This window comes from Mus musculus, chromosome 17, assembly GCF_000001635.26.
Source record: "Mus musculus strain C57BL/6J chromosome 17, GRCm38.p6 C57BL/6J".
Classification (NCBI taxonomy): Eukaryota; Metazoa; Chordata; class Mammalia; order Rodentia; family Muridae; genus Mus; species Mus musculus.
Window position 1 is genome coordinate 85755284 of NC_000083.6, and position 71706 is coordinate 85826989.

Genomic DNA, 71706 nt, shown 5'->3' on the forward strand with positions numbered 1-71706 from the left:
TATGATACTCCATTTTCCTTGTGTGTACATATGTGTGTATGTTTATATTTGTGTGTGCACATACCCACATGCATACATATTTAAATAACTGTGTGCAGATGCCTACTATCACAGTATAAATTTATGTATCCATTCTCCTATTGATGAAATGTTGTTTTCTTTTTCTGATTTTTAGCTATTGTAAGTAAAGCTACTACAGCCTTTTAATAATGTCTTTTTGTGTATATACGTGTGGTTTTCTTTTGTCTTTGCAACTATCTCTGGCTTTTATGGGTCATACAATATGCATTTAATTGCTTTAACTAACTACATATGTCCTCCAGTGATATTAAAGATGCTAATTCCATTTTGCAGCCCCACCGTCCATGATGGAGAGGTCCTGTTATCATTATCCATTTGGTGGTGTCTGTCTCTTTAATCTTGGTCTCTCTGATGGGTGAGTTGTGGCAGCTCTTGGCTTCTAGCTGCATTGGAGTGATAGGTAGCAGTGCTGGGCACATTTTCATGTGCGTTCTGACTGATAGTCTTTCAAAAGTGTCAATACAAGGTTTTTGCACTGTACTGGCTAGTTTTGTGTCAACTTGACACAGCTGGAGTTATCACAGAGAAAGGAGCTTCAGTTGAGGAAATGCCTCCATGAGATCCAGCTGTAAGGCATTTTCTCAATTAGTGATCAAGGGGGGAGGTCCCCTTGTGGGTGGGACCATCTCTGGGCTGGTAGTCTTGGGTTCTATAAGAGAGCAGGCTGAACAAGCCAGGGGAAGCAAGCCAATAAAGAACATCCCTCCATGGTCTCTGCATCAGCTCCTGCTTCCTGACCTGCTTGAGTTCCAGTCCTGACTTCCTTGGTGATGAACAGCAGTATGGAAGTGTAAGCCGAATAAACCCTTTCCTCTCCAACTGCTTCTTGGTCATGATGTTTTGTCCAGGAATAGAAACCCTGACTAAGACAGGCACCTTTTTGCAGTTGAATTGTCTGACTTCTCTTTGGTCCATAGAGTTCTTCATGCATTTCAGAGCTGAGCTCTTTATCTCGCTGTGCCCAGATACTGGTACAAAAACTTTTCAGTTATCAACACGATTTATACTGGAGGACAGAAATCTTCTGTTTTAGTATAAAATTTTCAATGTTGTTTTCAAGACTATTATTATTATTTGGGGGGGGGGAGTTGAATTTAGAGCCTTGTGCATGTTCGACAAATGGTCTACCATTAAGCTACATCTACAGCTATTTAAAATGTTTTAATTTCAGTTGGGTTCACACTGAATTGCCTAGGCTGGCTTTCAACTCCTGATCTTTGTGCCTGGGTACCCCCAGGCACGTGGGATTACAAGCTCATGCCACAGGCACAGATAAGACTTACTTGTTTGTTTTAGCTCCTCTGAGTCCTTTGAATTTTCTTATTCAATTTAGATTCTACTAGTCAGTTCCAGCAATCAAACTTTCTGGGATTTTTTTACTGGGACTTCACTGAACTTACTAATTTATAATTAATATTATTAACCAATTAATTAATCAGCTTATTAAATCATTAATTCAGGAAGTATTGAGTCACCTTGCCCCTGATCTTATGTGTTTCATATATTCAACTTTTTTTGACAATCTTGTCTGTTGTGTTTTCAGTATACAAGTCTTAGGTGTATTCTTTGTTAAATTTAATGCCAGGTATTTATTTGATTCTGTCTTAAAGCTGTATTATCTTTGAATGTCTCCTTTTCCAGTTCCTTGTGGGTACTTTATAGAACAGCACATTTATGGTCATTTAGCAATAACTGGGATCTTAGTTCTAACAGTTTGCTTCAGCTCTTTCAAAACTCAGCACACATGTTGGCACCTGTAAGTAAAGACCACTTTACTGATTGAAGTTGCATGTAAAATGAGCCATAAAAAGTAGCCAGACAAGAATGCTTCTTTGGAAAAAATATTGGATAATTTAATTGGAGAAATGATTTGAATATGATTTCTCCCCAAATTATAGAAAATGTTTACCCGCACAGAAATGTACACACACACACACACACACACCAGACACATCAGCAGGTGTATAATGAATCACTTTCACTGCAAAGGCCAAAATATCCTTGTCTGAAAAAGAATTTTTGTCATGTTTTTACAAATTATTCATGAGCTTGGATGATATAAATTTTATTTATATCAAACTTTGCCTCTTGACGTCTTGGGATGTTTTTGAAAAGCAACTTTATTTTTGTGCTTATTTGCATAAGCACTCATGAGGTAAGCATAAGGTCTGGCTTCTATTCCTCCACTGGGCTTTACTGATACAATGCTCACGTTACTGATACAATGTTCTCCCTCGGTTGAATGCATTGTTAACTGCAGAGGTGGGGGGGGGGTCAGTTGAAAGGGTTCAGCCCCAGTCTTCAGTTGTATTGGACAACTAGCTAACCTTGAAGTCATTAGTCATTTTCTCCAGATAGTGGGATAACTTGGGTTCCCATTTACCTTGTAGTACCATAGTTTTGCTTGTAACAGACTATTTTCAAATATAGCAGCATCTTCTCTCCACCCACCACTATCTCAGCCTCACTCATCAGAGGGTGTTACTGCCAACAGCTGGACAGTGGAGGGGGAGGGGGAGGAGGAGGAGGAGGAGGAGGAGGAGGAAGTGGTGGTAGTGGTTGGGGTAGGATTTGGATTAGAAAAACCTGAGTCTGGTGGTGTCACTATGTGTGCATATCTGTGTAGCTGTGGTCACAGGAGATAGGTTGTAACCATTGCGCAGTTTCAGTGAATCCCCCTCCATTGTCTGCCAACTCTGGCCCCTACTCACTGTCCTTTCTTCCGTCTTGAGACAGGTGCTTTCCCTCTGTTCACACCAGACATTCCTGCACTGCCAGCCATCCATTCTCTTTTTCAAAAGACTAGTGTGTTCCTTATCTGGTGTCTCTGCCTCCACATATAATTTCCCTGTGGCCAGCACATTAATTTACAAAAACTAGGACCATGGAGCAAAATTTGCTCAATACACAGAACAGGAGAGAGAATGAAAAGACAGGTATCAAAGATGGGTTGCAACTAAACAGACACACTGGTTGTCGAAGTCTGAAGTGTGCCCTGCCTCCTCATTATATCACATTGGATTGCTTTCCAGCAATTACAGCTCTGGATTTATAATGTTTTGTAAGAAAGCATTAGGAATCTCAGCTGCAGTTAACCACAGGATTTAGTTTCCTCTTGGAAGGGACCTTATTTACTGTCACAGTATGAAAATCGTTCCATTCTGCAGTGTTCAATAAACAGAAAAAGACCCTAACATCTATATTAAATAGTTGCTAAGAAAGTAAACATTTCTCCCTCTGTTTTCTCCAAGCTGATTGAGCACCAGTGCGTTCAGAAATGCTTCCCAAGTCTGAGAAGTCTCCCTCCGTTCTCACAACCACTCAGCGTGGGCTCTTTTCCTGCCACTTGATTACAATTTGGCAGTAGTTTTCGAATAATTTACAAATTTTAAATTTCTGTGCCCCAAACACATGTGTTTGCAGCTAAACAGACTTGAAAGAATATGCAAATTGCACTTTCATGTCAAAAAGTGAGTGACTGCAGCTTCATGCTGGAAAAGTAAACTGTCACCCTCATGTTTGTGTTTAGACTGAGCCATGTGTCACTGCCCCGCATCAGACGACGTACAACATTTTCCTCGGGGATATTAGACGTAAATGTTTATGACTGCAGACAGACTGGGAGGGATTGGCACTTATTAAAAAATGACCCTGGAGTATTTTCTCTGGCTTCCACATAAATATTCCAGAGGAGTAGTCAATCAAACCAGATGGTGAGGCAGAGGAGTGTGAGCAGTGCACAGGACACTTGGGTCTCCTGCGTCCTGCCCCGTGATGGTGGCTTCCAGGAAGGTGATCAGGAGGCTGAACCCAGAGCCCTGTGAAGAACTAGCTCCTTCTCAGAGTGGGTGTGAAGCTGATGATAAGAAATATCTTCCTATAGTCAAGAGTCTCCGTCTTTCTCACTTCCTCCCCCAGATCCTTGGATTATTTACGCTTACATGCGTGTATGAAAATGGCCTTATGTAAACCAGGAGATGTTATTAAAAGATTAGCAAGCATATGAGAATTGCATCCCTTCCTTCACCATAGGGACCAAGCTCTGGTGCTTTATCCAATGGGATTGCTTCGAGTCTCACACTCAGCATCTTCTGTAGGTGGAGTTAGGGGGAAGGCCATCAGGTCTTCATAAAGGATGGGAATTGGTTCTTGAAGTGGAGAATAGGATTCTAGCATCTTAACTATTGAAGACATTGTTCTTGCCTTCAGTGCTTAAACCAAACTAAATCTAAAACCTTAGTGACCCATTAAGTTATACCGATAGTAGCCATACCAGTTGGATGACCATCCTTCATTTTTACCCTCAGTGCCTAGAAATCCAGGCACCTTACCCCACTACCAAGGGTATTTCACAGCCTCTCATCCCCCACAGCTGCTCTCACCGAGGCCACAAACATCCTCCGTGGTGTATGCCACCTGCTTCCACCTTTCTCACCTCTGAACAGTCTGGATGCTCTCGCCCACGCTCCCATGGCCAAGTCCCCTGTTTCTGCTGGCTTCCATGACACCACATTCATGTGGCTTCTCCTGTGGGGCTACTTGGTGTTCTCTTTGCTATTATTAGGTAGTCTTTATGTGTTGACTGCCAAACCTTACATGATAAGCTCAAAAGAGGCAGAAATGGTGTGTGTGTGTGTGTGTGTGTGTGTGTGTGTGTGTGTGTGTGTGTGAGGTGTGTGTCTTTGTGTATGTATGTGTGTCTGTCTGTGTTTCTGTCACTGTGTGTGAATGTGTGTTTGGATGCATGTCTGTTTATGTGTGTCCATGTGTATATACATGTGTATATGTGTCTCTCTGTGTATGTGTGTCTGAGTATATATTTCTCTGTGTGTGTCTGTGTGTGTGTCTATGTGTGTATATATGTATCTGTCTGTATGTGTATGTGTGTGTGCATGCACATGCTTGTTCATGTACTCATGACTGTGTCCATGTGTGTCATGGCATGTTTCAGGCTCAGAGGACAACCTTTCCTGACATCTTTACTTTCCACCCTGTTCAAGACAGGGTGTTTTGTTCACTGCTGCACATGTTCACAAACTCCTGGGGATACCTGCATTTCACTGCAGGAGCATTGACATTATAGACAAGTATCACTATGAATGGCTTTGCCTGTGTTCTAGAGATGCAAATGCAGGCACAAGCTCTACCCACTGCACCATCTCTCTCTATTGGAAAAAAAAACCTAACACTTCTTATTAAAAACACTCACCTAGGGGTATTAGGGATCGTCCATGGCCTGACAAAACTCTCCACACCCCTCCTTGTCCAAACGTTGATTGAGCATAGTGACGCCAATGCTGGCTTCTAATGTCTGGATAGGAAATGAACTTGAAAGTCATCACATTTGTCACAGTCAGTTGCAACAGTAAAGCTGCAATGCTTTCCCTATAAGATCAGGAACAAGTCCAGGATGTCCATTGCCCTCACCACGCATACTTGGCTCTAGTCATGGTAATCAGGCAAGGAAAAGAAAGAAGTCATCCAAATTTAAATGGAAAGAATACAGTTTTCTCTGTTTTCACATGACCTCACTTTGCATGTAGTAAATTCTAAAGAATCCATAAAAAATTATTAGAACTAATTATAAATGAGTTTAGCATGGTTGCAGGATACAGAACTAAGTTTTTTTTTTAAATAATCAACAAAACTTCTATAACACTGGCAAGAATAATAATTAAAATAATGGTACCATTTGTGATCGTAAGTTTTAAAAAAGATTTATTTATTCTATGTATGTAAGAACACTGTCACTGTCTTCAGACACACCAGAACAGGGCAGCAGATTCCATTACAGATGGTTGTGAGCCATCATGTATTGCTGGGAATTGAACTCAGGACCTCTGGTAGAGCAGTCTGTGCTCTTAACCACTGAGCCATCTCTCTTACTTTTATGATCATATTTTAAAATAAATTATTTAAAATAATTGAAAAGTAAACAAAGGAAGCTTACAGGTAGACACACTTGCTGCCAAGTTTGCTGGTCTGAGGTTGATCCTGGGGACTGAGAAAAAGATCTGGTTCCCACTGGTTGTCCTCTGATCTCCTTATATGTGCCACAGAGTGCACATGCCTATAAATATATATGTATGTGTGTACATATGTGTATATGTATATATATGGGCATGTGGAGGCCATTGTGCACACACACACACACACACACACACACACACACACACACACAAACTGTGATGGTTTGACTAGGTTTTGCCCCCATAGATACATGTATTGAATGCTTGGTCATAGAGAGTAGCACTATTAGGAGGTGTGGCCTTGTTGAAGGAAGTGTGTCACTATATAGTTGGGCTTTGGTGTCTCTTCCTATGCTCAAGTCCCATCCAGTGGGGAAGAGAGTCTCCTCCAGACTGCCTTCAGATCAAGATGTAGAGCTGTGTCTGCCTGGATGCTGCCATGCTTCCTGCCTTGACAATAATGGACTGAACCTCTGAAACTGTAAGCCAGACCCAATCAAATGTTGTCCGTTATAAGAGTTGCTTCGGTCATGGTGTCTGTTCACAGCAATGGAAACCGTAACTAATATATACATGTACCTACATGATATAAAATGTAACTAAAAATAAATAAGTGTAAAGGTAAGATGTATACAGTAAAAACTCCAAAAGAAATCATTGGGGAAAAAAAACTTTAGTAAAATCTAAATAAGTGGAGAAGTTATCTCGTATTCATGGACTGGAAGATGCTGACGTGTCAATACCTGCCAAGTTCATCAACAATACCATCCCTACTAAAGTCTCAGATGGCTTCTCTGTAGATACCACTGTTTTGGTTCCTTTCCTTGCTCTCATGATAAAATAGTTTAACAAAAGCACCTTTAGGGAGAGCAGGTTGATTTTAGCTCACAGTTCAAGACTATAGCCCATCAAGGCAGGAAGCCAAGACAGGGAGGCCTTGAGGAAGTGGGCCACATCAAATCCACAGTTAGGAAGCCTGTGCTCAGCCCACTTTGTCCTTTGAGTGGAGTCCAAGATCCCAGCCCAGGGAATGATCTCATTTATGGTGGGCAGGTCTTCTTACATCACTCAGTCTACTCAAGAGACTCTCCCACAGGCATGTCTTGGGATCTGTCTCCCAGGTGATTCTACATCTTACTAAGGTGACAGTTGAGATTATCAAACACACTAAGGGTAGCTCAATATTCTCATGGAACTCTGAGGGAGACAGGAAAGCTTGGGAAAGGACAAACTCAAAAGACGTGCTCTTCCAAATTTTAAAACACGCTACAGAGCTTTGGTAATCAAGACAGTGTGGCATTGACATAAAATTGTACCTGTAGATCACTGGAACAAAGCCAAGAGTCTGGAAATGAGCCGTTTAGTACAATAAATACTATCTCATAACCAATGCCACCAAGACCACTGATATACAACATACAGAGTGACTTCACTTCATTCTATGGAAGCTGAGAACCTCACTACTCCCTCTGCTGTAGATCTCTCCTCTGAGTTCCTCTGCTTTTCTTGCTTGAAGGTTTCAAAAGTACTGCTTACCCAGCATAATCCACGAAGGGCCTCCCTCTGCAAGACCTACAGCAAGGAGAATCAGAAAAAATGGCATGTGTTTTCAACAGACAAAAACTCAGAGGAGGACTGTCGGATAGAAGGACCAACGAGCGCTTCCAAGGTGCTGTATAACAGTTCAGCCATAGGAATTGCTGATGGAGAATCAAGTGTAGCTGAACTTAGAGCTTGAACCTCGGCAAGCTGTTCTTTCAAGAGCCTCTGTGGAGATTACTCTGTTGTGGCAGCCGACCTTCCTGGAAGTATTTAAGAACCTACACCGGCAAATGGGAAGGCCATTTGTGCCTTTTGAGTGTTTGGTGAGTGACACTGAGTACCTGACACTGAGGAGGTCTAGATTCTCCTCTATAAAGATTTTATGGTGGTGTTGATGGAAGGAGAGCATCTCACACGTGGCAGGGCTGTCTGTCTCACGCAGCTCTCCCGTGCTGCCAGCTGTTAGCCTCTGTGACACTCTGCTATGCTGTGCTCCAAATGACCTTCTTCTCCTGACAGAGACACTTCAGTGCCGTTCTGAAGAAGAGGCACCACAGCCTATCTTACAACTGCATGTGTGTTCATAAGAGATTCGTAAGCCACAGTCTTCCAACTGTTGTTTTCGCTTCCACTTGTCTGGAAGCTAGATTGGTTGGGTGACTCCAGCTGTCCTTTAAGAACATGCTGGGCTCTTACACAACCATGCTGTGACCTCATGCATACGCTCTCTATTGGGTGGTGATAAGAATTTGCACTTGGCCACCCTCAAGAATTATCTGTTCTTTCTCTGGCCCTACTCATCACCAGGATGTGACTCAATGGCAGTGAGAGCCCTTCTCTATATCTGCTGAAGAGCACAGTCCACTGAGCCCTTGGGAAGCTCTGAGAGGTGTGTCGCCAGAACACACAGTTTATCCTTCTTCCCAGGCTTTGGCTAAAGATGGCTTCAACCAGAATTAGAGAAGGAGATGGAAAGGGAGGAATTGTGGGAAGAATCAGTTTCTCATCTTTTCCTCTAATAAGGCGTCTGGTTGACCACATTACATCCTGTACATCCCGACCTTGCCTTCACCTTCTCCTTCTCTTCTGATAGTTTCCATTGTCTCCCACTGACTTCCTGAACACGGTCTAAGCCCATGCCTCTGCTCTTGGTGGCCAATGAAATAAGCTTAGCTGGTGTCTTAAATAGAGTTTTATTGCTGTGATGAGAGACCATGACCAAGGCAGCTCTTACAAAGGACAACATTTAATCGGTGCTAGCTTAAAGTCTTGGAGGTTCAGTTCTTTATTATCATGGTGGGAAGCATGGCAGTGTGCAGGCAGACATGATGCTGGAGGAGCCAAGAGTTCTACATCTTGATCTACAGGCAGCAGAAGGAGACTGTGTGCCTCACTGAGTGTAGCTTGAGCATATATGACCTCAAAGCCAGCCTCCACAGTGACATATTTCCTCCAATAGGGCCACACCTACTCCAACAAGGCCACACCTCCTAGTACTGCCACTCACTATGGCCAAACATTCAAACACTATTTCTATGGAGGCCATTCCTATAAAACCACATTTCATTCCCCGGCACCCATAGGCTTGTAGCTATAACATAATGCAGAAATGCATTCAGTCCAACCTCAAAGATCCCCATTGTCTATAACAGTTTCCACTCTGTCTAAAAGCCCAAAGTCCAGTGTCTCTTTTGAGATTCATGGCGATTTGTTAACTGTAATCCCTTATAAATAAATAAATAAATAAATAAATAAATAAATAAATAAATAAATAAATAAAAAAGACCACATGCTTCCAGCATACAATGGCATAGGATATACATGACCACTACAAAATGTAGGGAAGGAAGCACAGTAAGAAGATACTGGACCAACCCAAGACTGCAAACCAACCGAGCAAACTCTAAACCCCTCATCTCCATGTCTGATGTCAAAATGCTCTTCAGATTGCCTACTCTACTCCTTTCCTTGGTAGGCATACCATGGCTCTGGCATCCCTGACCTCTTGGGGGTCTCCAAGGAAATCCAGACTTCACCTTGCAGTTTCACACAATAGCATTTCTGGGCCTCCATGCAGGGACACCCCTGCCTGGCCTCAGTGACTTTCCTTAGCTGCTCAGGGCAATTCGACTTCCCTCTATCCTTGACTCTAAAGCCAGAACCATGTGGCTGAAATTGCCATGTTCTGCTGCTTTCTGGGGCTGGAACCTGCTCCCCTTGTTCAATTACATCTTCCCCAGCTTTCTGTATTCAGTGGTTTCCTTCACGGTTTTTCTTATTGAGGAAACACGGCTTTAGAAAAATCCAAATAAAATGATCACACCTGTGATCTTGGGAGGGCTGGGGAGGTGGAGGAGAAGGAGAAAGAAGTTCAAGGTCTTCTTTGGCCTTGAAAAAAATATATATATACACACACACACACGCACACACATACATACACACACATATATGTATACACACATATATAATATGTATATACACATATATATGTATATACACACATACATATATGTATACACACATACATATACACACATACATATACACACATACATATGTGTATACACACATATATGTGTATACACACACACATATATATGTACACACACATATATGTATACACACATATGTATGCACACATACATATGTATACACACATATATATGTATATACACATATATATGTATATACACACATACATATATGTATACACACATAATATACACACATACATATGTGTATACACACAGACAGACAGACAGACAGACACACATGTGTGTGTGTGTGTGTGTGTGTGTGTGTGTAGTCCCTCCTCCTCTCGTAGAGGATTATAGTTGGCCATGATACCCGAGTGAGCGTCTGGGAATACCATACCACAGCAGCATGGATCACTGAGTTTTGGGGCAGTGAGTGAAGAAGCAGAGCAGGGATATTGTGAGGATGAGGCACCGAGGGAGGGAGGGGGAACATTTAATGAAAAGATGCTCAAATGGCAGAGTGACCCAATCCAGATGTAACATCACCAGGACAAGAATGTGACCGTGGCCAGCTTGGATTGCAAGTGCTCCACAGCAGACAGCTTTGGTTTGGTTTGGTTTGGTTTTCTAAATAACTGACTATCATGGCCTCAAATCTCCACTAAGACCCTGACCTTGGGCTAATCAGTCTCCTAGTTTTGTTTTGTTTTTTATTTATTTTTTTTTTTCTTCATCTATAAAAGATGCAATTCTAATTGGGAGGGTTGCGATGGGTCCTGGAATCGGCAAGTTCCTATTTGCTTAGTGAGTTGTCAAGTGTAGCACCTGTACTTGACTCTCTCTTGTGTACGTCTAGGGCTGGGCCCTCTGGCAGCCAGGAACCTTGCCCTGCTCTGGAGTGCCTGGAGTGGAAGGTTCTTCTCTTCAAAAGCTGTGCCCAGTCATATTGGGTACCAGACACAGAGGGGAGGGCTCCAGGAATATAAACCTCTCTACCCTGTCCCTACAGAGCTTCTTCCTGGCCAAGGTACAAAGGAAGGGAAAGCCATCATGACCTGGTGTCTTCAGGACGTGAGTGTACAGCTATGCGGTCCCAGGACCTCAGGCTCAGAGAGTAAGTGTCTCAGGTGTGGCCACTGGGAGGGGTTGGGGAGGTCTTAAGGGGGGATTATGTTTTCCATTACACAAACATCTCCAATTTCAGCTTCCAATTTGGGGAAGCAAAATAATTTTGGCCCCCCACGCAGTATCTGTCTCTGGAATGGATTATCTGCTTTGTTAAGTTCAGAGACATTCTGATAAGGGTAATTGAATTAGGCTTCTCAGGACTGCACCGGGCAGGCTAGCAGCCTCAGTAGGGGGTCAGCTGGCTAGGCCTGAGGCTGTGCAGGCTCTCTGCACTGCACAGCAGCCCTCCTGCGGGTCACCACGCCTTGGGGTTGACCTTTGAAGACTGCTGAATTGTAGGGAAGCCCTTGTACTCTACAGAGGTCCCTAGCGCTTCCCTGGAGTCAGTTCCCAGCCCTTTGGAGGACCCTGGGGGCTCTCTAGTGAGAAGTGTAGCAGCTTTTCCTTGAGCCAGAGGAATTTCTAGAGGTTGAGGGAATGTCTGCCTGGGGACAAAGGAGCAGGAGGTCAAAGTGTGAACTATGTTGACCTAGATTTTTCCCAATTCCAGAGAGAGGCTTTCCCCAGGGAATCGCTGCACCCACCGTGTGATGCTGCCAGCACCCAGCAGTCTGGACAGGCAAAACAGAGCAGTCTGGACAGGCAGGAAGAGTATTTTACAGCGGCCAATCAAGTTTTCTTTTAAAAAATACCATTGGGTCTGAAATGAATGATTTTACCCCAATCTTGACTGCAGCCTCTGTACCCCATCTTCTCCTCTTCTCTTGTGACCAGGATTAAAGCACAGTCTGTTTGCCACACAGCTCTTCAGCGCTTACTGTTTTTTTTTCTCCTCAGACCAGGGGTTAGGAAGGCGAGGAAGAGCAGAGCTACTCACTCAGCAAAGCCCCTTCCTTCCCCCAGGGTTAACGACTCTCAATTCCCTGAAGCCATCTGGTCTTACCCAACACTTCCATTTGTGTCTATATCCCTCAGCTCAACTCCTGTCATCTAATGAGGACACTGAGCTCCGTTGTTACAATAAACAATGCCGATCCTATTCTTTAAATATGTGTGTGTGTGTGTGTGTGTGTGTGTGTGTGTGTGTGTGTGTGCGCGCGCTTGCACGCACACACTTATGAGTTTGAAAGGTAGGCATTTACTACAGCATGTGTGGGAGTCAGATAGCAACCTTGGGTGTCGACCTTCACTTTCCACCTTATCTGAAACAGGCCCACAAGCGTCTGGAGATTTCTTGTCTTTGCCTCTCTTCTCACCATAAGAGCGCTGCAAGTTAAGATGCTCACAATCACAAATGGCTTTGTGTGGGTTCTCGGGATCTGAACTTTGGTTCTCACAGTTGCGCGGCAAGCTCTTTACCTCTTGAACCATCTCCCCAACCAAAACTGGCGCCATTTTAGAGACCATTTGAACAGATGGAGGTTAGAACCTGCCTCATAAATTTATCTCCTATGTGATCTTTGTAAGTTAGTAACCTGGGAAAAATGGCAGTTACCCAAAGATGCCCAGACTTTCTTGGTTCATCATGTCCTTGGCATCTCAGCAGGTTTGGTTTGGTTTTGACATTGTCTCTAGCTCTAAAGAATCACTCAAAGGTTCAAAAAATGCATTTGAGGTATTTATAGTAGCAGCCAAAAACTTGTATTAAAAACAAAAAGTTAGGTTTGGGGAGATGGCTCAGTGGGTTAAGTGCTTCCCCAGGTAATCGTGAGGACCATGGCTTGAATCCCTCTAGCCCAGATAAATGCCAGGCAGGTGTAGTGGGCTGACTTCAATCCCATTACTTGGAAGACAGAGTCAAGGGATCCCAGAGGAAGCTAAACAAGCTGAAGTTGTGAGCTCTGGATTTAAGTGAGAGACCTCTTCAATATATATATGGGTATGGGGTATCAAGAGCGACATTCAGTACCAGCTCCTGGCCAACACATGTGCCCCCCCCCACAAGAGTACCTACACGTATATACATGTACATATATTTTTTAGAAAAAGAAGAAGAAAGCAAGAAGTCAGGAACACGTGACTTAATGAGAACTCGTGTGCTGACACAGCAAATACATACAAATTGAAAGAAGAAATAAACGTTTAGTTTTTATTCTTCAATAGCGGAGATGCAGTCACCATGTAGCTCGTGGAACTGAGAATCTGATTGGACACTGTTCGCCTCATCTCCTGCTCTCTGGTGACTCTCATATGTTTCTTATTTACTTATTAAGGTCTCCCGTGAAGACCTAGGTCCGCAAAGACATGACATCATCAGGAGGAATGCAGTGCGAACTAATATTAAAACTGTGAACTACCTTGAGCTAGCAGCATCTAACAGATGTGAAGTCTTTGTATGTTTGCCTCGAACATTTAAAACAACCCACAGTCCCCTTATGAGTTTGCTTTGGCACTCCAGAGTGGGAGCTGCAGGCATCATGTCTCACAAGCACCTAACATAATGTTGATGCTTAGAGCCTCACAGCTATTATTACTCCTCTTTGAACTTTACAGTCGTCATTGGTTGCCTTAGGCCTGAATTTCTCTACTGACAAACTTGGCTGTCATCTGACCAGTGACTAGCTTATCCAAGGAGCCACCGTGGCTGGTAAATGTTGGGTAGCTGTTTGTTGAATAGATGGGATGCCTTTTGGAGCACCCACCTTCTGGTTCATCCACATCCACATGCATGTGTATCTTGACCTTGTCCTTCCATAGATTCATCTACGTATCCTATGAAACCACAGAAAGATGGCCCTGGAAGTAGGAGTTGCCTCCCACTCTCCGCCCACTCTCGTACATGGTACCGACTCTCCTTGTGTTACATGTTCGTTTGTTGAACCATCATATTTTGATGCCCAGCCCTAAGATCATCTTCCACATGGATACTTTGTTTACAATCATTCCAAATTCTTCCAGGACAGAAACAGACCTGATTTACCCCTAAACCCCTTCATGTCCCTATCAAAGGATCCCCAGAGCTAGGTAGGCACATAGGAAATACTTACAAAGTGAAATAGTTGTTGGATGTCCCAGCCCTGGGTCCAATGGATGCTAGCAGTTTAATCAACATGTTCACTGCAAAACTAGCAAAATTAGCAGCTCAAAACCAGCCAGGACAGTGTGGCTCAGTGAAGGAAAGAGGCACTGGGGCAACTTGGTCAGCTGGTGGCCTTCATCCACAGCGGCTTCGGCTGGTGCTAAATGAGAAGCCAATGGAAGCAGGTGGTCAGCCATGCCAGGAAAGTACCTGGGAGGAAGAAAGAGCTCAGCGTGTAAGGATCTAGTGCAGCAAAGGATGAACTGGAAAGAGGAGGGCGTGATGTTGAGGAATGATGTTAGTGCTATAATTTTGATGTTGGACATTCTCCAAAGACATATGGGTGTAAAGTTAAGATCCCAAACTGGTGCCACTGGGAAAGAGTGGAATCTTTAGGAAGGGTGGACTAGTGGGTCTTCTTACGTCATTGACCATGAGCCCTTGAAGAGGATTGGTTGATGTGAGCGTTTGATGAGGACTGGCAGGCTCTTCTTCTTGCTTGTTCACCAGCTTGTGATGTAAGAGGCTTTGCCATGTGCTCTCATTACCATGGTCTGTGTCACCCCAGGACCCCATGGTTTATGGACTGGAACCTCAAGACCTGAGGGTCAAACTAAATCTTTTTTTTTTTCCTCAGCTTTTTTCTTGTAGTGTCAGAAAGGTGACTGACACAGGCGAGTCAGAAATTTCCTAGATCTTGAAGGTTAGACAGAAAAATTCAAAAATGTGTTCACATTCTCAGTTAAGTGAAAGTTATGCCATAAGAGTTGGTTGTGTAAAGGTGATTGTCTCATGTTGAATCACTTTCTTTGAGAGACGGGGACAGAGGGTAGAGGGGAAATTCAAAGGATCTGCATTGTCCCAGGAGAGGTCCACATGAAGACATTTTGCTTTGATATAATTCGCCATAGGTCCAGTGGGTTCTATCTACCACGCAATTAAATGATTCAAGGGCAAGCTGTCTACCAGCATCAAGCTTTGTGTGGAAAATACTGCTCGTGTGGCTGTGGAAAATGTCCTCTCACTGGGTATAATTGCATAGAGTGTGTGCAAATAAAAGCTGAAAGAGAACACTTTGCAAAGGCCTTTTTTCTCTCTCTCTCCCTGTCCTTATTTTGACAGAATATAAAAGAAATTCACAGACGATTTTCTCATCTCCCAGTTGAGCTCATGTTGCACTTCTGGGCTGGAGGAGGGGTTGGTTAGATCTCTTTAGTACTCAAAAATGGCTTCATCAAAATATACTGTTCATTATTGTTATTATTATTATTTCTTATCATCATCAGTGTGTGCGCTCATGCTCGCGTGCGTGTAGACATACACATGTCACTGACATGGCGGTCAGAGAACAAATTTTGAGAGTCTTCTCTTTTCTACCTTGTTGAGCCAGTGTCTCTATTGTCTCTGCTGCCTTGTTACTCCAGGTCAGCTGGCCCATGAGCTTCCGAGTAATTCTCCTGCCTCTGCTGGGAACATAGACTCAGATGCACACTGCTACATCTGGGGATGTCAGGCTTGGTAGGCAAGAGCTATTCTGAGCCACCTCACTGGCCCCAATCTGGAAACCTGCACTTCTGTGCCCTTTAGTTCTGAGATAGCCTCAGGAGGCAGTGATTATTAAGGAGGTTACAGAAGCTGCTGCTCTATGTAGCTCTAGCCACCAACACATGTTTGGTTTTATTCAAGCAAAGAGAAAAGGGAGATGTTGGACTCCAAAACACGAGCCTCAGCTCTTCAGATTAACTTCAGTGTAGGATAACTCCTCTGTGTGTCCCGCCTTTTCCTGGGAGTCCCATCAGAGATAAAGGCTTGTGAGAAGAACCCAGAGCAAAACAAGTGCATCCCAGAGAGCCCTCTCCAAGAGAGAGTAGAGGCTATTCTGGTCCTTCAAGTTTTACAGCTACCCCACCATTGAGTTGTCCTTTGACCTTTTCCGGAATACTTAAGTGTACCATGCTTAGGTAAAGAGTCAGTATTAGTCAGCCCAGTGGTGACACGTGTATGAATGACCTGGCCCACACCAGTCTGAGCTTCAAAGCACAAAGAGGCAATGGATGAACAGTTGCCTTGGTTTACCCTCATGCTAGAGGGAGAATATGACTGGAGTTGGAAGTGGATGTGGATATAGAAAAGCAGACGGATCCGCAGAGGCCCTGGGGACTGGCCTTCTTTTCCATGCCTGTTGGCCTGTTTGATCCATTCTCCTCTCTGCTCAGTCATAGCTTCTTTACTTCCTCTTGCATAAGGCTCATCACAGCTGTTAAGTTTTTGGGCAACTCTCTGTAAAGCTTCCCATCTGTCCGCGATGCTAAGTGGCTGTTTCTCTGATTCTTAGGAGAAATATAACTGACCTGACTTGGTCATTTTGGAGAAGTCAGATGTGATGCCCAGTCCATGTGTGTTGACCTCAGTTGTGGTAGATCCCCATTCTGAGGGCAGCAGCTGGCGGTGTTTGCAGGCAGGGCTCAGAAGGGTCATGAATTGCACTGGGGACAAAGGAAGCAACTTTGCCACTGATAGTACAAAAGCTATTCTGAATAGCCTGGGCAGAAAGGCTGTGTTTGGAACAACACATAGTTTTTAAATATAAAAAACTTTTATGGGAAGAAACATATTGATCATGTATACAGAATGATCATGATGTAATTTAAGACGTGCAGTTGTGGAACTTAATTGCTGTAGCAGAATTTCCCCTGTCCAATCACTTTAAATATTAATATAACAAGAAGTCTGTGATTGGACAGGGAAAAGGGAGGTGGAGCAAAGAGTTGCAGAGACAGAGACAGAGACAGAGACAGAGACAGAGACAGAGACAGAGACAGAGACAGAGACAGAGACAGAGACAGAGGAGACAGGTAGAGGGGAAGGAAGCAAGATGGAGGACAAACAGGACAATTCAGATTCCATGTGGCTTTAAATAGCCACGAGTAGATATAATAGCATATATGGATGGAATAATTGGGGTAACTTGTCTAATCTAGGTGGGCAGCTTGTACCATTATCATTTGGCCCTGAATTTATTGTGTGGGTATCTTGTGTATTGAGAATTTATTGACATATAAATCTGACTAATTAATTATAAGTGTCTAGAATTTTGCTTCACTGGGTTACCAACCACAGGGGGTTTATGGCTGAGAAGGTACAGGCAGCACTGAGACAAGTGAACTGGAGCTGGGAAGACCACGCTCAGTCGCCTCGGTGTGTGTGTGTGTGTGTGTGTGTGTGTGTGTGTGTGTGTGTGTGTGTGTGGAGGGGCAGCTAGCTTAGAGACAGAGGCAGTGAGACTGGCCACCAGGGCAGAGTAGCTGGGTGTAGCTCGGGAACAGACATTCTTTATAATGTTCCCTAAATAAATGGCACTCAAATGATGTTAAAGATTGTAGACATCCACTTTAACTTGTGATGTCACCTTTGGGTGAAAACCCAAAGTGCACATATTCAAATGGGTATTTGAATTTTAAAACTCTCTTTAAAATATATTTTGATCTTTCCAAAGGAGATGGGAGGCTTTGCAATAGCTATGTTTGGATACTGAGCATCCCTCCAAGCCTCATGTATTAAAGGTGTGGTCCTCAAGGTAGTGCTGGGGATGGTTGGGAAGCAGAGCCTTACAAAGGACTTTAGGTCATTGGGAGCATGTTCTTTAAAGCATGCCAGGATTCAGATCTCTCCTTCTCTCCTTTGCTTCTGATGTTTGATTTTGCCAAGTTACACGTGGTCCCAACACGATGTCCCAAGTCACCACAGGCTCTAAGGAAAAAATTCATATGCAGATTGCTTAAGTTATTTCATTATAGCGATGGAAGCTGACCAGTGTAAATTCTGATCCCCGTTTCTGACACAGCAGAGGGACACAGAGAAGAGTGACTCTGTTACTTAGGATCCGACTTGGCTATTGTAGCAAGCAGTTCAAGCAATTGGTTACACAAAGATGTCTCTTTCTTTTCCAAGTAAAAATTCAAGACATTCAGAGACTTTGCTATGTTCAGTCCCAGCTTTGAACTCTTTCGTGCCCATAACTCTTTCCATCCCTGGTCCAGGGCACATCTGTTTCAAACCCCTGGAATGCTAGGCCTGTGGCAGCTGGAGCTTACAGGAGACCCCTGAAACCTGTCCCATGATCATCTGCTTATATCCCATTGGTTCCTATTTAGCTGCATGCCACACACAGCTACAAGAGGTTCTAGGATGGGTGGTCTTCACTGAAGACAGCCATCTACAGGCTAGAAACTTTCTCACTATGTGTAACAATCATAGTTCTCTAGAGAAATGGAATCTGAGAATTAATGTATGGAATGGGCCCAGTATACCAGTAAGGAGAACTAAGCCACAGTCCACAGAGTGGGCTGGCAATTTGGCAAACTCACTCTTTTCAGGAGGGGTCTATCTTTCTCTCTGGTTCAAGCCTTCTAACTGGATGAAGTCCACAGACACTATGAAAGGCCTGGTTTTGCTCAGAGTTCATCAATTTAAATATCAATTGACTGGGAAAAAAAATCTCACAGAAACACCCAGAGTAATGTTTGGTCAAATTGTCCCGGGCGACTCATGGCTCAGACAAAATGAACCACAATTTCATGGAGGATGCAGGGCCAGATGATGGGGGAGAACAGTAGTCTCTGTCACACTGGGTATGTGAGTCTGTGAGGGTTGTGAGTGTCGCTGTGGGCTGTCATTAGTAGTGGTCCCCTCGGGCCAGCATTTTCCCTCTTTGTACTGACAACAGATTTAGTGGAAAGGAGGACTCGCTAGTCTCTCTCTGGCCTCTGGTTGCTACATATGCCAATCTGTCTTTCTTCCTTTCTTTGGAAGGAATTGGCAGAAGAGCTGTTGCTGCTCAAGAGAAGGCATGGGTTAGGTGTACACTAAAGAGTAAGGGGATTGTGTCCCATGAGACTTTACCCACACTGAGTTTGAGCAAGATACTTCCCCTCACTGGGTTTGGGCTTTCTCCATAAAGTGACAGAACCCTTCCTCGCTCCCTGTCAGGACTACTTTAACATTGAGAATTATTATCTAAGGGAAATAAAAATATGATTATAACATTAAATAATTTGCATACACAAAACGGAATAAATAACCCTGCTTCTATGTGCACCTTTCCCTCTGCACTTGCACAGAGGATGCTAAGGGTCTCATTCTTACTGTGGACCAGGGCTGTACCTGGCCCTCCTAGGGTATATGGGAGGGCTTCCTAACCTGGTCTTGCTCAGACCCTTCCTGCTTGCCTATTCTTCTCTGAATGGCTCACTCCTCATCACCCATAACCACCTCTGATTTGCAAACATAAGCCTCGGGGCCAACAGTAGTTTATCCAATTTCATCTTCATCATGAATCCTCTACATGAAGCCGTGAGCAAGAAATCAGCTCACACGCTGTGTTTCAGGCCCGCCATTACCCCCGAGTGATGAAATGTACACAGAGACCCTCAAAATTGGTGTTAAAAGCACATAAACCTCTTGAGTTGTTGAGATTCTAGCCCAAGCAGGGTGTGTGTGTAATATCACTAAAAGCAGGTATGATGGATAAAAATGAATGATGACCCCTTCCAAACGTAAACCAAGCTGCTCATCCCTCAGGCTTGTTTATAAATAGAGGGGGGTCCATTTGCTCAGGATCCCAGGGACAGGCCGGCACTCCATTTAGATAACAACACAGCTCTCACCCAGCCGTCACTCTTCAGCTCGCAAGGGGGCAATTAATCAAACGGTGTTTTGGTTTCTCCCGATACACATCTAGTCCTTCCGGTACAGAATGAGCTGAAGATGGCTCCCAGAGTTTACAGAACAATTTGGGCCAGTACATTAGAAGGAGGCAGGCCAAAGAGCGTCCATAGCCTATGGAGATGTGTGCTCAATGGAATGTTCAGCAGGAGCGGCTGCACGGATGGGGATTCTGGAAGCTCTCTGGAGCATAGGCCTGGCCTTTGGGGCATCGTTGGGTCCTGCTGCTCAGTCAAAGAGGTTGAGTGACTGTCATCAAGACATCGAAGCCAGAGGAGCAAGGAGCAGTAAGCTGGCCTCAAGGCCACATTCAGATACAGACTAAGGGCAGGGGGTCCACTGACCTCATCTCCACTTAGGAGGAAAGGGGCTCATGGATTTCTGTGTGCTCCCACAAGGCATTGTCACCCCCACACTTTTGGCATGATGGCCAAAGTCAACCTCACAGACCACCAGGTCCTTCATTCTAGTTGTGAACCAATTGCCCAAGAAGTCCAAGGTGCCCACATCTTTCCTAACTCCTCCGACAGAATGTTTCTGGAAGCTCCTGAACATAGCCATCTCCTAGTCTCCCTGCTTCTCAAGCCCTCTGGATCTTGTAGTCCATTATAAGCAAGATTTCCTCCGCCTCCTGTCTCCCCTAAATGCCCTCTTCATGTGCCCAACCTGTGTTGGCTTTCCATCAAGAACCCAGCATCCTGTACAGCCCTCTGGAGAGAGACGCTTCCTGTCCTCCATCCTTCTTGCCTCCGTATCTGAGGCAGTGCAGCGTGGGGACCAATGTTCTTCTCTCTCCTTTAAGTCCTTGCTTCAAAGCCTATGGCACCATCCCAGTACTGCTGTGACAGACTCTGATTGTGTCTGATCCCTGCCTCACCACACCACGCCCACCACTCTGCTGTTCGATTTCTTGGTGACATCACAACCTGCAGCGATGACTCTTGCAACATCAGACTCCACAGCTCTTTGACAGATTCTCCTCCAGTGACCTCATCCTCTGACCTATCCTAGACGTTCAGATCATACAGCCCTCCTGTGACACATGGCTGTCTTCCTCTCAATATTAATTCCTTCTCCTCATTATGGAATAACCCTGCTGTGCTGGAACTCACAGTACCTAGGCTTCTGCATCCAGTTATTCACCATAGAAAAGTCCTTAGCCAAAGGAAGAGAGAGATCCAAAGTCTGACTTGTGGCTCTACCTATGGAAGGGAAGCTACAGTTTTTTCTTTGTGCAATTGAGAAGTATCAGCTCGTCTGGGGTATCACATGGACTAGACTAGCTCTGGCTCTGGCTCTGGCTTCAGCCACTGGGACCAACAACCCATTGCTCTTGCTGCCCTTCTAACTCATATCACCCTCTCACGCCCTTCACTCTTCTTGCCACCTTAGATTCGTGAGTTCTGTGTTTATAAATGTCTGTGCACATGGATTTTTTTCCTTCCCAGTCTCCTTCTCTCCTCGTTATACCAGTTGCCAAAAGTCTAATCCTTTTCAATATTTAATCTTCCACTACTTCATACCTCTACTCATACTAGCCAGTAGTGATTGAAACAAAGAAAAATAATTCACATTCGTGTTCACAACCGACAATCTCAGTTGGATACATCCCTCTCTGATAGCTCCTGTCTAGCCACTGTGCCCCTCTCTAACACTGCTCAGGTGTGTAGTTCCAGGGCAAGCTGGCTTTCTCTAAGCAATCTACAGAGCAGTCCCTCCTGCCCCACTGTCTTCATCCTGTATCTGTGTTTGCACTTCCCAGTTTGTCTGTTCTCTGGTTGCTATGGAGGACCCAGCCTTGTTGCCATGCTGGACCAGCTTCTCCACTGTTGCTATGGACGATACAGCCTGTTGCCATGCTGGACCAGTTCCTCCACTGTTGCTATGGAAGATACAGCCCGTTGCCATACTGCACCAGCTCCTCCACTGTTGCTATGGAGGACCCAGCCCTGTTGCCATGATGGACCAGCTCCTCCACTGTTGCTATGGAGGACCTAGCCTTCTTCTGCCCATACAAGCACTTTGCTCCGATCTCTCTGTTGTTTTGAGTATGAAATCCCCTGGCTCACGTTCTGAGTACTTGGTCTCCAGCTGGTGGTAATGTTTTGGAAGGTTATGGAAGTTTTAGAAGTTTCTACTTACAGGAAGTAACTCATGGCAACAATTCTTCCAGATTGCACCCTCACAGACACCTTTCCTATTTTCCTTTCTCTGTCCTCCAGCTCTGAACATAGACATGGCTCTGGCTAGTCCTTGGACTTCTCTGTGCATACTCCTTCAGAGATCTGGTCTACTGTGTTTCAGTTCCCCAGTATGTGCTGACAACCCTCACATTTCTGTCTCTAGCTTCTGAACTCTAGACTGCCATATTCAGTCGGAGACACAAAATCTCCATGTCTAAATTAGCAGGTCTAAATGTGAGACCCTGGTTCCCAGCATCTGCAATTCTCTCTCAGCAGATAACACCCCATTCTTCCAATCAAAGCTTATAAATCGTTCTTATTCATTCTCTCTCTCTCAGCATTGAGCCTACATAGAAATGACTATGTAGAGGGCAAAGGCTCGTGGGCTGCTGGGAACTGTACACACCCTAGTGAAGAGGTTAAAAGGGTGGTAATAGTCAACCAAGATGGGTGATTCAAACAGCACAGATCTAGACCTTCCTTCCCATGACCTTACTAGTAACACTTGTACAAGTTGTTTTTTGTTTTTGTTTTTTGTTTGTTTGCTTTTTGCTTACCACAGGGGAGCTACTTTCTGATCTGAGAAAATGATCACAATGTGTGACTCACTAAATAATAATAGTAATAGATATCACTAAGTGAATATTTAAAAATTATAATAATTGAGGGCTAGTGAGACAGCCTTCAGGTAGAGAGGTACCTGCCACCAAGACTGAAGACCTGGGTTCTAGTCCTGAGACCCACATGGTGCAAGGAGAGAACTGAGTGTCACAAGTTGTTCTTGACTTGCCATGTGTGTGCTATAAAAGAACCATTGCTAAATTTAGCTGATAAAATTCACTCGGGGTAGGTTTGGGGTGGTGTTTTCCTTTGCCAGCGCTATTCCAACAGATCCACATAATCTCTGGGATTTTAATCTAAGAAATAAAAGCTTCCCTTATCCTTAAATCAAAGCTTGAAGCTGTAGAGATGGCTCAGCTGTTAAAAGCAGGTGATGGTCTTATAGGTTTGTCTTATAGGTCTTATAGGTGGAACTATAAATAGAGCTCCAGAGAGCCTGATGCCCTTGGCCTCCCTGGGTTCTCTGCCCTATGCAAATGGTAGGAACAGGAGTTTGCATGTATGCACAAAATTACAAATGGTCTTTTTAAAGGGGTTATATTTCTTGCTTCTCTCCCCTCATTCAGGCAGCTGGGATTACAGATAGCTTGGGACCTCACCTTTATTCCCAGTATAGAGGCCCTTACAGCAGTCAAGTGTTATATTCTGGAGACTGACCAGGGAATACTGTTTCCACAAGGTTGACTGCTGAATGAGAGAGACAGTTTCAGTCATGTGACCCATGGGCAAGGCAGAGACTGCTGAGTGAGATTGGTTCAGTCTCCTGACCAGTGGCGAGTCTAGAAAGCTGAAAGGTAAATGACGAGTTTCTTTCCAGTCGTACCCTGTTCAGGTATGTTAACTCACCCTACCTCCAGGATGCTTACTGCAAGTAGGAAGGAACTAGACCCAGGCACATGGACTCATAGGACCTAAGCAAGTGTTTAAAACTTTAAAAGGGGAGGGGAGACACTGGGTTAGGGAGGCTGGAGTCAGGCTGCGCTCTAGGCTGGCACAGTGATCTGAGAGCTCCTACCTTGTCCCCACTGCTGAGGCAGATGGCTGGCCTTTTTAACATTTACTTCCAGAATTGCAACTTTTTGGGAAAGAGAGCGCCAGCCAGACCCTTCAAAAGCCTGGTTCACATGCTTTGAGGATTAGCGTCGGTCTTATTTAACAATCTAATTAATGTTTTGATAATTTAACAATTTTGTATGCTTTCAGGGGGACCAAAAGCCTTTCAATCACAGAGATTTTTTTTTTCTGATCTTATTAATGAGAAACACCCGTCCTGTCTGTCGGGCCACGTGCGTGCGTGGGAAAAGCTCTCCTGATGCTGGAGGTGAATGATCCCCGGCAGGAGGGCTGGAAGGGAGCGAGAGGGCCCAGGGTGAAGGTGGAGAAGAGCAGGACGTGGCTATGGACTTTGTCTCAAGTCTGGCTTCTCATTGTGAGGCCTTTACATTAGGAAACTCTGGGATAGATGCTCTGCATGGCTGGTGCCGTGCTCACTGGTTAAGTTGCCTCTGAATAAACCCCTTTCTTCTCTGAGACACAATAGCTCCCATTTCAAATTGATTTATAAAAAATCTCTTTTCCTACTTGCCCCAGTGATGGATAAGCCAATCTCCACCCATCAGTGTAGGAGGGATTCCTGGATTGCCAAGAAGGGGAGGGGAAGATAGAAGTGGAGGGGGAAGATAGAAGTGGGCCGTCTTAGGAAACCCCATAGAGCACACTGTCAAGGGCTGCGACGAGACGTGCCTTCTGCAAAAGTATAGCCAGCCACTTTCCTCCTTAAACAAGAGATAAGAGTGCAGGCTCCTGGGCAGGATGCATACACCAAGGTGGTCCATAATGGGCACAATACTAGCATTGCCTCTATTCTTCATAGAGTTATTGTGAGGGGTAAATGACGTAATGAATAGATAGCCCTTTCTCTGCATAATAGGAAATACATGCATTTGGGCTATCGCCATTCAGTCGTCCCCAGCAATGGGACTCAAATTGCATTTCCCAGGAGTGCTATCTGAATGGAGGCGTAAAACACAAGGCACCCTGCTAGTCCTCAATCCACGGGTTTTCACGTATCGCACCAGAGCACATCCTGGTGAGGGACCAAGCCGACTTCTTCTTCAGAGTCAGACGTGATCTGTGGCCACCCGTCTTATACTCAGCTTGCACTCTGACCGCCATGGGCAAGACTCTGCTGTCTCCCAGGGCAAACACACGGGGTGTTTTATTAAAACCCCAGGATACACCAAAGAGGCAAGAGCCAAGAAATACGGAGTCAGCACCTTTGAATACTTGAGATTTAGTAGAATCTCTGGACTCTCACTTAAAGAGACAGAAGGGTAAAAGACCCCGAGTACCTGTTTCCTTAGATTCACCATTAGGAGGAGTCCGCAGATGATCATCACAGGCCCAGAGCACAGGGAACTTCTAAACTTGCAAGTGTCTCTAGTGAGCCCACCAATGTAAGGCACGAATTTTATGTTCAGCTCCTGGAACAAAATGGAGGTGAGTGATTGGGGTGGCGGGTGGGGTAAGTCTTCCCAGGAATGCAGATCACAAGCTCTGGGCCAGGCCGCCGTGTCTAAATGCATATCAGCCAAGCCATATCCTCTTTCCATGCCTCGGTCTCTACATTTGTAAACTGAAGATAACACTATCTACCTGTGTGCTGTGAGGTCCACAGGGCTAATCTATATAAGCCCTTCAAGAGGTCGCTGGCGTACAGTAACTGCTCTGCAAATGATAGGAGAACCCAGTTGGTTCTAGGAGGAATCATTTATTCAAGCAGAAGGTTTCAGTGCACCGGATTCTCACCAACGTCTAAGTAAATGCGTCAAATCCAGACCATGTGGTACAGCATGCATATTGCTGTTGTGAAGAAAGGAAGACCAGGCAGGGCTCTACGCCCAGCAGGAATCCCAGAGTACACTCATTTGTGTCTTCAGTCTCTTCTCTCCAGAACATATCAGCCCACCCTCTGCTCTAGGCACTACTGAACACCTAAGAAAGAGCTTACACCGTAGGTAGGGGTATAGAACACTTGCCTATGTATGTATGATTTTTTTTGTTATTGTTGTTTTTTGGGCTTTTTTGAGACAGGGTTTCTGCACGGCTGTTTTTGATTTTTGTTTTTTTGTTTTTTTAAAGATGTATTTATTTATTATATGTAAGTACACTGTAGCTGTCTTCAGACACTCCAGAAGAGGGTACAAGATCTTGTTATGGATGGTTGTGAGCCACCATGTGGTTGCTGGGATTTGAACTCAGGACCTTCAGAAGAGCAGTCAGTGCTCTTAACTGCTGAGCCATCTAAAGTCCCCTATTTTAAGTCTCAGCAGCCCTTGCGCATATCCCTCACTGGGCTTGGAAGCCCGGGTGATGGAAGAACTCAGGCTCTTTCCTCCTAAATCATGTGAGGGAGGGAGGGAAGATGGGAGGAGACACAAGGGATGGTTGCAGGACCAGTTTGCTGTGCACACTGCAATGACCCTGAGGACCCAGGAAGGGGAATATGAGACACATGTCTCCCCATAGCAATGGAGCAGGACTGAGGCCCAGTGTACCTCTGCACCAGGGTGCTTGGGAAGAAGCAGAACTCTTTGATGGTGTTTGTGTGGCCCCTGGGAGCTCTCCATTCAGAGTGGCCGGTTCTAATCCCAACCCTAAGGAGCAGTTTCTTTGCCCCATAGGGCTCCGGTTTGGTAAGGCCCATGTCATCTCAGAGACGAAACTCAGGAATCCCCGATCTTCAGTTTCTTGCTGGGCTAAAGGACAGAAAGACAAGAGCTGAAGATACTGTGTCCTCTGCTCCAGTGGTTTGTGTCCTGGTGTCTCTGGTTTCTGTGCTGGGTTTGCAGGACCCAGGGAGATGGGCGGAGTCTCCTGAGGTGGGTGGGGTCTCTTCTGCATAGGTTGTTGGCCCAGGCACTGAGGAATGGAGTCTGCATCTCTGAAAGCAACTCAACCTTCTGTGCCAAGGCAGGTAAGGGGCCTGCTGGAATTCGGGTGTTGACTTTTGCCAAATACTTTAAGAGGAATGAACAGTTACCAGCTTTGTAAAGTTTCTCACGGAGGCACGGAGGTTTTCCTAAGGATTTATCCTGTCCCCAGAATATAACACCTATGAAAACTCTGCTTTTGAGAGTTATGTACCAGAAAAGCCAGATAAAACAGAGCCAATACTCCCATCTGCGGGAGCCTAATAGCACAATGCAACTTCTTTCTCATAAATACTTCTGGGTCTAGTGAGATGGCTCAGCGGGGAAGAGCACTGACTGCTCTTCCAAAGGTCCTGAGTTCAAATCCCAGCAACCACATGGTGGCTCACAACCATCTGTACAACTACAGTGTACTCATATACATAAAATAAATAAATAGATCTTTAAAAATAAATTAATAAATACTTCTGAAGTCTCTATATTGGTGACAATGCATGCCTTTAGCAGTGACTTCGTTTTTTAAGTTGTTCTCTCATACATTGTATCCCAATCAGGTTCCCCTCCCCCACTCCTCCCATTACCTCTCCGTACCTCCCCTCTTCCCCAGATCCATTCCTTCTCTTTTTCTCTCCAGAAAAGAGCAGGCCTCCCAGGGATATCAACTGAACATGCATAAAGAAGATGCAGTAAGACTAGGTAATACACCCTCCTATCAAGACTGGACGGGGCAATTGAGTAGGAGGAAAAAGGTCCCAAGAGCAGGCTAGAGAGTCAGAACCCGCCCCCGCCTTACACTGTTAGGAATGCTACAAAAGACCTTAAGCTAAACCACCATAGCATGTATGCAGCTATGACCCAGCTCAGACCCATGTCTGTGACTGCTGCTTCGGTCTCTGTGAGATGATCACGTGCATCTGCTGAAGAAGAGGGCTAGTTTTTCAGTTGCTGACTTCATCAGGCCACCAGCCATTCTGTCCCTTTTAAAGGCAGCAATAATGACTTCACTGCAGTCACTGCATATATGAACTCTCTGTCATTTCTTCTCTAGTTTTATAGACAGCAGACCGCCAACCAACTGACACAACCAACTGCACACAGGTTCATGTCTTTATGGACCAGATGCTTAACAGAAACCAGGTGCGCAGCACCCTCCATCTAAGAACTTGTGCTTCTTGGAGCCAATCGAAGAAAACAGTAAAGTGGACTTGTTATGGAACCAAGAATTCTCCAGCACTTTTTGGGGGAGACTTTAATAGACATTTCCAGGTTTGGGACTTTTTTTTTTTTTTTTTTTTTTTTTTTTTTTTTTTTTGTAACTAGGCACTTGCTCTCTCCAGATGGTGATGATGATGGTGGTGGTGGTGGTGATGATGAAAAGGATATAATCACCTGAGATTTCCTGAGCACCAAGATTACCTGGATTACGTCATGCACCTCCCATAACATTTTGATGTCAGCCTCTGGATCATCTGTTCAGAGATCTGTTCAACCTCTGGATGAGAAAACAGAAAATTAAGACAACCACTTGTGTGCCTTGATCATATAGGGTCAAGTTCCCCCATTGAGATCTAGAATGTCATAAGTATTTTTGTTAACTGTTGTTAACAGTTATTAAGAATCTTTTTAATGATCAGTTTTTACTACAGAAGAACAAAGTTACCGTTCATGCCGTTTCCTCAAAGACAGGCCCTGCAGCCATATTGCCCGCTTCTCTGTAGACCTTTGCTGCTGTCTGTGTGTTCCTTCCTATGTTTATCCTGGCGTTTCTTTACCACCTTGCCATTTGGCTCTCCACAGATCTGCCACCTCCAGATTTAGGCACACTATGTTCACCCGACTTTTAACAGTGGCTCATCAAAATCTTTGGCCTTGGTTTGACCCTCCGAAATCACCCAAATTGGGAGTAACTCTGCAGCATGAGGCCCCTGCATGTAATAGTCACTCAGGGACACGTCCGAGGACGCTTTCAAGGCAACAGCAGTACTATTGGGAGGTTTTGTGGGATGTCATCTAACTCTTGAATGGTAACCCAAGTCCTCCCTTGTGACTGAAGCTTGAACCCCAGAACTGCACGGGAGACAGAACATGTGGCTTTAGTCTCCATCCGAAGGGTCCAGCTATCAACAAAAGTTCCCTTAGAGGCACACCCAGGCTTTTTAAGGTAGGAGCCAGGAAATTGAATCACATGATGACATTCAATAATTTTTAAAAAATGAAGCACACGCAAAAGGATAGAGTCCTGGGGCTACACATGGGCAGGTGGTAGGCACTCCCTGCTCTGCAGGCTGCAAGGACTCGTAGCAGGGCTGGATGCAACTATTCTCTGAGGCGAGTCTCCTCAGAGATGTGTTCTCTGATGCTCGGGTACCCAGTACAGCATCCTCCGCTGGTCTCTGTACGGTACACCAGGCTAGACTTGGTGTTTAGTTTTGTTTCATTTTGTTATTGCTGGTTTGTTGGTTTTTCAAGACAGAATCTCACTGTGTAGCCCTGGCTCTCCTAGAACTCACTATGTAGACCAGGCTGTCCTTGAACTCACAGAGATCCATCTGCCTCTGTTTCCCAAGTGCTGGGATTGACGATCTGCATCACCCCCCCTACCAGGCTGAAATTCTGAAAAGGCAAGAAATTTTTCCAACATGCCAGAGAAAATAAGGTGCGGGCATTTTCCAGTTCTCTTTTTCCTCCTGATTCCCTCCCCCCCCCCCCCCGCCCCCAATTATTTATGGATCTGAGCTCTTCTCAACATGTACTGATTTTTAACAAACTATGGCTTGGCACATTTGAGGATGCTGGTGGCTTGCCCTTAGCACTCAGGTGTCTTTATGATAACCCCCACCACCATCAATATTTATTGAGCACTCACAGAGCACTAGGTGCTCTAGAATACACAGAAAACATTGGCCTGCTCTTGAGCTGACACACCATAAGGAGACAAAAAGGTTCCTCTTTTAACAATGGCAGTTTTGAGTGTTTTCTATAGAGTACTGAGGAAGTATGGGGTAGAGTGTGAGCACTGGGTATAACTTAGCTCCTCCATTATTTGAGGAAAGGAAAATGAAAACTTTTTTAAGGGATAAAGCCCAGGATAAGATTTCCAGGAGAGAAACACGGTCTGGAGTGAGGAAAGCTGAAGAAAAGAGAGTTCTGGGAATCTGTGTGGTCAAGTGCAGGAAGTGGGGTGCAAGCTCCAAATGCCGCTCAGACAATCACGCGGCTTTCCCCCGAGCACAGGGTCACCGAGTGGGAATGGTTGGTGACAAGACAGAACATAAAAGGAGAGGCGATCTTGGGTACCCAACAACTAAAAATTAAGGATCAGAGGCAGTCTGCGAGAGCATCGAGAACTTCTTAGAACCTCAGAGGATATGGAAGCATGGTTAATGCTACCCAATAGCATGGGGGTGGGGGGTGGGGGGGTATTTGGTTTCCTGAACTAGAAAGTACAGAATCCTTGCAGCCAAACACAGTGGCTGCTCAACAAGTGTTCCACTTGTTCCTCTGCTAGCGGAAGAGGAAGTGGATCTGATCCCGGATATTTAAGACTGACTTCCGCGTGACCTTTACCCTCTGCCCACCCCCCCCCCCCCACCCCCGCCTCGTCCCCAAGGAAGGAGCTGAGAGTGGGAGCTGTTTCACAATTCTCCTAAGGAAGCTAGTGGCGAATCCAGGGCCGGAAGTACAGTTGTCTACCCTCAAATGAACGCCTACCTTGATGTGACCACTGTCCCCCTGACCCCTTCATGCTACAATTATCTACTGGGCTGTGACAAAACCCTAGGATGTGGGCAAGGGCAGGAATGTCTGGGGGCTTCTGTCTCTGTGGTCTCGGGCCCAGATGGGCCCCATCCTGTGCTGTGTGGCAGCCTCGGGGCTCTGTGTTTTTCTATTGAGAGTCTTTCATTCCTTTCTCCCTGCCCCCCTCACCTCTACCAAATGCAGAACGGACCCCAGGAATAAAATACAAGCGCTCAACCAGCAGAAAGCAAAGGTTAGAAACTGAACGCCAGCCCTCCCGAAGCCAGGAAATTCCAGAGCTGTGGTTCTCATGGCAAGGGACTTCAAGTTACATATTTTGCAGTCTGGCTAACTGGTTGTACTTTTCAATGTGAGGCTTAAGACAGGGTCTGCCTATGCCACGAGGGTGCCTCTGGGCTCGGAGACCCATATTAGGTTGCACACAGCCTGTACTGTGGATTAGCTGTGAGATTTGCAAATGTATGGTTTACAATGTGGTAAGAGCCTCGCGGCCTACCCGGGGAAGTTCTGCCTGCAGTTACTGGGGCCTAGCTCCCTGTACTGGGGTGGGGGGAGGCTGCTCCTCTGTCCTCTAGGCCACATTAACAACAGCTGGGGCCCATGGGGCTCTGTCCCTCCAAGAATCAGGGTACAGGGCACTTAGCGTGATTGTCAGGAGTCCTCCTCCCTGGCTGAGTAGGCTTCCCTGAGAAAAGCCTTCACGAGCCCATGCAGACAGCCGTCTGAGGTTTTGGATTCTGAGGACTTTGAGGACACAAGAGGTGGTTTATTAATCAGTTTCAGAACCTAAATGCCCCAATGCCCATTCCTGTCTTTAGATTTCTGATGAGGGAGCAAAACTGAGTGCCAGCTGCCCACCGCACAGCTTGCTAATGCAGACCTCAGAGTGCTCTCGGGCCCCGCTGCGAGGGGCAAAGTGCACCCTAACGGAAGCCTTAAAAACAGCGACGAGGGACCTAAATGTTTCTATCAAAGTTGACTCGAAACAAGACTAGGAAAGCCCATGTCTCCTCACTCCGATCTCTAATCTGTCTCTGGCTCAACACATCCTGTCCTGGGGACCACGAGCACTGTGCGTTTCAGCCATGGAAGCTGAGCTGATTGGAAGTTCTACTTGAGGTCTTTCTCATTTCTCTTCAACACCGACTTCCTACTTCTCTTCCTCATCTCCCTGTGAGGTCTTGCAGGTGCCTAACCCCGCTCCCACCAGCCTGCCTCCCACCATATTCCTGGTGTGACAGTCTCCCTTTCTCCCCATCCCTTATACACAGGCTTCTTGGCAAACTTCCTCCCAGCAAGTCATCACTGTCCAAAAGGTATGATTAAGTTGATCTAGTCACAAGGAATGCACTTTTGTTCTAGAGCAAAGAAACATGCGTAGCAAATGTTTCTCTTACTCCACACTGGCCCCGATACCAATCTCCTTGCTTCACCAGTTGAGAAGGAAACAGATACCCATGACTCCATGCAGTTAAGTGGCCTGCTGTAGATCATGTGTTCAAGGAACGTTGGGACTTGAATTCAAGCCTTCCGATCCCAATGCTGGATACTCTTTGCTTAGACTCTCCTATTTTCCCACCTCTGTCCTGCTGGAGGCTAATGGCTGCTCAGGATTTACTCTGTTGCTTGTCTCCGTGATGTTTATATCTTAGTACCAGTGCTTATAAGCGGAAGAGTAAATCATCTTCAGAGAGGCTGATGGGAGAGCCCAGAAGAGCCTGCCTGGCCCTCTTCTGTTCTCCCATGCATGCCTTGGAACAGATGGCTCTCTCTTGACCTGCTTGAGAGAGAAATGAGTTTCACTCATAAAATGAAGGAAGCCAGAGTCAGAGAGCGCGGGCACTGCTGTGTCGTGAGTAGCGGGTGGACATAGGGGACACTGAAGGCTCTCATCCTTTGTCCCTTTCCTTTTCCCTTCTCCTCCTTCTTCTTCTCTCTCTTTCCTCTCCTTTTCCTTCTTTTTCCTCTCCCTCCTCCTCTTCCTTCTCTTCTCCCTCCCCATCCTCCCTCTCTTTCTAGCTCTTTACTGTGAGGTGAGCCTCTCTTCCAGATTCTGATTGTAGTTTTAAAGGATGTCCTGGGACGTCCTCCTCGAATTCCCCTGCAAAGCCCAGTTCCCCTCCAGCCCTTCACTGGCCACTGAATTAATTACCTAATTAACATTGCTCAATTCATCTGTTGAGGAAACCAAGCCACCCAGGCAGCCCATTCTTGAGGATGTGACCTTAGGAGCTGAGAGATTATGGTTTGCAGAATCAGGCTCAAATTTTAAGTTTCTCTAGCTCTTGGTTGGAGACGATAAATGGAGTTTTTGTGTTTGTTTGTTTGTTTGTTTGTTTGTTTGTTTTAGCTTGCACTCAACCCCTATGTGCAGATGAAAATGGATGCAGACTCCATTTGACATAACTGGACTAGATGCTCTTCCTTCCAGTGTAACTGGAAAATTGGCCCTTTACTCTGAACACCACTCACACAAGTGCCCGAGACTCTGTTGTCTGAGTGAGACTTGGTGCTTCACAGCCTTAGAGACCTTTCAAATGGGCATTATTAATAGCGTGGCATGTGTCTGGCATGACACCCTTCACACATTCTCTGTTATGAGGGTTGTGTAACAATAGCATCACCACACTAATAAAATCAGAGGAAACTGACCCAAGACGAGATTGACACACCTCTTGTTTTCTGAGGCCAGAGGCACTTAGCTGACTGATTCACCCTCTTGTCCTCAACACTGGATCCCACTCAGCAGCACTTCCCATGGGTCCCCTCTTGTCCTCAACACTGGATCCTGCTCAGCAGCACTTCCCATGGGTCTTTAGCAGAACCAAATCATGTCTGCAGATCCCAGTGCAAAGCCAAAGGAAGGAAGACGGTGTGTGAAGATGTGGGCCTGAGGAGGAGAACTCGAACTGGGAGGTGCAAGCAAAGAGAGAAAAGTGCCAGGGTGGTGTGGCAAGGAGAATGTGAGTCCCACTCTCTAAAAGCAGTCATTTGGGCTTCCTGTCCTCCGACCCAAATCTTTAGACCCTGGATTCTCACCTTACTTCAGTTTTCCCAGGGCCAGAAATTCCACCCGAGTGACCTTTGTGGACTTGACCTGTGAGTATTTAACCGGGGGCAGGCATCTTCTATACCACCAATCTCAAGCGAGATGGTCATGTTGTGCTGTGCAACTCAGGCAGAACAAACAGGCGCTGTGCTCACTTCTTCACAGCCGCGGGGAGAAATTTTAAGAAGAACTAAAGGAATCACTTGGGCCCAGGCAAGGTGCACTCAAAGAGATTGTCTGACCCGACTCTGGGACTGGAGTCTAAGGAAAGAGCTTTTCTCAGCATTCACAAGGCAGTACACTTCCTCACAGCTCACAAGCCTCTCCCTCTGGTTCTCAGGCAGACTCCGGGGCCAGGCTGAGGGTTAGCCACTCAGAATACCAGGTTGATGGGCAGATGCTGTTTTGTCCGCCTTCTTTCCTGGACCAGACTGATGTGTAGCTCTTTGAGTATCTGAAGAGCAGCCCCGACCCAATGTCCTCATACATCAGAATGTGCAGGTCTATGGAGGCAGTTCCCTAACATGGCGGCTGTCTCGTGCATACGAATCTTGGCCGCTGCCACAAGGGTGGTTGCTGTGACCTTGAGCAATGTGTGCCCCAGTCTTTGACAGCCAGCAATTTAGGATCACAGGAGAGAGGAGATGAAGAGAGTCAGGATGCTGTTCGACTTCCACGTACATTGTCGTCTCTCCTCCGGGAATCAGATGGAATTTCCACAAGACCTTTCAAGACGCTGCACAAACCTCAGGGAAAGCCGGATATCAGCCACTTCTGACTGTTTGCTTCCTCAGTTTTGCAGCACAGGAGACCAGTGGCGTTTACATTTTTTTGGTCTTGGGCTGATTCCTTCTCATGTTCTTGTACTCCATAAAGACCCCACGCACATGCTCTGAGACAGGCTAAGCTGCCCCCGAGGGCAGAGGCCACATGCATGAACCACCACATCATAATTCCCAGAATTCCCCTACTCTTGAACTATGCCTATAGTTATATGTTAACATATGCAACAGTTTTATAGGGAAAACCCTACACACCCAGAAAGAGCCACCATAAAACTACTGAGAAGCCTGGCATTGCTTTCCACTAAAAAATATATTCAAGGGCCAGCGAGATGGCTCAGTGGTTGAGAGTCCTGGTTGTTCTTCCAGAGGACCTGGATTTGATTCCCAGAACTCATATACATGGCAGCTCACACCCTCCCGAAATTCCAGTGCAGGGGTCCTGACATTCTTTTCTGGCTTCTGGGGAACCAGGTACACATGTGCCTGCACAGACATATATGCGGGTAAAACATGCATACGTGTAAAATAATAAAATATGGAGAATCCCATTGCACCATCAGCTTCCTTCTCTTATACCTATGCATGACCATGGAGACGCGCACACAGACACACAAACACACACAAACGCACACAGACACTCACAGAGACACAGTTGCACACAGAGACACACATACACACTTACATACACATACACACACGCGTGCGCATACACACAGACACAGAGAGAGACACACACATACAAACACACACACACATACACACACACACACACACACACACATACACACACACATACATACACACACACAGAGGGATAGATGTATTTGTTGAATATGTGTGTTTTTGTATTGTCATTCTGCCATGATCTTTTTGGGGTGACTGAAGACTGTGTTTGTAATTAGCAGTCCTTGATGCTAGCTGGTCACAGGGGAGAAGTTATGGACCCACTTTAGATGCACAGAGTTCCAACTTGGGATCCTCACTCTGTTACTGTCAAATTCTGGCCTTATTGAAAATCGCACAATCTCTCTAATGCTTGAGCATCTTCTTTTATAAAGGGGATGCCAGTAACTACTGTCTGTAGACAGCACGAGAGGACCAACAACGTAATATGTGCAGAGACAGGTACAGTATCTAGTCGAGAAAGGATGGGTGCTCCAGACATGGTAGATACAGCTGGTGTTATTAAAAGGTCACTTTTGTCACCCAGTAAGATCATGTGCTACTTGAGTGCGGGGACATTCCTCTCTGTATGACCAGACCCCTAGCCAGTGTCAAGACTATTCATAGAGGTGCACCTTCTTTCAGAATCGAGCCTGCTTCAGAGGACAGCTAGGCAGAGAAGAACAGGCAGCCCCAGCTCCTAGGAGCCTTTGCCCTAATGAGTCTGCTCATGTTGAGAGTATTTGAGAAAGAGCAATGGGCACAGGCACATGCAGGTAAATGGTTAGGTAAACAGAGGCGCTAGCCTCTGCTCACAGGCGGGAAGCTTTGACATGCCACACGAGACTTCGTGCTGCTTTGAGGACCATTTGCCTGATGTTGTTTAAATCTTTCCAAAAATGTCCATGCAGAGCTACATAGCTATGGGAATGTGAAGTAGACAATTCTTTAAAAAACAAAAACAAAAACAAAAACAAAAACAAAAAAAAAAAAACAACAAAAAAAGAACCTCTTGTGTGCATGCTCCTCCTCTCAGCAAAAGCTTTATTTGTAACTTGCTTCGCTTGCTAGATTTCTAGAACTTAGAAAACAACTTCTCTTTGGTTTTTTTAATTTTAAAAACCACTTTTTAGATTTTATTTTTATTTTCTGTGCATTGGCATTTTGTACATTTGTCTGTATAAGGGTGTTAGAGACCCAGGAACTGGAGTTACAGAGCTATAAGGTGCCATGTGGGTGCTGGGACCCTGTGGAAGAGCAGCCAGTGTTCGTATCCTCTGAGCCATCACTCCAGCCCCAGGAAACAGTTTCTTAAGGGTCCTTCTACTTCCAGATTTTGGAAATCGGAAACCAGTGAAGAAATCTAATTGTCCCAAAGCCACACATAAGGAGAGAGTCCAGCAAGAGGAAGGGCCATGTGGTAAGGCACTAATGTACCAGATCTGCCAGGAAGCCTTCCTTGATCTTCCATCAGGACAACTTGACCACATAGAAGCTAAGAAAAGCCAAAGAATGACACTCTTGGTACTTACCTGGAGCAGAACCACTCACCTGACTGGCCTTTTTTTTCGTAAGTCATCATGTGTTTGAGACATTGTTTATGCATCAACCAGAAGCCGAAACAGGAGGGCAGGAGCCAGGCTGGAAACAAAGGAGCCAGGGCTGCTGGGCTCCCAGTCCTCAGTGTCTGGCAGGCAGACACCTCCCCTCCAGCCTCCGGTATAGAAACAGCACGGGAGGGATCAACACTTTGCTAAGCAATGTCTGGATTTGAACTTACACCACAGAAACACGTCATCAACAGTTGTCAAGAAGGACACATGTTTAAGCAACAGAGAACAGAGTTCTAGGGCGAAGGTGGCCATCAGTAAATGTGCAGTCAGGCGCGCTGTAATTCCACCACTGTGACTGCTCACAAAGTTTTAGCTTGTATTCCTGTTTCACTTGAACACACTCCCGCCAGGTTGTTGTTCATGGATTCCCCCCTCTAGACTATGCCTCCTTAAGTCTTCTAATCTCTCTCCACTGTTCTTTAAGATCCCACATGATCCAGGACTCCACCAAAAGTCTTCCCTCACTCCTGTTTGCCCTGGTCACATCCTTCACAGAGGATCCACATCCCTGGTTTCTGCAGTGTAGAGAAATTGTCACAGTTCAGGCAGTAAAAACTAACTGAAGCTCAAGAAAAGAGATTGGCCAGGATCTTAGAGTGAGTGAGTGGAACATCAATGCCACATCTCGATAGCTTTGCTCATTGTGTCTTTATTTTGTTTTATTTTGGCTTTGAAGCAGTGTCTTTTTATATTGACCAGACTGGGCTCGAACTTGAGATTCTCCAGCCTCAGCCTCCCCAGTAGCCATAGCCACTGCAACATATACTTCTACCTACGGGGAAACGAATACAAGACACTCAGAAACACTGGCTTCCAAGGGTGTAGCCCCGTGGTAATCCATCTTCTTAGCCCTGAGTTCAATTCCCAGCCTCAAGCTCACAGTATAGGCTCGAACACACACCTTCATGCTCACACACACATCATCCTCGTCTATCAGACCAACTATCAAGATGGCAAGATAGATACTTAAAACAAGCCTCATTTGGGGGAAAAAGTTAAGACCAAAATGACAGTGGTAGACCTGATCATAGCTTGTACTCTGGGCAGACAGTTCTGCTGTAGGTCAGTCTCCATGTGTCAGAGTTCTGAAGGAGCCATAGCTGCCTTTGAGTGGCCATCTTGGAAAGCATGTTTCAGTAGTTGGACCTCCATCTCCAGTCAAGGGCACCCACTTGAACTGCAAACCTTAGCCTGGCTACAAATTCACTTCTGACTTATTAGGGGCGCTGACTTAAAAATCACACCTTCTGTGAAAACGAAGGACCTAGAAATGACGAATTAAAAATAAAACGAAAGGAAAGAAGAGTCGAATTTTAAGTGAGGGGTGTTTTCCCCTTTGAGCCACGTCCCGTAAATAAACTGATGAGTCTTGTAATCATCAAATTCTTGCCAATTGGTTTGTCGCAGCACTTAAGCAATTAGGAGAAATTGATATATTGAAACATAGAGACTTTAATTGCCTAAGCGTGCCAGAGTATTTACTTACTGGAGGGATCTAACTAGTTGGCATTTTTTGAGTTATTCGTTATTCAGGAGTGTGTGAATATTTTCAAGACCTTAATTGCTTAGAAGTTAGAAAGTTGAGCAACAAGAGCACATTGGGATTGTTTCCCATCACTAGAGCCCCTCAGCCACCACAAGCTTGGGTCCTTCCCAGGAAGTGCCTACCTCTGAGGCTGGTCTCATTTGCACTTTTGTGCACTGCACAGACCTTGCTGCCTCTTCCATGTGCAGTACTTTGCCAGCAAACAGGCAAAAATCCTATTCATCTTCCTTCATGCTCAGAGCAACATCAGATTGTCCTTGTATTTTAAATACATGCTTCTAGCAGGATAAAATGGGACTTTTAACCCAAGGGCAGGATTGGCCTTGTTATTGATTTGATACAGGGTTTCTCTATGGTTCTGGCTGCCCTGGAACTCACTACGTAGAGGATAATGACAGATTAGTTCGAGGAGAAAGACATCAGAGTGGCTGAGAACCATGACTCCTGGTCCCTGACCCACGCAATCCTTTTGCTCCTCATATGGAATGGTGGAGTCTCAGGAATAAGGAAAGATGTAGAAGGGAGGTGGGGCAAAGGTAGAGGACAGCAAGTTTGGAATCAGGCAAAGGGCAAAACTTGGGAGAGCTAGTGTTTGAAAGATGAGCTTGCAGTGGCTGGAATGTTGTTGAGCAGCCAGTTGGAATCAAGGTAAATGAGATGAATGGTCTGTAAGGCCAAGAAAGGAGAAACCAAGATGGTGGACTACATGAAGAAGAAGGACGCAGGGTGATTGATTGAAGAGGCCTTGAAGTGACTGAAGCAGCATCATGAAGCACAAGAGAAGGACAGAGGGCAGAAAAGGAAGAAGGGTCCTAGGAGGGGGTGCCTCACTGAAAAGCAGGACATGGCTGGGGAAAGCTGGGGTTCTCCAGAGATCTGGTGATCCAAGATGATTCAAACTGTCTCATTTGAGGACTCGCCGAGATGAGAAAAGCACTGGGCTCCTTTGCAGAGAGCAGTGGAAACAGAAAGTCAGGTTTCCCGTATCGTGGAACCAGACATTGTCTGAAGTAGACACTAGCTTTCATGCCAGGGAACGTCTCTACAGTCAATACAGGCATTTAAAACCTACTTCTTTCGTGGTGGGAAAAGTCAGCCCTTTATCTGAACGGTCTGCTTCTTTACACAAAGTAGGAACATGGTGATGTGAGTCACCCTGTGACAGCCAGCATGATGGTAAATGGGCTTGGGAGAGCCAGTAGCCTCCACAGCAGGGAGTATTTAAAAAGCTGCTTTTTACCAAACAAGTTCATTTTCACCCAGAGGGACTCTGCATCTATTAACCACAGGACTGGCTGTTGTCAGAGAGGTGGGTCCAACAGCACTGAACGCTGTGCATACCATGGCTTGAGTACTTGGAGAATACACTGAGTTCTTCCTTCTCTTGACAAGGTCTTGTGAGATAGCTTTGTTTTATTCATTATTCCAGCCATGTTAGGGTCCAAGTGCAGGTCTTCTGACCTTAGCATACAGCCCAGTGATGAACAGCGGGTTCTGCAACAGCACTGAGACCTAAGGGACTAGAGACAGAGGCTCAACCTGCAACCATGACATGCCTGTCCCTGTGGTGCTCCCAACAACAGGAAGGTGGGAACTATATGTGCTATGACTGACCCTGACTGGCCGAGAGGGCTTCCTTTCTCTCCTTTGCAGTTATTTGTTTCTTCTCTTTACCACACCCACAGCTCTTGAAGGCATAGAGTATCTTCCCCATCTCTTGTCTCCAGTTTGGAACCCTGAGGAGATTTTAAGTAAAGATGTAACCAATTTGTTGGATTATTTTTGTTTCGTTGTTGCTTTTTTTCTGCCCCTTTGTCTCTTTCTGACTGGAAGGCAGTAAGACTCCAGCATTTTAAAATGTGGTAAACAAGTTTTATAAACAGTCGATTGGGTATTTCCTAAATATTCTACCAGAATGGATTTAAAGATGCCCCAAGTTTTAAGAAAACATTTGCCATGCTGTCTTAAGCTTTAACTTTTAATTATGTTTAATTAAAAGATTATAGTACAGCTTTTGCCAATTTTCTTTTACATTTCAATTATGTTTCTGTAGAGTTAATGAAAACATATTTTATGCCCATGAAATTACCTCACTGGCTAGCTAACCAGCCTAAAAGTTGTTATTATTATTTTGCTTTAGTTGAGAAAGAGAAAAGTCCTTCAGATTTTCTGTTGAAAATACATATCAACAATAAAATATGGCTACTATGACCAAGAAAAGAGAAAGAGAAAAGAAAATTACCTGGGCAGAGTCAGTGCTGTTCCCTGGTGCCTGGGTGCACAGCACATCAGCCCACTCCGGGCTGGGGAATGGGTGGAGTTCTGAGCCATTGTGGATACTATCTTATCAGTATCCTATTGTTTTTCCTCTCTCAGAACTCAAAAGGATAAAGAGCAAACAAGCGGTCTAGCTTTGGCAATAGTTAGAATGGCTTTTTGCTACGGATAGAAACTCTTTGTATGATCCCAGCTAGGACACCAGTACTGCAAACGCCCCTGGGCTCACTCAAGAAGAAATCAGTCTAGGCATTCATTATATAGTTTCAGAGTTTTTTTTTTTTCTTTTTCTTTTTCCTCCTGAGGGAGATTGGACAGTCTGCAGCTGATTCCAGGGAAGTCCAGCATTAGGAAGGCCGAGTTTTGTGCAAAATGATCAAATGCAGATGTTTCCCAGGGTCGACCTGATCAACTGAGACGTGAAGAGAGATGGCATAGCCTTCAGCCAGCTGTACAATGGGGATTGTGTGTTTTGGCAGGACAGCAAAAATGTATATATAAGGACAGAATGTGACGGACACTTGACAAACATCCATTTTATTGATAAATACATGTTTACTTCCAAAATGTTTTCTACCATGAAGATGCAGAAAAAAAAAGATGTTGCTGCAGGCTCTGTTGATATCACATGTGTGTGTAAAATTCTGAAAAAGACGAAGAGCAGAAAGATATTAAAAATGGGTTCAACCTTCTGTCTTCCTGAAATATCAGATTTCATATAAAACTCATCAGCTCAACTAAGTATTAGGCTTGATCAATGGCAGGAAACGAGAGGCTCAAATGCTAATAAATCAGAAACAGATACCGCTCCTGAGCAGAAAATGGATCACAAACCTGAAAATCAGAAAATCATCTGACGATTTTTTTTTTTTTTTTTTTTTTTTTTTGTGCATCTGCGTCAAGAAAACAAACCGAGGTGACAGTGTCACCTAACCAGGGACAAGGCGTGAAGGGTCTGAAGCACTTTACTCACGTTTCAGCTTTGAAACACACCAAGGAGATGAGATGGACCCAGACACTTGGAGCAGATGGATGCGAGGCTGCTGGAAGGATCCGTAGACTGCAAAGTTAGAGCGGCCAAGTGGACTCCTTCAACCCTACAAATAACGTTGCGAAGATGACTTCTACATTTTCTTTTTAAGTGTCTTCTCAGACCTCTTCTCTAGCCCTCTGTCATCTAAAACAGACGTTGTCCGCACTCCAGCCTTGCACTTTTCAGCATTTAAAAAATTTTTGGGGGGGGGTGGGGTGGGGTGCAAATGCTTTGTTGAAGTAAAAGATAAATCCAGGAAAACACACAAATCCCTAAATTTGTGTAAGAAACAAACATGACAGGTGGCCAGAAACTTGCTGCTGAAAGCTGACTGTCCATCCCAGGGCAACACTATTCTGCCTAGAAGTGCTGTAGACTTTTTTCTTTAGCTTCAGAGCTGGAGCCACTGGGTGTGTGTTCTTGCTTTCCTCAATTTCATTCTCTCTTTCTGTGGCGCACACAGGATGGCTGTTGCGTGCTGAGTAATATTTACGCTGTATTATTCTAAACAACTCCTGCATTCAGTTCACCCTTGCAGCTCTGTAGGTACTTCTCTGTTCTTCATGAAACAAGTCTGGGCACCAAGGGTTTAAAAAAAAATAACCTCCAGGAGAAATCTGCAAGAATACACTGAGTTGTGCTAAAATTCCCCAATTGACAACTGTGTAACAATAAGTACAAAACTCACAAACATCTTTGAAACATCATATTTGTTTTTATTTAATTAAAATGTACAATGCTCATTTTCTTTCTTTTAGCCACCTTCAACGAGAGCCCAGAGAGTGTGGTCCTGCTCTCGGAACGGAAACTGTGAAAACAGAGAGCTAAATTAAATTAGAAAACCCTGGTCTTGGCAGGGCCAAATTTCCCTTCCTTCCTATTTTCCCATCCCACAATCTATCACCTGGAGTAATTAAGACCAGGGACGTATCATCTTCACTGGATTAACCTTAACTAAATCGTGTTCATTCAACATGTGCCCTTTTGATTAGTCCGAGCGGGGCCTGCTGTCTGGAATACACCCACCTTGTAATTCTACACAGTTAATTAATTTCAGATGAATAGTGAGAGGGCTAAGCTAAATTCTCCTATTAATAAACTCTATGTCCGTATGTGTGGCAGAGTAGTCCGAGCATTCCCCTTTATTTCCTTGCCTTGGAAGGCTAAACTGAGATTAGAGGTGGGGGTGACCAACACACAACCCATACACACAGCTGTGATTGTGCAAGGTTGGTGAGCGGGGTCTCTGAACCACTTTGTTATCATAAAGAACAGAACTTAAGGACTATTGGCAGCACACTCTTGCCCTGCCAAGCGGAATTTAGAGTGTCCTCTACCTGGACCCTGGTATTTAATTTTTATTGGCACCTATTTCCGGTTCTGTGTATAGATTTTTGGTTATGAAAGTGCAATATTAATGTGACTATCTTTCTGCTCTCATATACCCTCCTCAGAAGCAAAATATCATTAATGGTCTGAAGGCTTTTCTGATAAATGGTTTGGAGTTATTTGTTTAATCTTCAAATTTAACAGCCCTCAAAAATATAATAAAAAGTTGCCCCCATGGGTATCTCTGACAGCAAAGAAAATTATTATTTTCCTTAGAATAAAACAAATCTCAATAAGCTATAATTTATCTTCTATTAGAAAGTCATAGATCTAGATTTACTCCTTCAAGCCAGAAAATTTATGTATCTACTTTTTAGTGATTTAAAACTACCAGTGACCTGCATAATTGTACGTAAAGTTTCCTAGTAGCATTTACAGACTATAAGTCAATTCTACAGGGTCATTTACATTTAGGGAGTTTCAGATACTGATATTTAGGGAATAAAAACTAATATGACTGTTAGCTTAGTGTGTTGGCTTAGAAGGAGTAAGAATTGCATAGAACTAAATGCCTGTATTGACATAACCTAATTTATATCTTTTAATAGAGTTTTAAAAGGTCTCTGAATTTTTGGGTAGAAAATCATTTAAGAAACCATATAGACAACTCACCAATATCTTCCGAGATTAAGACCAATATATTCTAATTTTATTTCCTAGATTTTGTTCCAAAATGACTTTGTAAGAAGTACTTATGTGACTGTCAGAATTCTGCAACTTTGGAATATTTAACACCAAAATTTGTGTGCTCTATTTTCAACAGCCACGAACTTCCTAGCTATTAAAATGTTCCTACAAGTTAAGTAAGGAGAATAATCCTTACTAATTCACCGTTAAATCAACAGATTGTAGACTTTACAGATTGTTTTGCTAATTGCTTATTTGTGAAAATTCTCAAAATAGCGAAGGCATTTGATTGAGTGCAAATATTAAATAATTAGGACTGATGACATGTATGCTGATAGACACATCCTTTTCCTGGGCCATCGGGGGATGCCTGGTCAGGATTGCATTTAGTCCTCCAATGCGAGGCTGGGCTCACAGGCGTTTTCACTCAGGAAACCGTATTCCTGTCCACCTCCCCTAAAACCAGATCCTTCATTTGACCCTTTAGAAGAACACAAACCCCAGTAATTTGAATCAGCCCACACCTGCACCAGCTTCCAAAATATCCTAATATATACAGCACATCTCACTCCGGAGCACTCCACGGCGGCTCAAAAGGACAATTTATTCCCTTAAGGAACAAAACCCTGACAACGCTGTTTGTTTTCTTTGGGCTTCCAGGAAAGCTAAGATAGTGCCCTGAAAGGGAAGCTGTGCTTGCCCTTTTGTGATTCAGATTTACTATGCAAATCAATACCTCCCCCCCCCCCCCCACGCGATTGAATGAAGTATTCACTCAGTGGGACTTAGCCTTCCTTTACCTTGGTTCTGTTTTGCCGGTTTTGTTGCACAAGCACAAACCTTAGAGTGTTGTTTACGATGCTGTTTGCGGCATCAGCAAGAGTTCCCTTAGAGGGAAAGTCACCGTACACACAGTTTGCTGTAAGGAAATCTTTTAGCTTAATTTTGCACTTTGAACAAACAAACAAACAAAAAAAGAAAGGTCCCGAAACAGTCTGCGCAGTGCCCAGCCGTGTCCAGCGCTCTCATCACCAGCGTTTAACTGTCATGTGCCTCTTACTTGTGTTGACCTTTTAAAATGAGACTTACGCCAATAAATTCACGTTCTTGCTCTTGCTTACGACCAGCTTCCGGGTCCTGCCAGGTCTGCAGAAAGGAATGGTTTGGATAGCCCTTCGCTACACTATGAAGCAGTTAGTTCATCACTTGGTGTTAGCCTCGTTCTTTGGGCTGTACCCTCTCCAGGCCAGGCAAAGGGGTCTCTGCTCTAATGCGGGTCGCCTGGGCCAGTTTGATCTCCAGCGATCGGAATGTCCTATCCTCCTCTACTGCTGGGAGCCTGTCTGAAATTGTCTGAAGCCAGTGGTATTTCCGCGCAGAAGGAAAGGCGAGCAGGCGAGGTGGGTGCAGGTGCGGGGGAGAGGCTCGGCCGGCTCCCGGGGCAGCGGGGCACGGCACCCGTAGGGTGTGGAGTCCGCCTGGCGCACGTGGCTCTGGGTCGGCTGCAGGAGAGATCGGAGGCCGGGGATCTGCCGCAGTGGGTGCCTCCGGTCCGATCCCCGCTCCCAGCACCTCGCGGGCTGGGAGGGAAGGGGGTGAGGGGACGCTCGGGCTCGGCGGGGGTTGGGGGAACTCTGGCCTGGAGGCTGAGGGCGACAGAGATGCACCGGGCGCCGGCGGACGAAGGCGGTGAAACTCGTGCTGGAGGCAGTCACCGACTCTAGGGTCGGGCCCCGCTGCTCAGCGCTTTCCCAGAGGCAGAGAAGGGACCCCGGGCCCTGGGGCGGGGGTGGTACAAGGTTCTGTGGCGGACGAGGGCTGTTCCCAGTGTTTGTACAGCTGGGATCTCGGCCACCCCCCGGGGTGACCCGAGTGGCACCGGCGGGGGTGGGTAAAGGGAGGGAGAGAGAGAAGGGTAGGTGACCAAGAGGTGGTGAGTAGTGCGGTCCAGGCTTGGGGTGGAAGGTACGGATGGTTGAGGTCACTGGTTGTCGCTCTCAGGGCAGACCTAACAGGGGAAGCGCGCTCGGTTCCCTTCTCCCAGTTTTTCTGCAAGCCCTCCGGCTGAGGACCCGAGGTAGTGGTGTTCCCACGGTTTCTGGCCGCTGGGCAGTTTCTTTGCGCCCAGCCGCCTGCCCCGGGCTCCACCTCTTGGTAGCCTGGGGCTCACAAAATTCAGGACACCGTCATCCGTTCTGCAGTCTCGCTGTCAGGCTCCACGTTGGAGTGGCTCGGAGACTGGTCGCCCTGACCCTGCGCTGGGCGAGCCAAGCCTCCTGCAGACCCTGTGCGAGCAGACTAGGTTTGTGATTCCTCAAACCAGGCCTGACAGTCTACCCAGGCGCGGCTGGGCTAGGTCAACCACAGCCTCTTTGAGGAACAAGCAGCGAGGCCCACAGTGTGGTGGGCGGCCAGAATCATCCCGAACTGTTTTCAGACCTAGGGCCTCTCAACTCGGTGTCCACCCCATCCTCTGCTATGTTACCGCCGGTGGGCACACTCGCCTGTACAGGGAAGGACCTGTGAGTGGAGAGGCCGCCCTCCTTGGGGTCTCCTCTGTCTGTCACATCTGTATTTATTTAGAGCTCAGCTGGTGGTCCTTGGTTTCAGGAATGCCAATTGTGGGCCTAGTCCACGACTACTTGAGATTTGTGTTGATTAGTGAGCTAGTCCTAAAGGTTGTGCTGTGGAAATTTCCCCAACCTTCCTGCTAACCTAGGCCCCCAGTGATTCCCACGGCAGCAGATTGCTGAATGTGTCCGAGAACAGAGAATTTAGCTTCGAGAACATTCTGTGTGTATGGGCACTGACCATTGCCCTTGTGTTCATAAATAATACAGACCAGATCTCTGAGATCCCCTCGCTGAGTCAGAGAAGGTGATCCGTGCAGTCTAGCACTGGGTAGTGTACCTTTCTCTGTGTGAAACTAAGACATATGTATTGCTACAAGTCTATAACAGTACATACAGCATAAAAATGCAGAAGCAACCTGCACTGGAGAGCAGACCCTCCCAGAAAAGCTAATTAAAAGTTCATCAGCGAAAAGCAAGCTCACTTCCAAATTTCGACGCTCCTGGGGTGGCGGGGAAGACTGAACATTTTTTATTTTATTTTATAAGGCTCAAAAAATTTGGTCTGATTTTTGCCTTTGGACTTGGTATAATTAAGGGTGAAAATAAGAGCCCTCTGTATTTTCCTTGCTTATGGAGAAAAGTTATTTTAGTAATCAGGGAAAGAGGAACCATGGGCTGAATCAGCAAAAATGCGGCACTGGGCCAGTTCAGCTCAATAATACTGGTATGTGTAATGTACACACGCTATGTACCTCTGTGGAAATAATCAAAGATATATATTGGAATTTTCGTGGTATAAGCCATGCCTGTGAAGCCCCTTGGTAGCCGAGAAGCCAGGGTGACTGAGAGTCATGTCTTCTGATACATGAAAACGTGTTCTGAACACACAACAAGTGTTTGATCCCACAACTGCATTTAATGTGGAAACAAACAAGAAACACAACTCTCAACACAAAGTAGTTTGTCTTTTCCAAGTGGTCATGCTGCAAACTGTTCAAACAGAGTCTCCGCTGTGTTTGTGTGACAAGAGTTCAAGGTGGCTCTAGTGGATAGAATCTTTACTTTTTAAATTTTTGCATCAATAAAATTGTTTCTCGATCTTGTTCTCTTGCTTCTTGCTTCCCTCTTATTGTTCCCTCTTGGTCTCTTCCCTTCCCCCTTCCCTTCCCCCTTCCCTTAAAATAAAATAAAATAAAATAAAATAAAATAAAATAAAATTGTTTCTCCAAAATGTCTCCTTACAAGGCTCCTGATAGACCCCATTAGAACTCTGCTGAGCGGCTGAGCATGCAGCCCGCATTGGCGTGAGAGAAATATGTGTATTTTAAACTTGCTTGGAGGAAGCGACTTGTTTGGAATGTTGCTTCTAGTTCTTCAAGGGTTGACCTGAGTTTGAAAACCCTGTGAAACAAAAGTGTACACAGTATCTTTAGGCACAGAGCCTTAGTATTTCTGGGAATCCTCTCCACTGTTCTAGTTCCTACAGGAGAGTTGCAATGGGTGTGTCTTTTTAAAAACCTAGCACACTGCATGGAGAAGCAGCCTAAAGCGTCTGCTTCATCTGTCTCTTCGATCACGTCAAAACTTCAATTAATCACCAAGTATGAGCTTGGGGCTTAAATCATTTAGGGTACAGATGATTTTAAGTTGTTTCAGCATAACGCAAAAAAAAAAAAAAATCATCAGAATATGAAGTGAAAGATTTAGTCTGTCACCCAGCTTCCAGATGTTTGGTACTATGTAGACAAACCATCAGAATGACTGGATTTTTTTTCTCTCTCTTCCCAATCCAGATGCCTGGTAGTTCCATAAGGAAAAGTAGTTTCCTTTCTCTGAGCGCCACATGCTCTCGTGGGTATCCCACACAGGGCATCATTTACTCTTCTTCAGCTCCGAAACGCCAGGCCTTTGGTATGCAGCAGAGTGGTCAGGAAGGCTGAGGGTTTTAGAATGGAATCGTGAAAGGAAAAGAACTTTGTTCAGAGGGAGAACGGTGTCCCTAACAGGACACCGTTTCCCAAAACTCCGCCTGTGGCATCTCATAATCTTAAATGGATGAAGCACAGCATCAGGCAGCTGTTTGTGTGGTTTGCATTTCCCTGGGATGCCACAGTCCTGCCTCTTCCCTCCTTCATCCTTTGTGGACCATGGATACAGCATTAAAACCATACATGGACATTATGTGGACAGAGCAGGTATAAATATGCATTAAGGGTGTGTGTGAGAGAGAGAGAGACAGAGAGACAGAGAGAAAGATAGAGACATAGACACACACACATGTATACAGTGAGAGGTGAGGAGGGAGAGGGAAAGAGAGAAAAAGAGAATAATCAGAGAAAAAGAGGCTATAAGTTTGAGAGTTAGGGAAGGGGCATATGTGGGAGGATTGCCAGGAGGAAAGGGAAGGGAGAATGATGTAATTATATTTTAATTTCAAAAACTAAACTAAAAAAGAGAAACCTATTAAAAATCAAAGCCTTCTGAGGACTGGAACTCTGGGTGGGAGCAGGGTTTCTGTCTGAAAGTAGGCAGCAGTTTGGTGACTAAGGCACAGACAAGCAGGCTTCACATAGAGGTGAGCGTGTCTTACAGAGTTGCTAAGCTGGAGCGTGACCACAGGCAGCAGCAACATTGTGTTCCTTTCTCCACAGTCCTAGAGATGGAAGAGCAGGCTGATGGAGAGGCTTCCACGCAACAGCAGATGAATCGAAGCAGAGTGGAGTCCAGGCTGCTTGGCAGCCTCAGCTCTCCCTGTAGAGAGACGCTGCTTAGATAACGAAGGCTAAATAGTTATAAAACCCAGCCCTTGACAGTTGCTGAAAGAAAAGCATACCTTGTCCTACAGCTATGGTTCTGAGCCTTGGATAATAAGAGGCAACATTTTATATTGGCCCCAACCAATTTTTCAAAAATAGTTTACAGGGAACTAGTAGAATTTCATGGGTACACATTTCGAATAGTTAGGAGGTGGGAGAGTCAAATAGGAATCTTTAGCACCATATAAAACAGTATCCCTTTTATTTTTTTCTGGATTGCTATAATTGAATATTTTAATGGCTCTCTCTCTCTCTCTCTCTCTCTCTCTCTCTCTCTCTCTCTGTGTGTGTGTGTGTGTGTGTGTGTGTGTGTGTGTGTGTGTGTGTGTGTGTGTGTGCTTCGTGAGACTGAATGCTAAAGTGTCAGAACTGAGTCCATGAGCCAGCACAGAGACAAGGTGGTGCTTGGTACCAAGCCTGGTTCCGAGTTAGATCCCAGAGTCCACATGGTGAGAGGAGGGAATTGACTCTGTTTGCCTCTGGCCTCTGGACGCTACAGCATCCCCTGCCCCACACAATGGAATAAACATTTAAAATAAATAAATAAAAGGACAGAACTGGAGCAGACCGAGAGCATATCCAGGTCTTTTTTTCTTTTTTGCTCTTTTATGGATAAGTAAATTAGGGAACCAAAATATGAACTTATCGAAGGCCTAACATAACTTAGGGGAAAGGTCAGAAATAAACCCATTTAGTTCCAGCTGTGACTCAGTGCAGGGCAGCCTGCCTCCGGATTACAGCATGACTCCCTCCACACTAGGCTTCCTGTGGCATCCAAGAATCAGACAGCCATCACTATGGCTAGAAACTGCTCCAAAGGATTCGCTCATTAGTTACTTAGAATGATGAAACAAAGCCAGCCCAGAGCCATGTTTACCCCCTCTTTGCCTCTGGAGTAAGACAGACTATTGCAAAAACAGAGCTAATAAAACTGCCTCTTCTTCAACCGTTTGGACAGTGGTCCTGAGAGTGGTGAGGACAGCGTAGCTTTTTATAGAGAACGTATCGCGCTTGGAAGAGTGGCATGTGCAGAATGTCACACTCATTTTTTTTTTTTTTTTTACCTCTGAACGTAACAAAGCAAGTGGCTTTAGTGCAGGAGGGGGAGAAGGAGAGCTACAGCTACCCAGGAAGACATAGGTGTCAGGGTGCTTCACAGAAGCCCGGAGCATCTGCACTTTCTACTCCTGCTGCCTCTGTGAAATGACAGAATGCGTGGGGAATGGGAGAATGAAGGATAGAGGTGGGCAAGCCAGGGAGATATTCTGTTGACAAAAGTGTAATACAGACATAGGAATGGCATATCCCCGAGTTTGAGGCATATCCTCGATAGTCCTTCATGGTAGGACCAGGGAGAAGACTCACATTCACTGTTACCCCATACTTTCACATATAATTTCACGTTTTTCAGTTTTTTAAAAATGTGTTTGCTTGTTTGAGATAGGCTTTTACTCTGTAGCCCCGGCTGACCTAGAACTTGTTATCTAGACCATGTTGTCTTCAAACTCACAGAGATCTACCTGCCTCTGTTCCTTGAGTGCTGGGCTCAAAGCTTCACACCACCAGGCTTGGCATAGTCGATGTCATCGAGAACATAGGGACATTACCTTTAGGGGAGAATGGCAGCTGTTGTCCATGAGCCTTGGGCTCAAGCAGTGCAAAGGAGTTTACTAATTAGAAGAGATGAGGATGAAATCAAAACCCAGTGCTTGGAGCAGAGACAAAGAGTAGTCACGTTTTGATTGGCTTGGAGGGATGTGGTCCTGGCAAGGGCTTTTCTTCAAGCTAATTCCAGGTCAGTGCCCTCTAAAGAAGCAGGATCCGGTCAGAATCTGGGGAGGAGGATGCCAGCAGAAGAGGTCTGTCAAACTGTATTCTTCCTTTGAGATGCTCAGGAGAGTGACCAGAGCAGCAGAAGTTAAACCAAACAAAACCCGCGTGCCTACTTACCTCTTTAATTTACTCTTCCAAACAGATCATCATTCGGGCTATTCCCCTGAAGTCAAGCATGAAATCTATTTAGCTGGATAGCTACCCATTTCCTCTGACCTGAGAAAGAGATGCCCTATTCTTTTAGAATCTCCGGAATGCCAGAATCCAGGGAAAACTGAAGCCACATGCTCTGGCCCACGGGGAGTCCCCCACCCTCATCCCTGAATGCCAAAGGCACGAAGCAGTGGACAGAGCGGAACTTCAGCCGCTCCCATCCCGGGCGTGTGGCCGCCAGGTCATCAGTCTGTGTTGCCCACTCATTTGAGATGGCTGTGGTTTCAGAGGACCCTTGAGCGGTTTTCTTTAACCCTCTCTTATAATTTTACCCAGGGCCCTTTGCTGATTTTGAAGGCATTGTGGACTGTTTCTCAGAATAAAGTGTGTGACAGGACACATTATAGTAAAATAAGTTACCAAATATAGCTTTAGAAAAATGTGTGACCTGGTGCCTGGACTGTAGCTGCTTCTTTATTAGCAGGCTAAATACAAAAATCTAGCAATGTGTCTAACATCTGTAATATTGAAATAGTGCTGATGTGCTATGAAGACGTTCATGGTCTCCGTTGCTGACCAAGTTGCAGGTACTGCTTTGCTACCCGGGTTAGTTGTTCACAACCAGCTAAAAGAGAGCTTAATTTTTAAACAAAGTTTGCAGAAAGGAGGATGCACAACCAACTTTTGGGCTCCTGCTGTGCCTTGGTCACTAGAAAAACCCTTTAGGGGGAGCAAGAAACCTTTTAACTGTGCCTTAGTGGTAGGCAATGCGATGGCATAGACTTTTGATCAGATGATACTGAACCCAAACGTGGAGTGTAAATATTGAGCCTGTGCTAGAAGATCTTGTCACTAAAGTGGAAGTAACTCTATATTGTAGCCCTGCATTGTTGAGCACTCCCGAAGCATTCTCTTACTTAGAAGACGCTCTAGCGGGTGTCAGGATCACCTGTCCCATCAGGGACTGGAAACCAGAGCCATGAGGGACTTGATAAGGAAGCTTGAGCATACGGAAAGAGCCCAGATTAGACTCAGACCAAAAAGTGAGCTTCAAAGAGATAGGAAGGAGATGGGCCCATTACCCTACAGGCAGGATCCTTCCCCAGGGAACAGTGCAGAGCTCCATCCTTCAAGTCATGCTTGTCTAGGTACCAGTCAGAAAAAGAAAGCAGACCTCCTCCAGAGAAAAGCCTCAACCTCTGCTGCCTCTAAGAATCCCAAGTGGAAAAAAAGCAAGTTTCTGAGGAGAACAGAGTTTCCAGAAGAGAGAGGAAGGCACAGCCAAGTCTGAACAGCTGCAACCTGGAGGGTGGGGGGTGGGGGTGGGGGACAGAGGCATGGAGATGGCCCCACAGGACTGTCTTCCTGAGGGCAAGCAAGGTAACAGCTAATGACTGGACCTTCTCTCTGATGGAAAACTTCCGTTCTTCGACACAAATCAGTCGGGAAAAGAAAAGCAAGCCATAGTGAGGAGAAAACAAAATGACATATATATCCATGTATATCTGACATATATATCCATCTATATCTGACACAAGATTCTTTCCTAGAATATGCAAAGAGCTCTTGTATATTAAAAACAAGAATACAAAAGATACAAAAAATGTAGCCTAAAGTGTATTGGTAACTAGAAAACTCAACAGGAGTTTCTTAAAAGAGGGCATCTGTTGCGGATCGCCCTGGTGCACTGCCGTCAAGCCTTTAAAGGTGACGAGTGGGTGAAGCAATCAGATTCACTGGTACACATATCACATAAGAGCTAAAATTAAGAACAGTCATCTGCAAGTGCGGGAAAGCATGTAGATGAACAAAGGCCCACAAGCTGTGCAGGTGGGAATGTAACTATACACTAGCGGAAAATATAAATATACCCATATTTATCACATTCTTCACTATATCAAGTTAGAAACAAACAGCCCAAAATACAACATTTTTATACCATGAAGTATCACACAGCACCAAAACCAGATAAACTGTCACTGCCCAGAATGTGGATGACCCTCAGAACTGGGGTGAATCTCACAGACGTATGGCAGAGAAAAAGGAGCCGGAGGCTGGAGCGCGCACTGTCTGCTTCCTTCCAGACATACTAAGGATGAGAACATGCAGGGAAAGTGCATGGTGATGGAGGTCAGAACAGAACTCACCTTGACAGGGCTGGGTATCGATTGAGAGGCGGTGCAAGGGCACCTTCTGCGGTGGTGAACTGTGAATACTATTGACTTGGAAAAGCGATTTGCAAGCCTGTGGTATTTCAGCTTCCATCCTGCTCACCAAGGCTTTATGTTACAGAGATCACACTTAGGCCACGTGCATTAAGTAGACACAGGGGAAAGCTGCAGACATGCAGATTTCTATAACAGATAGGCAAGAGACACTGCTTGTTAAAATATACAAAGGGCTGGAGATGTACTTTGCAAAAGAGGACAGACAGATGGACAGGCAGCACAGGGAAAGGTGTCACTCTTGAGGGCCATGGGAATTAAAATGACACAATGCTAGTATACCCCATGAAAGTGACTACAGCTCAGGTAGCCAGCATCCTGGGCAATAGTGCTCTCTTATGCTGCTACTGGGACCACAGAGGCGTAGAGTCAAATTGGAAGCTTGCTGTGTTCACTGAAGCTGAACGGGTGCCTGTCAGGTGGGACTCTTCTAGGCTGGTTTAGGAATCAAATTAAATAAGAACAGGGAGATTGTCTCATGGGGTTGTCCAACTCAGGAAACCGCATTGCAAATGCTTGCGGGTATTTTTGGATTTCTACATAGTTCCTTATGCGAAGCCCTAGTGCTATCATGGTTTAATTAAAGAGAAAGAGGAACAGGGAGGGAGGGAGGGAGGGAGGAAGGGAGGGAGAGAGAGAGAGAGAGAGAGAGAGAGAGAGAGAGAGAGAGAGAGAGAGAGAGAGAGAGAACACACTACTATACACTGTTGTGACTGTAGCAACAGCAATCTGCACTTGAAAATTAAAAGAGAGTAGATTTTGTGTTTTTAATCATAACACACACACACACACACACACACACACACACACACACACACGAAATGATGAGTTTATGAGACAATATGTTTGTTAAATAACTTAAGATTTTTAAGATTTGGCCTTTCCACAATCTATACAACTATCAACAATGTGTGTGTGTGTGTGTGTGTGTGTGTGTGCACGCGCACGTGTGCATTTTCTGTCAATTAGAACTCTTAAAATTAATCTTTATTCTTTGAAAGTTTCACACATTTATAAAACATATTAATGTATTTTTCCTTTCATTGTAAGTAGATTCTTTATCCTTATTATGGTCTCTCCGACCCCTGCTCCTCCTGGTTTCCCCCACCTCCCCTCCCATCCTGACCTCCTCCCCCTCTGTCTTTTATTAGGAAGGAATAGGATTCTAAGGGAGAATAATAAAATATAGTAAGATAAGACAAAAACTATCACATGGAAATTGGACAAGACAAACAGACAGAAGGATAAGAGCCCAAGAGAAGACACAAGAATCAGCAACCCACTCCTTTGCACACTCAGGAGTCCTATAAAAACTCTACGCTGCAAGCCATATATCTACAAAGGACCTGGCGCAGACCCCTGCAGACCCGGGCAAGCTGCTGAGTCTCTGTGTTCATGTGAACTTTGGTCATGATGCTTCAAAGGGTCTTGTTTCCTTGTGTCCTCTAATCCCCTCTCTTATAATCTGCCTCCTCTTCCACAGGGTTTCTTGAGGCCTGAAGGGAGGGCTTTGATGATGACATCCTGTTGAGGCTCAGTGTTCCAAGGTCTCTCACTCTACATAATGCCTAATTGTGGGTCTCTGTATTTGTTCCCATCTGCTGCAGGAGGGACTTCTCTGATGATGGCTGACCACTGATCTATGAGTATAACAGTGTCATTAGGAGTCATTTTATCACTGCAGGTGTTTTGGTTTGGTTTGGTTTTGTTCCAGTAGTATTTGGTTTTATCCTAGGTCCCTGGGCTATCTAGTCTGTGGTTTTTTGGTCACCCACGCAGTGTTGGGTATGAGTTCCTATAAGGGAAAGTGTTGATTCCTTAATTGGGTCTTGATTGTGTCAATAAAGGAGGCAAAAGTCAAGTGCTGGACAAAGGGGACAAGGTAGGACTTCTGGGTCCCAGAAGGAAGAGAAGGGATGTAAAGAAAGAGGATTTGGACCAGGTCTTGGAGCGAGGAGGAAGCTGCAGACATGTAGGTCTTGGGGCCCCTAGAGTTCGTAGCCTCCACTGCAAGTGGAGACCAAGGAGATTGGTGGGAGCTAGCCGATAGGATTAGGACAGGAAATTCTTCATCCAGCCATTGAGTTATCTGGCTAGTTTTAAATTAATAAAACTGTCTAGTGTTTTCCATCCACAGCACTAAGGTGGGAAGGAGGAGAAAGAGGGCACCTGGGGCAGTTATGGGCAGCTTGGTGAAGGTAGCCATGAGGGGCTGGGAGAAAAATTGCAGCTCCCGAGAAAAAACAGCTAATTGGTCGTTGTTGTCGGAGCTGAGTGAGGCTGGGGACAGTTGATCTCGGAGCCAAGCAGAGAGCTCAGTCCTGGGTGAAGGAGGAAGAGCGCTGTTTAAAATTGCGGGCAACAGATGACGTCCAATGTGGAAGTTGAACTTTTAATTTAGAAAGTAATTTAACTATTAACTTAGAAATTCTCCGATGTATCGCACACAGTAATATGAAGTCTAGAGGGGGAGAATTGGTTTGAGAGAGAGAGAGAGAGAGAGAGAGAGAGAGAGAGAGAGGGCCTTGAGTTAAATCAGACACTTGTTGGTTTACTGCTATAAACTTTGGGTTACCATTGCCCTAGCATATTTTGCAGGTAGGACACCATTGTCAATCAGAGGTTTGTGGCTGGGTTATATTGCTGTTTCTCTTTTGAGAGTATGCCAGTACTTTCCCATTACAAAGATGACAGAACCGAAGGGTGGAGCCTCTCCGTAGGCACCAGTCACGTTCCTGCTCAGTGAGACATACTGGGGTTGTTTTTGGCAATGGGGCCTTGATATTAATGGAGAGCAAACTATTGCCTCGGCAACAGCATAGATTGTTTGAGGATTCCCATGGCACCCCTCTGGCCAACAACTCAATTAGATGTAACCCAATCCTGGCATTAGATGCTTCATTTGATGGCAAGAGATGTCCAGTTGGGGCTTGCTCTTCCTTTGATTTGGCTATTTCAGTTAGATCATCTTCACACATGAGTATATTGTAGGAAGCTTCTACTGTATTGGGATTCCATACTGCCTCTCAAATGGCCCTTCATTTTAGATGTCTCTGCCCTCATTCCCCTTCCCGTCCCCTCTCTTTCACCTCGACACTAGATCCTTCCATTCCAGTACCACCTCTAATCTGTCCATAATTGTGTTCCCTCTAGTCCCTAACTGTACCTGCTCTCTGTGGTTCCATGATTGTAGCTTAGTTATCACTGACTAAGGATATCCATTCTTTCATTGATGGACACTTAAGTTGTTTCTGATTTCTGGCTATTATGAACAGAGCAGCCATGAACATAGTTGAGCAAGTTTTTTTTTTTGTTTGTTTGTTTTTTGTTTTTTTGTGGTAGGATGAATTGTCCTTTGGGTGTGTGCTCAAGATTCAGTAGGGGTCCCACCTTCCTGAGGAATCACCACACTGGTTTCCGTAGTGACAGTACGCGTTTGCACTCCCACCGGCAATGAAGGACTGTTCCCCTTACCCCAGAGCATCACCAGCATGAGTTGTCTGTCACTTGTGTTATTAATCTTAGCTATTCTGATTGTATAAGATAAAAACTCAAAATGGTTTTGATTTACATTTCCCTGGTGGCTAAGGATGCTGAATATTTTTTCAAAGTGTTTCTCGGCTCTTCGAGTTTCCTCTATTGAGAATTCTCTATTTAGATCTGTACCCTATTTTTCAATGAGATTGCTTGTTTTCTTGATTTTTTTTCTTGTTCCTTATATATTTTGGACAGAGGCCCTTATTAGATGTATAGTAGGCAAAAAAATGTTTCCCATTTTTTAGCCTGCAGCTTTGCCGGCTAAGCATGAGGCTCCATTTACTAACTGCCGATCTTAGTGTCTGCTCTATCTGCGTTCTGTTCAGGAAGTTATCTCCTGTGCCAATGAGTTCAGGGTTATCCCCCACTTTTTCTTCTATCAAGTTCAGTGTATCTGGTTCTTTATTGAGTCCTTTGCTCCATTTGGATTTGAGTTTTGTGCAGGGTGATAAGTATGGCTCTATTTGAATTCTTCTACAGGCAGACGGTCAGTTTGTTGAAGATGTTGTATTTTGACTTTGCCAGGCAGTTGCTACTGAAGCTAACCAGGCTGTGTGGCTTTGTCATGCTAGGGGCCATATTGATATCTGTGTCCCATGTTACCACCAAGGGCATGTGGATGTCTGTGGTCTGTGTTGCTGCCAGGGGGCCATGTTGATGGGAGTGGCCTGTGCTTCCATCTGAGGCTATGGTGATGTCCATGGTACTGGCTGCCTCTGAGGGCCTTGACTGGATCCATGGTATGATTACAGCTGTGTGCTCTGTTCATGGTCTGTGCTGTCCCCAGAGGTTCTGTGAAGGCCCATGATCCTGCTGACCACGAAGAACAAAGAGGCCACTTTTGCTATGATATTGATGACTGCAGACACACAATTGAAAGGAAGGAACATGGAAGGCTTCTGTGTCAATCCCTACCTCTACTCCAGCTCTAGACAGGAAGCCATTGAAGGGAACTCTTTAAAAGTATGGTTAGGATGCTCTCCACACTTGATGGCTTCTGGAGCAGGTGTGGGAGGGAAGGACTCAGCTTTGTTTCAGGGATATGCTGCTGATCTTATGGCTTGTGTCTTCAGTCTGTTTACATGATAGAATACACTTACTGATTTATGTTGTTTATGTTGAACCCCATCCTTGCATCTCTGAGATGGAGCCTTCTTGATCGCAGTGGATGACTTTTTTTATGTGTTAGGTATGTTTGAAATTATTTTATTTAGAATGTTTGCATCTATGTTCATCACAGAGTATACATATATCAAAAGTGTGTGTGTGTGTGATTTGTGTCAGTTAGGTCATTTTTATTTTATTTAAAATTCATTTTATATGTATGAATGTTCTGTCTGCATGTATATATGTACACCACAAGCAAACTTGCTGCCCGTATAAGTTAGCAGAGGGTCTGAGTTCCCTGGAACTGGAGCAGACTGCTATGGTCTACCATGTGAATGCTGGAAACCAAACATGAATCATCATTGGTTGCTCTTCACTGCTGAGCCATCACTCCAGCCCCTAGAACATTTTTAAAGTCAAGAAGGAAAGGAGGAAGGGAGAAAGGAAGGAAGGAGCTGTGTTAATCTCAAATACGGGAGGAGAAAGATCACTGACTCAAATCATCATGGCCAAATTAATGAAAGCAGCAACTAAAGCAAGCTTTTCTATTCGAGCACATGGGCTGCTTCCTCTAAGCTGGGGTCCTAGGCGTCGGCCTTAGATTTGAGGAATACAAGGGTTTTACAGCTCAAGGTGAAAGAGGCAGGGTAACAGCGGCAGAACATAAGCATAACACGTGAGTCATAAGACCCCCTGAAATGAAGACATGGCTGCAAGGTGGGCACAGCAAGGGGGTCATCGGAGGCCATGTAACCTTTTGAAACAAAGGTAGGTTGTAAATTGGTTATAAACAACCTCTTTGAGACAGAGATATGGTTGCCATTCCTGGAACAGGCTGTTCAGAACCATTTGTAGTTAAGGTTACAGTTGGTGCGTAGCCCAATCCCCGAGAAACAGAGGTTGAGTCATGAGCAGGGATGAATCTAGTTTGTCTTTACTGTAAGATGGCTTTTCAGTCTAGGATGGAGGCGGGCTGGAGATGAAAGACTGTAGGTGAGGCTGAGCTGACCAGAAGTTCCTAAAACACCCCAGAAAATCTGCAGAGAGTTGAGGTCAGGACCAGAACACCCTGGATACTCTGCAGAGAGTCAGGATCAGGATGGTGAAAGGGTGTCCTGGGCCTGAGGAGAGAAGACCAGGGAAGTCTCTCTCTCTCTCTCTCTCTCTCTCTCTCTCTCTCTCTCTCTCTCTGTGTGTGTGTGTGTGTGTGTGTGTGTGTGTGTGTGTAATCTAATACCCCAATAGCAAGCCCCACAGATATATCCTTGAGCAGCATTCTGCAGCCCACTTCTACCTGCATGTAATGAGTGAGCCCAGCAAAAGGGGCAAGAAGGGCAGGGTGCAGGTGATGGAGGGTCAGTGGGGGAGGGGATAGGGAAGGTGGAGCCAGCAGTGAGTGGGTGGCCCAGCTCTTGCTGTCCAAGTCCACCCATTAGCAAACACTGCTGGTCACCTCCATGCTTCCCTTGAAGACTTGTGTCAGGATGGACAGGCTCCAGGGGGACTCGTGACAAACAGCACGCAACAGGACTGGGATCTCACTCACATCATTTCCACAGGTGACCCGTAAAACCTTTCTCCTCTAAACATCGGTGGTAGTGACACATGACCCTTTGTGTATCACTGGCAAAGTTTTGTTTTGTTTTTTTTCTGGTTCTGGAATTTTCTCAGAAGATACAAGTAACAAATTGCTGCCCTTCAGTTTCCCTGGTTGGGTGTCAGCGTGTCAAGCTTTCATTACTTCATGGTAGTTCAGTCCTGATACAAAATACAAAGTCCAAGATACTGGCCTTCTTGCAGATGGATAAAAGTTAATTTGAAAAAGACACTCTTAAGCTGGGATCCTATTCCTATACTTGGTTCTGTCTCCTGGGGTCTGGGATTTGAGGAAATTGCCTTTCAGTCTCATGCACGCTGGTGCCGTCAACCACTGTTGCCCACCAGGTAATCACTGTAAGCAGACTTGTGGCATTTCTTTTTCTTTTTCTTTTTTTTTTTTTTGTAGAAGGGCTACATAGGAACTCTTACGAATTATCAGCAGAAATGGCCCCAAGAATCCCAAATGACACAAAAACTCCCAAGAGACCATGCATTCACTCAAAGAACATCATTGAACCTTCACCAGGTGCCTGGCGCCATACAGCTATTGGTAATGCCACTGAGGGCAGTGGAGCTGAAGCAATCTCTGCTGCCCCAAGGTAACTGGCATCTTCACAAGCATTCCTCTCTGCAAAACCTCTAAATTCCTTAGGGACACTGTGGCTGAGCCTTGGAGACACACAGTAGGACAGCCACTCCTAGCACTGTGAACATTTGATTGGTGGGGACAAATGGACAACTTCCTGCAGTCTGGTCTGGCTGGGAACACCTGTAGTAGACCATGAGTCAAGAGAGCCAGTCACCAGAAGACGAGCTGCAGGGGTTTTCTTGGATGTGAGAGACTGCCTAGGCCCAGATGGGGTTGAGAGTCCCCAACGATGAGGCCAAAGTAAAGGTGGAATCTTGGAGTGAAGTAGGAAGGGTGGGATCTGGGCAGGTAGAAGTCCTGACTAAAGGCAAGGGTAATTTCTTCACAGGTACTCTCTCACATTGATCCACAAAGAAAAGCAAAAGACAAGAGTCTGGCTAATGTTGCTCCTGGTGGGTGACAGACAGACACACAGATGCCATGGCCATTCCTGGCCCACTCTGAAACACCTTGCTATGTGTGATCCTATCTGTTTTTCTTAACACCTTGAAAGCAGGCCAAACTGGCCATTTTACAAATGCAAAACTAAGTCTTTGGTGGCACAGGTACACGATGTAATGATGCAACCTGGAAATGATGCGGTCTAGGAACCTTGGTTGGGCTCGTGTGTTCTCTGCCAGGTGAAGAACTGAAAGGCAGAAAAATAAATTTGAAGTGCATTAGGGTAGCAGCAGAGACATCTCATGCACTGTAGACAGAATTAGCAGTTTAGAAAGACGTTTACTGGGGCGAGGAAACACACACATGCAGCAAGCACACAGAGACAAAATGCCCTCTGTGGATATGAGGCAGGACTCAGAAAGTCTGGTCTCATCTCCCAAGCCTATCCATTAGCAAGGGCTGTTAGCCACACTCCAGTGTTTCTCTCGAAGAATGGGGTCAGGATGGACAGGCCGGGAGTTTAAAGTCTTTGCAGAGTCTCCCTCCCCGAGGGTCCGTCAGTTTGTAGACAGATAGGATGGTTGCTGGTATGTCAACATGTCAACTGCTGTGTGATGTGTCTTGACCAGACCATCCCCCATCACTTGTTGAGCCAATCCATCCCTGGGGTAGCTAAAAGTCAGGAGGTTGAGGAAGAAGCTGGCCATCTTTGGAATTTGCTACCTTCATTTCCTAGCTATGGCCTCTCTCCCTATCTACCTACCACGGAACCCGTCTAACTCCCGGTCTCTGGAGCCTTGTTCTTTCTACAGGTACGGGTTTACATTTACAAAGCCATGGCCTCCAAGGAGGTCCAGCATCATTAAACCCAGACATGAAAGTTTGCATCAGCCAAGACAAACACCACTGAAGATGCCCCAGACAGGAGGCTTGTGTTTGAGACCTGTCCAAGTGCACCAAAGAGACGACAGGAATCAGGGGCAGGCTCTGAACCTTCCTCTGTCCCCATAGTCACACCACAGTATGCTTCTCTGGCAGGAAGGACAGGACAGAGGGATTTCTGCTTCTCAGACTGCATCAGTTTAGGCACCCAGGAAATAAAGTGGCCGTGCCCATCAGGTGATTCTATGGCTGAGGTCAGCTGTAGAGGTTCGGTCAGCAGCTATTTTGGGCTTTTTGGCCACATGCAAGTCTCTGTTACCACTACTTAAGTCTGTTGTTGAGGCATGAAAGCAGTCACTGATGCCGGTGGGTGAGTGGGTGTGTCCACTGATGCCCGTGGGTGAGTGGGCATGGCTACTGATGCCCGTGGGTGAGTGGGCGTGGCCGAGCACCAACACTAAAATGCCTGTCTCCCTGTTTTCAGATCATAGAATGTCTTTTGTTGATTTTTTTTTATCAACCTCTAACAAATGTAAACATCATTCTTAGTTTGTGGATCATCCCAAGCAGGTGTGGGAATCAGGATGGCCTGCCTGTTAGCAGTAGTTTGGTGGCTCCCGGTTCTAGAAGAACAAAGAGATCTCTCAGCCCCTCCTCCACACCCTGGATACCTAGGATCCTTCTATGTGTACCCGTTCCCTTTGTGTTAAACAGTACCTCCTAGTGTTTTGGGAAAGAGGCATTCTGGGAGGAGAAGCCTTTTAAATTCCTAAAATTAAATTAAATTCCCCAGGGCCCAAGGCCTTTCATCAGCCCTGCTCACTGTGAAGTTCACTGTTGCTAGACTGGGCAATAAATGGGACTTTTTAGCAATACAAGGATGGAACTGATACGAGACCCTTCATTCTAACTTGGAAGGCTGAAGACGCCAGCCAGGGAGGCTGGGAGCAGGCCCCGAGGATGAGACGGGGAAGCCACAGTGGGTTTGGAACAGTTAGAACCTGGGGTGTGCTGGTGTCCTTGGAAACCAGAATCGAGCCAAGAGCTCGTACAACAGCACCCGGAGAAGCGGTGTGAGCGCCCAGTGGACTCAGCTGATCCACTGCAGCAGAGCCCGGGAAAACATTAGCACTTGACAAGATCTGGCAAGTCCCGAGACATGAGTTTGTGTAAAGTCAGAGGGCCTTTTGGAAGATGGGGTGGATCTGCCCAGACCATGGGAACCTGTGCATGGGGTGACAAAAGCCTTCCTTCCTGCACAGAAGTGCCAGGAAAGGCTAAAAGAGGGTAGGAACCGAAGCTTCTTCGCTTAGTCCTCCTAAACTGCAGAGTTTCCTAATTGAGCACATAGTAAAATGATGTAGGACTCAGTGTCCTGTCGGTTGGTCAGGGAAGGGGGTTGGGTGCTTGTCGCAGGTATGGCTTCAGGAAGACAATGGAGCCAGTGCTGGCTTTGTTACGCCATCAACGCATGTTGGGTGGGGGTTGGGGGTGGGGACAAAGGAGAAATGTCTGGAGGTGGGATGCACAAATAAGACTTTAACAGAACCTTGAAGGAACTTGGTTCTAGAACCACCCCCCCCCCAAATGAAGGTTCTTTCTTACCCAAAATGACACCCGTCTCTGCATCTTAATCCAGTACAACCCTGATCCCACAGGGGCCAGATTTACCATCCCAAGGCCATCCGTCACTCTCAGCAGCCCCAAGTCTCTTCTCACCCTCCTCCCTCATTCCCTACACATTTTCCATCTGGACAGGAGTGCCTGTGCGAGCTCGGCTGGCGCCGTGCCTCCCTCAGGAGTCATGGTCATTAAGACATTCTCATAACTAGCACATTGGCTCCAAAGCACCCAGCCTTCCCGGCCTGTCGGTCTCGGCAGCCCGCTTTCAGGCTCCACCCTCTCTTGTCTCAGATCAGGCACCTTCCAAATGTGGGAATTGCCCTGGCTTCCCTTCTTCTCCGCTTCCTTCCTCTGTGAGCCTTCCTTTCTGGAAATCCATCAAGGGCTCAAGGCCAAGGGGAAGATGAATTATAATGCTCTATCTGCCGTGCTTCGTAAAGTGAAAACTGCTGAGCACGCTGACCTAACAGGCCTCCTATCCCCGGGCCATTTCTGTGTTCCCTTTCTAATTTTATCTCTCTTCCTTCAGGCTCTGGGAGTGATAGTCAGGCAGCTGGATGGGGGACTCTAACAACATCCCCAGCCCTGCGCATTTGCTCACCGCCACTGAAGAATTCGGACCCAGGACCTCATGAATCCAATGGGTACCTAAGAGTTACTTCTTGAGGTCTGTTGTGCACAGCCTCAGTGACAACCAGAGCTTCTGAGGTTTGCATGCTGAGGAGACATGGCTTGGGGTTTTTTTTTCCTGTGTATCCCAAGGAAAGCTCTCTTTCCACATTAACTCCCCTCAGTGAAAGTAAGGGTTGATGACAATTTTACTGATTTTTAGCCAGCATGTGTTCCCTCCTCATACAGACCAGCAGGGAACACCAGGATAGGAGCACTACCTCCCCGTTTTAGAGACAGAGGATGTTATAGGGCCATGCCTAGCAGTGTCATGGATCAGCAGTAGATGAACACAGAACAAACTTACGAAGTGAGAGTTCGTGGTTTCGTTGGAGACTCGGTTGTGTTGTGTGATGTTTTTCTGGAAGCTGCCTGGTGAAAAGGCGTGTTATGACTTTCTGGAGTGGATGCTTGAGAGGACACGTGGTGTGTGGAAAGGTGTAAGTGGACGACGTGCTGGCATTGGTTCACCTTGTCAATCCTCTGCTGGTCTTTCTCGGTCTTCACTGGCGATGCTCTGGCATTGGATTACCTTGCTTTCTTCACTGGTCTTCCATTGTTGTGACTTCATACACAGAGATACACTAAAGAACTTTTGGTGGTGTTCCAGCTGTTCCTTGCCACTTTAGTGGACTTATGCCAGTCAGCAGAGCCTCACAGTTTCTTCTGCATCTAGCTGCTGCTGGCTCGTGTTTGATGTGTTGCTAGTGGATTGGACTGCTGACAATGAAGACTGGAATCACCCCAAGGAACTACTTCTAAACAGGTCCACATCCCCTTTGTCCTCTCAGCCATCTTCCTCCCCTACCTTTGGTTGGTGGGTTATAAAGAAGGTTGAAGCATTTAAGAACCCTTATTAGAGTAGATTTTGAAAATTTTCAGCTTAGGCTCTAATGGAGATGCTACTTCTTAATTCCTAATCTGTAAAATGGGGCTAAAGCCACTTAAGTAACAAGTGCACTCTGAACCAATTTCGCCAAGGGTTTAAAGGATCACAGGCTCCTGATCAATTTACCTCTCCTGCTCTTTGATTGGTCATCATGTTCAAATGTGTTGTAGAAATTTTTAATCCCAATCTGGAGTTTCCATCCTGCCTTGATCATTCAGTTGTCGGATAAAAGGCACACAACTTTTCTTACTTACAATAAGCCTTAAACAGCACAAGAGCGGGGCAGATATCTACTCTCTATGCTATTAGAATCTACCTTTTTACCAATAACCCCAAGTTATTACTATTTTATCTGGGATGCTCTTAACTCCAATTGGCCAGCTCTCAGGGTGACATTCTCATGGCTCACCTAACCCATGGTGGCTCCTCCTCCATCCCCCCCCCCCCACACACCCCTCTCTCCTCCTCCTCTGACCCCAAGCCCAGGAATCCTAAAGTCCACCTGTGTCTCTTCTTTCCAGTTATTGGCTGTCGGCATCTTTATTTACCAATCAGAAATAAGTTGAAGGCAAGGTCACATAGCATTACTTGGGTCTATATAAGGACTCTCTCATCTCTGGGACAATCAAGTCTTGAGGAACCAGATCTGGCTTTAGAATATAAGCAGCACCAGGCCAACCCACTGCAATAGGAGTGAAAGTGAAGGCTTAATGTAAAAGCTCACGGAAGGTGAGTATCTCCATTAAAGTGGTGGGAAATCACATTAAGGGACTTCTTTAAAATGATGGCGTTTGCTGAGAATCTCATTCAGTTTACTTTTATCGTGTTGTTTGTTGCTTGTTTTGGTTTTGACTTTTTGTTTTGCTTTGGTATGATAATTCTGTGTGTGCATACTGTCTCTGCCTTACAGCTCTTCTCCTTACGAACCCGAGCTTTCCGCAGAGACTTTGTTCTGCTTACAGCCAGCCAATGGCATCTCTCCTCAGCTCACCCTTGCTTATCAAGGTTTCATAGTAAGTATACCTCTAGATCATGGCACCACTTCTCAGTGACTCACCCCAGTCCTCATACTTCTGCTATGTTTAAATAGTGCCAGTGGTTTATGAAGACCTTTGTAGCCTGCTAAGCAACTGTTCCCCATCTTAATTCTTCAACCATATCTCACCCCAAGCCTATCACAAACACCCTCCATTTATTTAAGACTATTAATCTTTCTGAAATTCCATTCACCTTTCACTGCTCGCTCACCACTTCCATGAAGCTCTCTCCTGTCTCTCCAAACACGGATCATGTTGACCTCCAAAACCATGTTTATAGATGCATCTCAGCACATGTTTCCTCAAGAAGCCAGTGTGCTTTTGTGATGTCATTACCTCCAAAGAGCCTAACGTACCTTCATGTGGTGAGAATCATTATTCAGTGAGTAACTTACGCTCAGAACAACTATAATGTCAGCCGCAGGCAGACAGCAGGCGATTGTGTCCATGCATTGATATATAGTCTCTTAGGATCCAAGCTCAGACTCAGCCAGGTCTACAGGGGGTGGGGGGCTCCAACTTCTCGCCTCACTGTCTATATCCCTTCCTTCTGTGCATAGGACTCTTTGGTGTTCCATGGACTTTACTTCTTTCATAAGCTACTGGCTGTCATTTCATTGAGCAACCATCCCTCCTACTATTCAGATACAAACCAACTCTTGTTTGCTTTTTCTCTATAAGAATGGACAGAAACCGGAGCCTAGCAAACACAGAAGTGGATGCTCACAGTCAGCTATTGGATGGATCACAGGGCCCCCAATGGAGGAGCTAGAGAAAGTACCCAAGGAGCTAAAGGGAACTGCAACCCTATAGGTGGAACAATATGAACTAACCAGTACCCCAGAGCTCTTGTCTCTAGCTGCATATGTATTAAAAGATGGCCTAGTCGGCCATCACTGGAAAGAGAGGCCCATTGGACTTGCAAACTTTATATGCCCCAGTACAGGGGAATGCCAGGGCCAAAAAGGAGGAGTGGGTGGGTAGGGGAGTGGGGGGGTGGGTATGGGGGACTTTTGGGATAGCATTGGAAATGTAAATGAGGAAAATACCTAATAAAAAATTTAAAAAAAAGAGAATGGACAGAAAACTTGTCTTTACTTTGCATAAATGGTAATCTCATTTCTCATTTCTCTTTCCCCAAGCAGTGTTGTATCCAAAGCCACGAAAGGGGACTTTGGAGTTTAGGAAACAGACAGGACAGTCCTAAGGAGCCAATAGCCTCCCTTAAGCCTTTGGAGTCATAATTCCAACCAGCTCTCTTCCAAGGCAGTAAATTCAGGGAGCAGGGAAGCATGCCCCAGGCCTTCCACCAAATCCAGGGCTGGGGACAGAAACAGCAAAGCAAGGCAGGACACTTGAGTCTTGGCCTATGGGGATAGTGAGTCAGCGGCCTGTGGATGCTGGCTCCCCTCCACCAGCACCGGGAGAAAGTGCTGAGTCGCATACCTTTGGCAACCATGGAAGCAGATGTTCTGTCTCCATAGACCCCAGATGGCTAGTTGGCCTCAAACCTAAGCCTAGCCTTTAATGAGATACTCAGCACCCACCAGCCGGCCAAAACCCAGACCTTTAGAGACCCCAGCTAACAGCCTTCCTAAAAGAGAAAGCATTAAGACCTTGGAGGCTGGGGTGGGGGTGGGGTGGGGGTGTCAATGCTCATACCTGCGCAGGTGCACTGCCCACTTCTGAGCCACTGGTGGACCTGGAGCTAGGCTTCATCCCTTTCTCTCATGCAGATTTCCATCCACAAGGCCAATAGTGGCAGGAGCATGAGAGCTGCCCCCTTTAGCTGGGGCTTGAATTGGCTTGCACAGAGCAAGTGAGGTGATGTCATAGCCAAGCTATTCTGTCTAATCTATATGAGAAGTTTTATTCAAAAAGTTAGCTGAAGGGGTGTCTTAGGGTTTTACTGCTGTGAACAGACACCATGACCAAGGCAAGTCTTATAAAAAACAACATTTAATTGGGGCTGGCTTACAGGTTCAGGGGTTCAGTCCATTATCATCAAGGTGGGAGCATGGCAGTATCCAGGCAGGCATGGTGCAGGAGGAGCTGAGAGTTCTATGTCTTCATCCAAAGGCTGCTAGTGGAAGACTGACTTTCAGGCAACTAGGGTGAGGATCTTATACCCACACCCACAGTGATACACCCATTCCAACCAGGTCACACCTATTCCAACAAGGCCACACCTTCAGATGGTGCCACTCCCTGGTCCAAGGATATACAAACCATCACAAGGGGAAAGTAAAGAAAACAAACCAACACCACCACCACCACCACCACCTTAGAGGCAGCCTTTTTTTGCTGCCTGCCTGCCAGGGATTGATGCCTGGAGCTGGGGAGATTCAGGTGAAGAGTCAGCGAATTTCCACAGGCCCTGCTGCCAGAGGCCACAGAAAACGTTTCAAACCCTGACTCACTTCCTGATGTGTGTACGTGTGCGTGCATGTGCATGTGCGTGTGCGTGTACGTGTGCGAGTGTACGTGTGTTCCTCTCCGATCCTAAGAGTTGGCCATCACGGGAACTGAAGAGTCCTCACGTGGCCTGCAGAGCGGGCAGGGGCACACTTACTGCGCAGATTAATGAAAACGGCTCTCTGGCAGGAGGGGTTTGATTGCCGCACTGCAAAATTGCTTGCAGATTCGAAAACAGCATGTTTCATTTCAACCCCGTTCTCTCGCCATACATTAGCACTTGTCAATGTAACCATTAAGCGCAGGCAGTGGAGAAATTTAATTACAAAGCCATTTATTTTATTGAAAGAAAAATAAACCCACGCTACCTCAAATGCATTAGGTAGGTTCAAAACATGTTCAGCTGATAACACCCAAGGGTAGGGAGGCTGCTGCAGGAATAAATGCTTCTTTCTTGTGTGCTGAGGACTCGATATTAGAAACAGCTGCCTATAGGTTGCTCTTTATTTATATTCAATTATGAATTAAGAAACAGCTGATTTAATGAAGGGACGTTTTATATCTAAAGTCACTGGTCTGTGGTATCCATGCTCACTCAAGTTTTGCCTCTCCTTTTAGTCACTGGAATTAAAAATGTTAATGAGGTGAGCAGAACTGTTTTATTGAATAGGTTTTCCCTCCCCGTGCACCTCCACCCGTCTCAGACTTGTCTTTTGTTCCCCTAATGGTGGAAGAATGCAAGGGCTGTGGTAGTAAAGGAAGTCACAAAAAATGTGCTAAACACATCAAAAAGTCTCCAATCTGTATCTTATTTATGCCTCTTCCCATGCATGTCGTCTCTGACTTTGGAAAGCAGGAGAGTGCAGCTCGCTGGTGAGATGCTGGATTTGGGTCAAGCTGTGGGCTGATGTCACACTGCAAAGTGCCTGTCCTTAGCACTAATGGGCTGCCAATAAAGAGTCTGTTATACTATTCTACCGGGGTTGGGGGTTATAGCCTCAGTGGGTTTGGACTGATTTGTCAATTTAAAAGCCCCTACCCCCGCCTCCATCTGAGATATCTACCCACAATTTTGTAGATGTCTCCTTATGCAGTCTACTCAGAGGAAGAGTCTGGAAAGAGAAGTTCCTTTTACTTTAATTTCCCCGTGACAAGATAAACGTCTAAGGTTTCAAGAAGGTATCGTTTGCTCCTAGGCCTGGGGACGGGGGCTTCTACTGAAAAGACATTTTTAGCTCTGTAACTAAACCCATAGACAGCAGCAGGGACTGCCATTGCCCCAGTGACGGTCCTGCCTGTGTCCTTACCTCCTGGGAAGCTTCCTGGCCTAGTTCAGAGGGGGCTGGGACCTCTGGAGCATCCTGGAGAACCAGTGTTCAGGGACACCCACATCACCACGGTGCACTAAGATGCCTCCCTAGGAATAAAGTCTGAGCAGTCATTGTCCAGGTGGTTCAGAGGGATATAACCTCTGGATACATGGCAGCCTCAGGCCCAGCTGTTCTCTTCTGTTCCTAACACGTGCTCAGCATGCCAAAGACCCTAGGAATCTGGGGCAGGAAAAACATATTCAGAAATAGAACTACTGACTACTCTAGGCAGCCAGTCCTTAAGCAGCAGATAAACATTTATTTGGGGGAGTGATAGGAGGGCAAACCAAAGAAGTCAGGTGATGCATTGTGGTAGACATCTATGTTTGAGACCAGCTTGCTGTACAGAGTGAGTTCTTGGTCAGCCAGGGCTACACACAGGGAAACCCTGTCTTGAAAAAAAGGTCATTCTTAAATAACCCATTGCATTACTTAATTTTTTATTACTGAAGTGTGCACACTTCACCAGCAAAAGCACATACCAGCACCATGTGCTTCTGCTGCTGTATCTCCTGCCTCAGCTGCAAGCTGAACTGACTCTTCTGGGCTTCCAACTATGTTACAAGTTCATTTTCTATTATGCAATGTTCCCAGGCTTGGACTTCAGACTGGGATATATATATATATATATATATATATATATCCAAAATCTATTTAATCAGTCAACTAATCATTAATTATTTTTAATTAACTGTAAGCATTATCTATAATTATCAATAATTGATTAATAGCACTAATAATAACAACTAAGAAAATAGACCATTGTTAATATTAAATATTAATAGATTTAAAATCTATTTAATACACATATATCCTAACTTTAGAAATAGCCGTATCAAAAAATTAAGTAATACAATGGGTTATTTAAGAATGACCCTCTTTTTCAAGACAGGGTTTCCCTGTGTGTAGCCCTGGCTGACCAAGAACTCACTCTGTATACCAGGCTGGCCTCAAACACAGAGATCTGCCTGCCTCTGCCTCCCAAGTACTGGAATCAAAGGTGTGCCCCACCATGGCCCAGCAAGACTATATCTCTATTTTTGTGGTCTTCTTTATTAGTAAGAAGTCAATTTCCAAGGAACAGAATAGGTTTCTTCTCCTAAGGGTGTCATGGCGAAGTGGATAAAGCAGGCAAATCTTCCAAGCCTCCCGTGGCCCAAAAGCAAGAGGAAGAAAGATAGAATGGGCCTCCGTGTACAGGGCCTGCTAGGCAGTGTGAGAGGACAGTCCAAGGGACAGGGTAGGTAGACACTTTACTTAAGCATCAACTGTCTTATAGTCAAAGACACTCCTTTTCCCTAATGGGCTTTGGTAGCCAAAGCCAGATCATGAGAGTCCCCCTTTTCAGGCAAACTAGTGGCAGCAGGTCCAGCCCTTCAAAGGATCTCTCTCTCTCTCTCTCTCTCTCTCTCTCTCTCTCTCTCTCTCTCCCTCTCCTGACCTTTCACCCAGACTCATCTCTCTTCCTCCATGATCTGCTGAGCTGAACTGATAGCACAATTAAAGTATTTGATTATAGCCATTTATTGACAACTAGATCTTGAATATTTCTCACATGTTGGGGTGCTATGCTTGCATTGAAAGAGCAGTCAAGGTGAGGATAGATTTTGAATGGTGTTATATTCAAAAATCATGATACTGCATGGTGGTTCGTATTTACACATTCACGCTTGTAGACGTCTACTGCACTTAAACCTTGAGCTGTTGCCTCAAGCTTGAAGGCAAGAGAGAGCTAGCAGCACATCAGTACATTCCTCTAATGAGCGGCTGAGTTAGTGAGCTGGAAGATTAGCCAACAGAAAATATCCTGTCTAAAGACAAGAGACAACAAAGATTGAAAAAAGAAAAAGACAAAACCCAACAAGCGTCAGTAGATGTGGGACAATGTCCAAAGTATAGTTAATTACAGTTCCAGATGGAAAGGACAAAAATAACGAGGCAGAAATATATTTGAGAAAATACTGGCTGAAAAGCTCCCATACTGAAAGATGTAAATTATACATCCCAAACACAATGTACCACAAACAGAAACATTATGAGTAAAAACTTCAACATCATCTTTAAACAGCTGAAAACTAAAAACAGAGAGAAAATCTTGCAAGCAGAAAAAATAAAATGGTTTGTACACAGCAATGACACTTCCTATGTCTGTGGAGTTACTGTGAAGGGATGGCAAGATAACCATGCTCTTCCAGGTTTCTACATTCTGTGCAATAGGATATAATATCAATTAAGTGCTCTGGGAAAATACAAGGATGTTCATTGTAATTACCAGGTCATTTAAAAGAAATTGAAGATATTATAGCTAAAAAATTTAGCATGTAAGTTAAAACAATATACAATACATTCAGGCCATCCAGAAGAAGTTAACTGGAAAATATCATTCTGGGAGAAGTAACCTGGACCCAGAAAGACACATGGTATGTACTCACTTATAAGTGGACATTAGCCATAAACTACAGGAGAACCATGCTGCAAGCCACAGACCCAAAGAAACTAAGAAATAAGGAGGGCCCAGTGGAGGATGCTTG

The 71706-nt window shown here is 45.4% G+C and overlaps 4 long non-coding RNA genes across 11 annotated transcripts; 2 read left to right on the forward strand and 2 right to left on the reverse strand.

The window, feature by feature from the left end:
* The first annotated feature begins 845 nt into the window (after nt 1–845).
* On the forward strand, nt 846–11963 carry Gm41644. The gene is made up of 3 exons (XR_877075.1): nt 846–871; nt 11079–11183; nt 11748–11963. It is a non-coding gene; the product is annotated as a predicted gene, 41644 (long non-coding RNA).
* A 2225-nt stretch (nt 11964–14188) lies between these two features.
* On the reverse strand, nt 14189–25219 carry Gm41645. Its single transcript, XR_877076.1, has 3 exons — nt 25096–25219; nt 17829–17966; nt 14189–14376 (listed from the first exon to the last, which is right to left on the reverse strand). It is a non-coding gene; the product is annotated as a predicted gene, 41645 (long non-coding RNA).
* Nucleotides 25220–40884: 15665 nt separating this feature from the next.
* Gm29418 lies at nt 40885–44451 on the reverse strand. Of its 3 annotated transcripts, none has more exons than XR_877082.3 (3): nt 44218–44451; nt 41342–41465; nt 40885–41012 (listed from the first exon to the last, which is right to left on the reverse strand). It is a non-coding gene; the product is annotated as a predicted gene 29418 (long non-coding RNA). The 3 variants fall into 3 exon arrangements; XR_385869.4 differs by having other exon boundaries at nt 41342–42209; XR_001782273.2 differs by having other exon boundaries at nt 41342–44451.
* Gm4718 lies at nt 44441–66118 on the forward strand. 6 transcript variants are annotated; one of them, XR_003952254.1, is made up of 4 exons: nt 44441–44817; nt 63325–65082; nt 65264–65366; nt 66072–66111. It is a non-coding gene; the product is annotated as a predicted gene 4718 (long non-coding RNA). The 6 variants fall into 6 exon arrangements; XR_003952253.1 differs by having other exon boundaries at nt 44459–44817; nt 63325–64230; nt 64875–65082; nt 65264–66118; XR_003952256.1 differs by having other exon boundaries at nt 44740–44817; nt 63325–63462; nt 64141–65082; nt 65264–66118.
* Nucleotides 66119–71706: the final 5588 nt, after the last annotated feature.